We start from the raw sequence: 72,089 nt of genomic DNA on the forward strand, positions 1-72,089 counted from the left end.
AGCACAGTGTTTGGCACATAATGGGCACTTAGCAAATGCTCATTGACTAACTCCTGCTTATTCTCTAATAACACAATGGATCTGTTGTTTCATTGACGTAGGTATTTCATTCAGCAATTCTGATCCCAACCAATTCAAGCTTGAGCAGCCTTTGTAATTGCTACTTGTGACCTCCCTTATGCTTGAGACCCCTCTCTACTTTCTCACCTTGTTTAAATTTTGTCCTTTTTCTCCAAAGGAGGTCCATGAAACATTCAGATTTCTTTTTCTTGATCTCTTGACAAAAAGATTGTGTAAACGTCCACAGAGAATGTAAGATATTTGTAACTAATCTCTCATTCTTTCTATATGATCCTCTGCTTCCTTTTTATATTATATATATGTTACATAATAAAAACAGTATTTTTATATTGTTAATATGTTGCAGCTTATTTCCACCCATCATACTCCACTCCACCATCTTTTTTCATGAATGATGACTTTTAATTCTTTGGAAAATGTAATATTTTGTATATCTTAGTCACATAGTACTACTATAAGAATGTTGATATTAAATAAGATGGATTTTTGCTTCAGGGAGAAGTCTGGGGAACATTGAAATCACTGTGAAATTTCCTACACAACCCATCCTTCTTTCTTTACCCTATTCAATTTTTGGACCCAAGTCATTGTTATAATATGAAGTATTGAATGACCAGTTCCATGGATTATCCATGCTACTGTAACACAAACCTCAAAGTCCTTTGGTATTGAACTTTTTTTTTTTATTTGTGGAGATAGATTACTCAATGCCCCATGTCAGCACAAGGGGTGGAGTTGGTGAGAGAAGAAAAAAGGAAATCTTGCTCTTTTGGCTTCCATCTTTGAAAGTGATATGCCATTCCAGGCTCTCTTCAAGTCCCTAGAAGAAGAAAGACTTTGGAAAGAAGTCTACATGCAGAGGAGCTGGCAATCTCCATCACATCACTATTTCTAGTTTATTACGCTACAGACTTTGGGGCATTTCCCCTTGGGTGAGATCTGAATCTTTCTCTTGGTTGAGCTGCAATATCTCAATTACAATGGGAGAATTCATTCACTCTATATTCTCTGACATGTGTATTCTTCTATTAATGTCTTCTCTGATTTATTTTTTGCTTTTGTTTTTGTTTTAGTATTGACTTCAGTGGATTTATTTCCTATTTGCTATGTGTGTTCATTGTGAAACTGGCATTTGGTTGGAAGGGGTCAAACACTGGATGTATAGATTGGGGCTCTCCTTTCTTATTAAGGAGTAGGAATCAGGAGTGTAGATTAAACCTAATCGCCCCCCTCCCCAGACTAATAATATTTAAAGGAGCAGATACATATAATTCTAGTCTGATATTCTTTCTCTCTGAAGAGAGTAGAGTAGCTAGCCTCTGACCTCAACATTTTGCTTCTCCTTCTGGCAGGAATCAAATTCTCTTTGGAGAAATGTAAGGAGAAGGAGATTCTAAAGCTATTATCTATTACCTCCCTTCTAGCCTCATCTAGATAGACCCATGTGGTCACATAAAACTCCATAAGTACAACACAGTAATCACACACTCCCTACACCAGTTCATAGCAGGAGTACCACGACCATCACCATCTAATGATGGTGATCACTGTCAACATCATTGCCTGTTTACTTAATCTCCAAATTTTTTGGTTTAGCTTTCTTTGGAAATTCATTCAGGGAACAAGTTTTGCATGCTGATCTCCCTTATTGAGTGAAAATTCTGGCATCTGAAACACAAAATCTATTGAGCAATTCCAGTCCTTCCCAGCAGTCCTTGTGAACTGGCAATAGCGTTACCTTTTCCCTCAGATGAATAAGTTATAGACAATGCAAACACTGTAGTACCAAGGGGAAAAGAAAGGTAAATTTACCCTGAGTGTTTATTTTACGCTCAGTTCCCAATTGCCTTTTAGGAAAAAAAAGTTTTCCTAGAGAAGCCTTAAGATATTTGGTGAAGAAGTAACCGTGGAAGCTGCTGCATTTTTACAGAATTGTAACTTGTCCCTATGCCTGACAAAAAAGATAATTTTCAATTGTTAGTGTCCAAGAACACTTTAATTAAAAGTCTAGCTAATTAAAGTGGCAGGAAACAATTGCTGTAAATATACCTTCAATTTCAAGATTTGACTTTGTAAGCCATTGGATCTCTACTACTGACCTCCTATTACTTCCTTATGGTGTAGAGGTGACCTAGGGTTACTAAAAGCTAGGTCAATGAAGCACAAGGCCTGGGAGGTCTTGCTTGGCTGAAAAGGTTTTGAGTGTGGGCCTAGGCAAGAACTCAGCATCTATCATGTGCAGTGTGGATCCTCAAGAGAGGATCACCTGGCAACAGCTTTACCCACCATTTAGCAAGATTATCAACTCAAATAAGCATGGAGAAGTTGCAGTTTTCATTGGGGGAAACAGCACCCACAATGATGATTTTGCCGCCTTTCAAAGTTTTGAAAAAGAGTACCCATGTCACCTTGGAAGAGTTTAACATTCTGTGTTCACATAAAACCCATCCAAACTTACTGGAAAAGAATCACCTGACCCTGAAAATCCAACCTACTAGACAGGTTAAAATAATGAATATATAATTTATATATTGAAAAAAATTAACCAAATTAAACTCTCTTAAACTTTTCTTTATACTTCTTTTAAGGGTGTAGTAGGTAGGATGGATCTAGATCTCTGATTTTTCTAGTGTGGGGAGCTCTCAGCAAAATTCCCTCTACCAATCAATACAGATTAACAGTTATTCTACAATTTGTAGTCTTAGAGAATTGCCTGAAGTGCTGAGAGTTTAAGAGACTTACTTAAGGTCACATTACTAATATGCATCAGGGCGATCTTTTTCCTGACACCAAAGAAAACTGCTTTGCCTTGAGTCAGTCTCTCTGTCTCTCTCTCACTGTCTCTCTCACTTCTTTATTTTTTAATGATTTTTTTCAATGAACAAAAATCCATTCTCTCTCCATCTCCCCTTCTACCTCCACCACCATGGGAAAGAAAATCTCTAGTAACAAATATACATACTTAGATAAAACTAATTCCCACATTTACAATGTCCTCCCTCCCCCTCAAAAAAAGTCTCAATCTGCACCTTGAGTTCATCGTCTTTCTTTCAGGGACTGGTTAGCATGTTTCATTACTGATTCTCTGGAATCATAGTTAGTCATTGCACTGTATTTTCAAAGTCATTTTTCTTTACAATGTTGTTGATATCTCCAATTTATCCTGTCTGGATCTTGTTTGTACAAAGTTATTTACATATTATAGTTCTCATTAAATCATGAGCTCCGTGAGAGCAAAACTATGGGTTTTTTTGAGTTTTGCTTTTTGTCCTTTATATCCCAATGACTTAGAACAGTCCTTCACACACAGTAGGCATTTGAAAAATGCTTGTTGACTTCAGTTCTTATGGCACAATAGTATTTCATGGCATTTATATATTATAATTTTTTAGCATTTTCCAGTTGATGAGCATTCCTTTAGTTTCTCATTCTTTGACACTACACAAAGTACAAATGTATCTTTGCCCTCTTTCTTTGATCTCTTTGGGGTACAGGCTTAGTAGTGGTATCTCTGGTTTGATGGGTGACCACAGTTTAGTAACTTTGGGTACATAGTTTCAAATTCCTTTGCATAATGGCTGGACCCATCCACAGCTCTCCCAGCAGTCTTAATGCAATAATTTCCAGGCAACTGATCCAACATTTTTACTGATCAAGTTTCATCTCTGTTAGAAAAGCAGAGGCTTATTACACTGAGTTGCTAGACTAGGTAACACATCTTTCTCTCTGTAATGAGAGGATGGAATATTACCTCCCAGAGACTCACTCTCCTGGGGTCAAAATCCTATTGGAACACAGGTCATTCCAACCTAGAACCTACCTAGAACCCATAGACATCTAGTCTGCTTTTGAAATACACTTTCTCCTAGTAGCAAGTCCCTATTGTTCTACCCAGTCTTTATTTCACAGGATTAGAAAGACACCATGGTCTTCCTCAGCATTCATCCTACCTTGCTCCCAACCCCCAGGTCTGGATCTTACCATACAAATGATAGGTAGAGGCAGGGCAAAAACAAAACCTAAAGGTTAAATGAAGCTGCTATGAGATTGTTATCCTGGGCCTTAAATCTTCTTTTCCAAGGTTCTGCCTTTCACATATGGCTTTCATATATGGCTTTCACAGTATGACTGACAACAAGCCCCCTAGGCCCCTTGAGAAGACAAGTGAATAAACATTTGTTAAGCAGGTCCCATATGCTTAAACATAGGTCCCTCTAAAGCTACAAATACAAGCCAAAGGAAAGAACAGTCTCTGCTCTCAAGGAGTTTACATTCTAATGAGAAAGAAAATACACAAAAGGGTGCCAAAAAAGGGTGCAGAAATGGAAGAGAAATGGGAAAAGGTACCCACTGGAGATCAGAAGCAAAGTTGAGAGGGGAATTAAGGTTGGCCGTATTGAGTCGTTCTCTAATTTGGAAGTCTTGGGAGAATTTATCCTGGGATAAAAGAGGCCAGCATGACAGAAGAATGTGTCAGGATGAGTAGGCCTCAGGCACTGAGAAAAGGTGGCCATGTCCAGAAAGTTAGACACAGAGCCAGGGACCTAAAAAGGCTATAAACAAAATTCTCTGAAGGTTTTGAGTATAGAAAAGTCATTAACTACTGAGGCATTAGGACACTTTTTATAGTGGATGCAACATTTAAATGAGGATTTAAAAGATGAGTAAGAATTCAGAGATGGGATTGATAGAAGCATTTGAAGCTTAGGGAACATTAGCAAAAGTACAGAGAGAGGATAATATGGTACAGAAAAATGAGCGAAATGTCTAATAGCAAGTTGAGGGCTGACCACCCCGTCTAGGCTATGAGGGAGTGTTGATCCTAAAAGCATGCTAGATGTAGAAAGTAATCCCCTTGGCCTACAAAATGTGGAGGAGAGTGAAATAAGGCTATGACAGTATGATGACATCAGATTGTGAAAAGAGTCTTAAATGCAAAGCTGAGAATTTGGAAATTTAGTTAATATGCAATAGTTAGCTAATGAAAGCTTTTGAGGAGAAGAATAACATGACCATATATGTGCATGGAAAAACACTACATTTGGAATGAGAAAGCCTGATATCTGATTATAGCTCAGTTATGACTTTTATGACTTTAGCCAAGGTAACATCTCTGGGTTTCAAACTCCTCACCTGTAAAATTAGGGGGTTGGATCAGATGATCTCCAAGGTATGTTTAAGCTCTAAATTCTATAATTCTATGCAAAAGGAAAGTTTATCCAATGGTTATGTGAAGGGTGTATCTTGAGTAATAATAGTGTATAAAAACAAGCATCCCAACATATACAAGGGGGCCTGCTATCACAGGTTCTTAGATCTGCTTTTCTGAAAGGAAAGGTAACTTTGAGGGGTCAATAATCACTTTAATCAAGCGCATGTATCATTCAGTTAGTTCAGGAGAAAAAGTCATCACCTTGAACTTCAGAGAAAATACAGAGAAATCAAAATCAACAGACATACTTCCAACTGTCTGACATAAGCAATACATACATCATAGATCAACAGACAAATCCAACTGTCTGACTGTTATACGCACACAGTTACCAGAGAGGGAAGCACCAACATCTGGGTTTTCAAAGCTGGGTGGCTGCTTAGCAGCTTTCCAGAGTCTCACCTGGTACACAAAGCTTCTTCTAAAAACTGAACCCCAAAGTAAAACCTCAACTCAGAATATTGACACAGTTTTTTAGAGCCAGAGGGCATCACAACCCTTGAGAACCAGTGCCTCATTAACAAAAGGTGTGGGCCTTCCTACAAATCTTCTCAGACTCATTAATGGGTGGGGAAGATCTTCTTTAATCATGTTATTCAATCAGATGTACTTCATTATACTAAAACAAAAACAATAAATGATCCTACTTTGCTTTGCCTTTACATAGTGTTATAGAAATAATCCTGGACTTGGGTATAAATCTCATTTCTGTAATAGATAAACTGGGCAAATGTGGGGATAGTACTTCAACTTTCTGTATACATACTACACATATACACCTATGGATTACATTTAAAAAGTTCTTTGAGGTTTGCAAAGCACTTTAAATATATCATCGCATTTAATCCACACAGTAGATCTGTGAGGTAGGTGCTATTGTTTTCTGATTTTATAGGTGAGGCAAACAGAGGCTAAGTGACTTATTCAGGGTCATATAGCTGTTAAATGTCTGAGGCAGGATTTGAACTAGGGTTTTCCTGATTCTATGTCCAGCTCTTTAGGTTTGATACCATCTAACTGCTACACATATTTATAAATATATATGTATATGTATATATGTGTATGTATATTTGTTTGTATGCATGTGTGTATGTATAACTTCTGGGTACACACACATATAATATACATATATGTACATATGCACAGATATATGTGGACATATATATTTAAACCTAGGTTGGCTTGAATCTGAGTCCAATTTTCTATCCACAATACATTATCACGTGTGTGTGTGTGTGTGTGTGTGTGTGTGTGTGTATTTAAATTGGATGAGTATTTCTGGCAGAATAGAAATTGCCAAGTCAGGAGGAAAAGGTTTGGGGTATTGTAGGAGAGTCTTGGTTTGGGACGCTTTGAGTTTGGAACAGCAAAGTGATATTTAAGTACAAATATCCTTGAAGCTCTGCAGTTTAGAAGTGGGATCCCAGTTGGAAATTTTGATTTGGGAGTCATTTCTCTAAATATGGCAGTTCAAGTCATGTTAAAAAATTAGCTTGCCAACAGAGACTATGTAAAGATAAAGAGATTGAAAGTATAAATTTTCAAATACCTGTCTTAAGAGGTTTGGAAAAAGAATAAAAAAAACTAGTGGACATAGAGAAGGAATGTTTAGAGAGGTTCAGGAAAACCTGGATATATGGTACCTCAAAAGCCAAATGAGAGAGAAGATACCAGTATTAAAATACTGTGTAAAGGTCAGAAGGGCTGAGACTTGAGAAAACACATCCAGTAGAATGGGAAGGATGGAAGCCAGACTGCAAGGGGAATAGGAGACAATGGATAGTGAGGAAATGGAAGCAATAAGTATAGATAACTTTTAAAAAAGAGTTTGGCTATGAAAGAGAAAAAAAAAATGAGGCAGTACCTAGATAGGGAGAAAGATTGAGGGATTGGTAAGACTTGAACATGTTTATAGGCAGAGTTAAGGAGTGAGGAGAGAGAGAGAAAAGGTTGACTTTCTCCCTTAGGGGTAGAGGGACAGTCATATTCCTGTAATATTAGAGCTCTGGAAGCCAAAAGGACCTTGAATTATTAGTATCTAGTAAATAAACTTCTGTTGCACCCAGTCTAGACCTCTGTCTGCCTTCGATTCACATTGTTGCTGCCTCATGGGTTTACAGCAGCCTCACTCAGTCATTCAATGAATGCCCATGGGGTAGATTGTTCCCTTCCAGTTGCTGCTGAAATTCTATAGATTTTCTCTAAGTTTTAGGCTCAAATGCCGGGGAATCATTTGCATAGGAGCCTATACATTAAGGTAGAGTTTGCCTTATATAATCAGTATAGGTACCTTATTATAAGCACTGAGAAAAGGATAGCCTAGAGCAGCCCATGTTCTCCAATGTAATTAATTTCGAGTCAATTTCCAGAGCTACAAGGCATCATTATCTTTTCATCGGGGTGGGTGATGTGCCATCCATGTGCAGAAGCACTGAACCTGCAAAAGGCTTTGTCTTTGGGAATATTGTTGGTGAACCAGCCCCAAATCCTGACTCAGTGTCTAATGGTGCCTCCATCTATCTCAGTTCACTGGGAGCTTTTGGCTTCCCTGTTTACATTTTGTCATCTGCTCTTTGGTCCCTGGATGGCACAAAAATGGCACTAATCCTACTTAGCTCAAATAGATGTCATTTCAGGGAGCTATAAAGAAGCAGCTGCAGTGGCACAAGAAGAACTGTATGACGGTTTCTACAGCCGATTGTCTGGAGCTGTTGGCTTTCTAAAAAACAGTGGAGTGAGCTGGCGGTAACTATTCTGCCTGAGACTCACTGTTGTAGGGAGGCAACACACTGTAGTGGAAAACACTCAGAATTTAGAGTCAGAAAATATGTGTCCTGACCCAAGGTCTGCTGTTATTATCTGTAATCTCGGAGTAGTCACTTGACCTTTCGGACCCTCCATTTTTGTGGAGGTGTTGAGATAAAAATATCTATATTATAAATAGAGACAGGTACTTTTCAAGGCTGATGTGAGAAAAAACACTTTGTAAGCCTTAGAACACTATCATTTATCTAACACCTTAGTGTTTGCAAAATACGATTATGTTTTCATGTCATATCATGACATGTTAAGTCATATATCGTATTGATCATATTATATAGCAGCATGATGGCACAGTGGACAAAACACTGGGTCTGGAGTCAAGGATTTGACTCCAAATCTGACCTCAGACACTTACTAGTTATGTGAACTTGGGCAAGTCACTTAACCTCATTTGCCTCAGTTTTCTCATCTGTAAAATGAGCTGGAAAAAGAAATGTCAAACTTCTTCAGTATTTCTGTGAAGAAAACCCCAAAAGGGGTCACAAAGAGTTGGACACAACTGAAAAAAACAATTAAACAGTGACAAAACAATATTATATCACATCACATCACCAAAGGTATGATAGTTTGAATCTGTATTTCAGTCCTCTTTCTGTCTTGTTAGGGTCCGTCTCTGCCTGGAACCAAAAACTTTTTTTCTCACTCTTGCTGTGGTCCTTTAGAGACATTTGCCTACTCAGCCTGAGCTCCTGTTTGTCCTTGAAGCCCCAACATCCATGGAAAGGATGAATACTTAAGGGTTTCTAGAACTAGCAACCCTTGAACTACAATGGAAGGGAAACTAGTGTGATTTGGTTGTCTCGTAGCCTTTTCATTTCATCTCTTTACCTTGAAAAACCTGTGCCACTTTTGAGTCTGGCATTTTCTCTGAATGCCATTCCAACCTGCCTTTCCCCTCCTCCCCTAAACAAGCTCTGGTGCTAAGCATTTCAGGAGGCAAATCAGGGAGAGAAAATCATGTTAGATGACTTCTGGCAGGAAGAATAGTTGGCTATATCCCCTTTTCTCCCTTCATTTGGGAACCAGCCATAGGTAATTTGAAAAACCTCAATCAGTTGCCCAAAGAAATCTGAGAGATGGAAGAGCAGTGAGAGCGAGGTAATTCCTCTAACCATTTAGGCACAGTGGGAGATGATGAAATATACAGAAGAAACACTAACTAGGAACTGAGAAAGAGAAAATTCAAATGGTAATAAGCCACCATGAGTCTACATGGTGAGGGACCCATTAGTAAAATACAAAGAGAAAGAATTTCTATTACTCCCTGAAATATCTCTTATATAGGAGCCCTGGTGGCATGGGGAATAGTGTTCGATATAAGGCTTCAGAATAGCCTAGTTGTAAAAAAGTGACACCATAAAACTGTAGAAGAAGATGAGGTAAGATACATTTCATAGTTATGGCTAAAAGGAAGATTTGTAACCAAACAAGAGACATTCCTCAATAGAATAAGTGATCAAAGGGTATAAACGAAGAATTCTCAAAGGAGAAATTGCAAACTATTATCAGTCTTATGAAAGTTTATTTCAAATCTTTAATAAGAGAAATGAAGATGAAAACAACTCTGAAGTTCTACCTCATGCCCAGAACATTGAAAAGATGGACAAAGATTGGAATGTTCAAGGCCAGAGGGACTATGGAAAGACATACATTCTAATACATTGTTGGTAAAATTGTGAATTGTTGCAAGTATTGAGGAAAGCATTTTGCAAGAGGGTGATGATATAAACTTTCATGGAGTGCTAGACTGAGTCTAGAAGATCTTATCTTGAATCTAGCCTCAGATACTGACCTTAGGCAAGCCACTTAATCCATCTGAGTCCGAGTCCCCTTGACTATAAAATGAAGGGGCTAGACTTGGAGATGTAGAGATCATCAAGGGTCTTTCTAGTCTTAAATCTATTAAACTATGATGATCCTATGCTAAGGGAAAAATGATAAGTATTCACTCCCTTTGAAACAGAAACTCCACTTTTAGTCATTGACCAAACTTTGGTCTAAGGCAAAATGTGGATCCATCTACTTCAAAATATGGCAGTATTTTTGTTGTAGTAGCAAAGAACTAGAAACAAAGTATATCCATATGAATGTCATAGAATATTGTAGCATCTTAAGAAATGGCAAACAGCAAGAGTTCAGAGAAATATTGAGAATATGTCTATTAAATGATGTAACGTGAATGAAACAGAACCATGCAGGTGATATTTAACAACATCACACCAAACACCAAAACTGGAAGCAAAGAATTTATCATGAAACTAAACCCCAGAAAAGTTGAGAAAATGAAGTCTACTGCTTTCCTTGCAGAACTGGGTGACTTTGGTGTGGGGAGAACAATATATTTGTGGCAGGGGGAATAGTTTCAGAAATGAAGGTGATAGAAAACAAAAGATTACATGAAAATGAGATTTTAAAGGAATATTGTAGGCATTTTGAGCTAGAGGTGGGTTACTGAGTTATAAATACACCTATACGGTGCCAAATGAAAATCAAATATTAGGAAGCTGGGTCTATGGAAAAGAAAATTTATCCTGGAGGGATGATAGACTTCTGGGAAGCCAGTTAACATGGCTGTAATAAAATAACCAGTTTCTGGGAGCTGACGGGGTGACAGAAAGTGAAGTTACGGAGGACAATAATAAACATAAACTGCAGGAAGCAGCCACTGGTATTGCCAGGTGAGAACAGCTGGAGGTGAAAGCTGCTAGAAACAAACATACTTCATTGTGGAGAAAACACTGATATGGAGAAGAAAAGTCTGACAGCTTTTTACAGGAGTCCTATCTAGAGCAATTCTGCCAGTGCAGGTCTCTAGGGGAGGGTTTGCCACGTGGTGGGGTATATGGATTGTTCAGGGAGAAGCCCTAACATCTCTGGTGTGAGGGCTTGTCAAGTCTTTTTCAAGGCTCCTCATCCACCTTTGTTATCTACTTGGAACCCAACTCTTACCTATGACTACATGAAACTGTAGCATGTGTGGTGGCTGCACCCCAGTAAACCCTTTCTTCAGACTGTCTAAACTAGGTTGAAGGTAAGCAATGGGCCTCAGCGAGTTAGGGGGATGTTTACCCTAACCATGTGAAAACTTCCCTTTGTGGAACGAGCAGATGAAAACAGTTTGTTCCAAAAGCCATGAAAATGGCTGTAGCAGGCACTTTGGAGGGATTAGAGCTTGGTCAGACATCAAAGATGCCAGGGTCATCCACTGCATCCTGGGCCAATCGCCAGTCATCTTGGCACTGGACTTTGATGACTCTGGAAGAGAGAAACTGACTACTTTGAGCAACTCTGCCTTTCCTAAATCCAATTCATGTGCAAGTCAAGACGTCACCCTGTGATATCATTGGTCCTCTTTGAAAAGAGACAAAACACACACACACGCGCGCGCGCGTGCGCGCACGCGTGCACACACACACACACCAAACCTAGAAACAATTACTTTCTATAGGAATCTTGCAGATAAATAAATTGCAAATAAAACTATTCATATTTAGAGCTTTGTAAGTATAAAATTGATAATTGCTTTTAATTTTATTTTATTTTGTTTAAAATCAAGCTAGATTTAACATTCCACACAGAGCTTCTTACCCCTTATAAATTTTGCTCTCCACTCACCTCTGGGAGAAACTTGCCTAAAGGTCAAGCTTTTGTCTGGTAATTGCCTCCACCTTTGTAACCCCAAACCACTCCACCACCACCCCCTAAGAAATTTAATTAACTTAGAAGGTCAAATCTCATCAATTTAAACTACTTTAGCAACTCTCATCACTTCAGAACCTTTGTCGCGTGACTGGAAATGTATGTCTCGGCTTTAGTAGTTTTATGACCCTGGATAAGTCACTTACCCTGTTTGCCTCAGTTTCCTTATCTCTAAAAGGGACTGGAAAAGGAAACGACAAACCACTCAAGTATTTTAGCTTTTCAGAAGGGTATTTCAGAAAGGGAGGTCAAAATGATGCAATCTAAATTCTGACTATATCATCAATAGCCAATCAGAAGACACACTTAGGTTGCTTGGGATTTTGCTCCATCATCTTGCTAATTGTTATAAAAAACTCTATTAACCTTCACATAAGCTATCTGGTCATTGAGAGAAGTCGTTGACCCAGTTTTTTGGTTATTGCTAGCTTAATTAATAAAGTGTAAATAAATAATAAATAAATGAAGATAGGGACAAGATCTCAGATATAAAGTTTTCTAGTTATCAGAGTGAAAGCAGGGTATCACAAAAGTGAGAAATTCCTCAATATATAACTGGGCCTTTGAGTCAAGCAGCATCTTTTGAAACATTGTGGGAACGTACAAAAGAAACTGATATAATCCATCTTTATTGAATTTTTGTAACTGAAATGTAAAAATATTACCTAACAGATCAAGTAGATTATTGGTAAAAAGTCATCTGAGATTTTATGGAGGCATGTTGGCATGGTAAACTAAGATTCCATACAGCCCTAGAAAAAAGTAGTAATTTTTTAATTTTGATAAGTTCAGGTCAGACCATCATTTTTCTTTGTTGTGGTTGCTTTAAGTTGAAGAGTTCAGCGTGATCCACCATTCTACAGTGTCCGGTCCAAAGAAGGCTGCACATTAGCACAGTTTAATCCTTAATAACTTGTCTCTCTAGCGACCCAAATTTGTGCCCTTTTCCCAGGCTTTTCTGTGATTTTAAATAGGATTTATCCATTCTACTTTTCTTTATTCAGCTCTACTACTATGCTTGGTCTTCTCTCAGTATCCCACTCCAGTCAACTTAGTTCCTAATTGGTTTCCATTTTCATGTCTTTCAAGCGATTTTCCATGTCCTTTCCTCTCTCCCCCCACCTTGCTCTTCCTGATTTCCTGTTGATTTCTTTAGCTAGTTGACAAAGATGTCCTCAGAGCCTACCCAAAGAGAGGCTGACAAAAGTTTACCCCTTGCTTCCAACAATTTGTCTTTATTTGGGTTCCAACAGACAAAAGTCGTGGTTGTTCATGAAAGAAAGATAATAACACAGAAGGATTTTACTGTATATCCCCATCCATTAGTTACCATCCACATTCTCCAAGTAGCTTTCAACCTTGCAAGTGGCTAAAAAGAAGGTAGCACTGAAGTTCAGATGAACATCTTGAGGAATTTCGATGCCATTGCTAACAGTCACATGAAGAACTTACTGTAACCAGACGTAGGACCTAAGGGCAAAGGAAAGTTTGATTTAGGAAGCAAAATTATGTAAGAATTGTGAAAGTATTTGCAAAAGTTAAAAGTTCTATAGTCATGCAAGCTACAATTGAAAGGGACCTTATAATCACTCAGAGCAACTGTATCATGTTAGTCATTACAGTTAGTAAATGTCAGAAATAGAATTTGAGTCCAGATTTTCTGACTTCAAGACCAGTTCTTTTAGAACTATACCACAATCATTCTTTTCATTCATTCCTCGATAAGATTTGTTAAGTATACTCTGTTGAGTACTGGGTGAGTTACAACCATAAATAAGACATAGTCCTTGCCCTCAAGAATCTTACAGTCTCTTAGGTGATATAGGACACAAATACAAACAAATTTAAAATAAAATAGAATGTAGTCATTGAGTGAGAGGGGTACAAAGAGAGCAGATAAAAGAGGATCAAATGACATAATATTTGTCAAACACTTAGCGCAGTGCCTGGCACATAGTATTTGTTGTTGTGGTTTAGTCAATCAGTCATATCTGACTCTTCATGACCCCATTGGGGACTTTCTTGGCTAAAATACTTGAGTGGTTTGCCATTTCCTTTTCCAGTCCCTTTTAGAGATAAAGAAACTGAGGCAAACAGGGTAAGTGACTTATCCAGGGTCATAGAACTGCTAAAGTGTCTGAGGTCATATTTAAACTCAGGTCTACCTGCCTCCAGGGCCAGTGCTCTGTCCACAGTACCACCTACCTTGCCCTAGTAAGCTTTTAACAAATACTTAGTTTCTTCCCTCCTACAAACAAGTTAGTATAAGAATTCATAGGAAGTCAGTTCCTATGAAGGCTCTTGTTCCAGGCATAGTGATTATGAAAGGCTTCAGGCAGGTCATGACATTTAAACTGGGCTTTGAAGGATGGATAAGATGAGGAAAAGATCAAAGAAAATACCCAGGCAAATGAATAAGGAAGCCTGGAAGTAGGAAAGAACAGGGCTAATGTGAGTTGTTGCTATTATTACAGTAATAATTTAGTAATCAGTATCATTAGTGAAATCCAGATATCTATAACTTAGGCCTTTAAAAATAATAATAATAATAGTTTGCATCTATATCACACTTTAAGGTATTTCCAAGTACTTAGCAAATATCTCATTTAAGCCTTACAACAGCCCTTAGAGGTATTATTATCCTGATTTTTACAGATGAGAAAACTAAGTTAATTAGAATTTTAGCAACTTCCCCAGGATTCTAGGGCTAGCAAGTATGTAATGATGGATTTAAATTCAGCTCTCCATGACTCTAGGTCCAGTGCACCATCCATTGAGCACTTAGCTGTCCTTTGAATGTCAAAACTTGTTTTTAATTAAAATTTTAATAATGCTTATTTTTTCCACCTTTTAATTATGTGTTGTGGTGGAGATACCCTAATGTGAAAGATGAATCCTGGGTTCTACTCCTGGCATTCTCACAATTAGTTGTGTGGCAAGTCACTTTGGCATTTGAGACTCAGTTTCCTTATTTGTAAATGAAGAAATTTAATTCAATAATCACTCCTCACATCTAAAATTCTTTGAAAAAACTTTCTTTTCTTGATCCTTCAGATTAACCATTATAAACAAAAATTATTCTATTGGGGTACCTTTAAGGTCTGTTGATCTTTATGGGTCAGTTTTGGTTTATATAGGAAATTCCAAGATTGGTTTTCTTCTTGTATTCCTATGTCTATTTTTTTTTTTTTTGTAGTTTAGTTCTGTCTCTTACTTTATCAAGAGGCTGTCAACTCTTACTACTTGCTGCTGTCAGGTTGCCTGACTCTAGCAGCTCCTTTTTTCTTTTCTTTCCCAAGTGCATACCTAGTATGCATTAGTTTAAGAAAATAAAACAAAACAAAGCAAAAAAACTCAATCATTTTGGAATAGTGTGTAAAATTAAGAATTAGAGCCCCAAGGTCCTGTCAATGAGCAGCACAAATGACTTTTAGTGCAAAAACTGTGATGTCTGTTTCCTATTGCTACAAGACCTTGTCATTTTCCCTTTTAGATCTTAGTTCTATATAGTTGAAGTTACTGGATAAGTGACCTCTAGATAAATATTATATATTGTATTTTATAACTATTAATAACTGGAAAAACACCACCCCTACAATTCTGTTTCAGTTAAATAATTTATTAATAAAACAGCTTCATTGTTTAATTCAATTTAAGTATTTTAATGAATCATTGTAATTTAGCTCAGTGCTCATAGAACTGATTTTTTAAAGATAAATTGTTGTTGAACTCAATACAAAGTGTTGGTTTTATCAGTTTATCTGCATTAAACATTATTAAGCTTCTCTTCAAGGAAGGGGAAGAAACAAGTATTTATTAAGTTCCTACTATGTGCCATACATTTTTGTAAGTATAAATATGTCTTCTGATCTTCAAAACAACCGTGGAAGGTAGATGAGGCTATTATCCTCATTTTATAGTTGAGGAAATTTAGATAGGCAAAGGTTAAATGACTAGGTCCACACAGTCAGTAAGTATCTGAGGCTGAATTTGAATTCATCTTCTGACTCCAGGCCAAGTTCTCCATCCACAGTGGTGTTAGAAAGACAAGGGCAACTATATTTTCCCTTACTTGACAAGTCACTTTAGAATGTGTGAATATGCAGCTATATATAATCTTCCCTTTAACCCCAAGTTATCATGCAAGGGCAATCATATCATTTTGGAATAAGTGTATACATGTGGTCATATATAACCCTAACTTTTTGTCTTCCTTTACCCCCAGGTATAATGCAAGAACCATCCAAAAACAAACTTGACCCTATCTTAAACATCTGAAGCCAGCTGATATCTGAGATCAATAGATTCGGAAGACTCTGAACCTTTGTCTAGACTACAAGTTATCCTAAGGCCAGTGAATGACCAATAGTAAATACATTGTGACTGTGTATTTCAAGGATTTCTGAAATACCTGTGAAAAATGACTTGTATTCAGAAGATCACATGCTCCCTAGAGGCTTTCTTTCTCTACATGTCAACTGGTACTTCTCCATTGCCTTGTCTTCTATCTATGAATTAAATAAAGCCCATTATTGAACTGTACCCAAAATTATAAATACTTTATTTTCTTGCCATAACAATTTGAACAAGAATCCTTGAGCATTTGCTGATAGATCAGTTGATTTACAACTGGACAGGTTTCCAAAAATATGCCAAAACATATACAAGTTTACCGGGGTACCATAAAAGAAATGGAATTCTAGCATTAATCTGATAGGTCTTTCTTGATGGTGTATTCATTATTTAGTTCCACTAAATTCTTTTTTCCAATAACTCCTCATGTTGGCAAGGTGACCTCTGAGTTCCCCAAGGCTGTTATCAGAAAAGTGAGTCCCACCAAGGTGGAAAATCAGCCCAGTGATGAACCATGTGTGTGCTGAATGGATGGCCAATTTAGACAAGTTTGTAAAAGCTTATCACCAGCATACTAACCACTAGAAAATGGCAGCATTTTTGACAACAGAAACTTTTGAAGGATGTCCACTAAGGGTCAAGGTGAATAATGGAGGGACCTCATTCCTTTTTTTTTTTTGGAGGAAATATTTACACTAATAAAATCATGGATCTTTTGACATGTTTATTATCTGGGCATTGTACTGTGGGCACCTGGCTGCTGAGACTTCAGGGCAGCCTATAAAGTTCCACTGTGGCTGCTAAAAAGACATTTTCCCCAGCAACATTTTTGAAAATCCTTCACTTCACTCTGCCTCTGTCAAAACAGCCTTGGGCTACATCTGTATGGTGCCAGACATAAGTCAATTATCCAGATGCTGTAACACCTCACCTAGCTCTAACGCTGCAGCTCAGCAGCCTCAGTGATTGGGAGCCCTGCTCTCAATGAGGAAGGCAGTAAAACAAAGGACTCTGAGAGGCTCAAATGGATATCATTAAACTATGCAATATAGCTCACATACTGTGGCCATAGGGGAGCCCTTCAGTCTCTCATTCAGAGATGATGTGCTCTTATATACACTGAGTTCTAGCAACCTTAGTAACCTGTTTTTCCAGCTCAAAGCACATTAGACACAGAAAATTAGAAAAGGGAAGGGAGAGGTTCCTAGAGGAAAGCAAATCAATAGCATTGAGAAGCTATAACTACATAGTGTAGGAAGAAATAGGAAAGAATTACATAAAGCAACATTGGAATTCAGCAAATACATCAGGAGAATGAAAGCATTTTGAGGGCAGGAGGGGACATGGGTCTTTATATCCCTTGTGCTTGGTCTATTACCCGGTACATTGTTGTTATCTGAAAAATGCCAGTTGATTTAAATTACCTACTATTGTGCAGGGCAATAGACTATCCCTTCAGATACATAGAGAGAAAATGACACAATTCCTGACCTCAGTGACTTTACAATCTTGTAGAAAGACAAAAGACATATAGACAATAAATATAAACCTCCTCTACCTCAGAATTCCCTCTTTCTATTGAGGTCTCTAATATCTTTCTCATCCTCTTGAAATCAAGGTTTGGAACCTTGAAGCAATCCTTCTGTCTTCCCTTTCCCTTTCCTCCTGCAGCTGACCAATTGCCTAATGTTTTCAGTTCTATTTCTACACCATTTCTAGCATCTGCCCCCTTCTTTGTACCCACACTGCTACCACCCTAGTTCACAAAATTTTCACTTCTCATTAGGACTAGTCTAACAGTCTTGTAAGATTGGAAAAGTCCTTACAGATTTTTTCATCTATAACCTATCCTCCACACAGCTGACAAAATCATCTGGCTAAGGTGCATCTATCAGCATGTAACTCCTCTGCTCAAAAGGTTTTAGGGGTTCCCTGTTGCCTAAAGGACAACATATAGAATTCTGAGTCTGGAATTAAAAGTCCTCCATAGTCTTGCTCCAACCTGCCTTTCCAATTTTTATTCACATTACTTCCCTCAATGTACTTTGAGGTCCAGTCAAACTGTACTACCATCTATTTCTGAGTTCCGCATTCCATTGACAAAATCTATGCCTTTGGGGTGCATGGGATATTCAGGGAGGACAAGCTCTTCTTGTATGAGGGCTTACTGAGCCTCTTTCAGGGCTTCCCATCTGTCTTTGGCATCCAACTCTCATCCGACTCTCACCTGTAACTCTGAGAAGCTGTAGCATAAGCAGCAGCCACATCCTGGTAAAAATCTCTTGGTAGACAGGCTAATTCAGGCTGAGGATAACTGATAGGCCTCAAACTTGTTCAGTGAGTTAGGGGGATGTTAATCCCAAGCATGAGAAGACCTCCCATGGTATGGGCAGATGAAAATAATTTATTTCAATACCTTTGCAGGTGGCTGAAGCAGGTGCTGTAGAGCACCTGGAGTTTTGTTAATATCAGAGATAGTGACTCTGGAAGACATAGTGAGGCTGAAGACTTTATGCAACTCTACCTCACTTAAATCCAATAGAAGCACAAGTCAAGACACCATCCCATGCTGTCACTGGTCCTCTTTGACGACAAAGGACAAACAAGGACAACAATCCATGCCTTTGTATACGCTGTATTAAACTTCACTTTATCATGGTGGTGCCATTTTGGTCCTCTTTGAGAATGAAGGACAACAACCAACCAATTCAGAGTCTGAAATGCATGAAGTAAGTCCCCATTAGTGAAAATAATGAATCTCCCCCTCCTCCGCCCCCAGTGGTCACATTGTTCAAATTTACATTGAATATTGGTTTTGGACTGGAATCAATGACCATAGATTACATAATTGTAACTTCCAATAGTGCAATTTGGAATATATACACCACTTCAAGGGATTCATTATCTGTACAAACTGGGTCCTGGCTTTACCTTACTCTCTTCTGAGATGCTATCTCAGAAGCTTCATTTTCCTTCAAGATTTAGCCCAGTTGACACCTTTTCTCTGAAGCCTTCCCTGTTCCTCTAGGCATTAGTGCTTTCTTTCTCCTCAGATAGCTACCAATTTTGTGATCTTGGGCAAATTACTTAACCTCTCTACGTCAGAATTTTCTCGTTTGTAATTTGGTCTCACAGTTCACTTATAGCCTGAGCCTTTATATCTAAATTATGTACCCATTTTGACTTTATTCTGGTATATGGTATAAGATGTTGGTATGTATGCCTTGTTTCTGCCATACTATTTTCCAGTTTTCCCAGCAGTTTTGTCAAATAATGAGTTCTTATCCTAGAAGCTGGGGCCTTTGGGTTCATCAAACAGTAGATTACTATAATCATTGACTACTGTGTCTTATGCATCTAACCTCCACCACTCTATTTCTTATTCTAAAATTATTTTAAAGAGAAATTGTACAAGGTAAGTGCTCAAATGGAGGTCAGAAGAAGTGGTACAAAGACAAACTCAGTACTTTGGTATGAAATGTGAGATATGGGAGACGCTGATGCAGGAGCTAGCACAGCATGTCCGCATCAGAGAAGGTGCTGTGTTCAATGAGCAAAGCAAATAAGCTTATTTTCTTCCCTTTCCCCTCCACTCTTTAAATTCTTTAGTTCAGATAATTGTTCATCTCCAGTGTCTGTCCAATTTGTACGTGCTTAAGTATCAGCTTTGTTTGTTTCTCATCCAACTCCATAGCATGGTCTAGACAATGAGATTGTTCATTTCATTCGATTGCACTTTTGTTTGTTTTCCCCCCAAGAACAGTTAGGCTAAACTCTCACAAGAAATTTTGACTCATATAAACCTCTTCAATATTTCAGAGTATGATGCACTCAGCAAAATGTAACCAGTTATCAAGAGCATTTTGAAGGTCTTATCATCAATAGGGAATCTGTTTTATTTAACCTGTATTAGGCATTCTCCATTATAGTGACTTTGAACACAGAAGGCTCTTAATAAGAGCTCTCTAAATTGAAGTGAGTTGAATTCACCAACTCAAATAAAAATTGGTTAAGTGCCCAGGAAAGGCCATGCAGAAAGGAATGAGAGATCATAGAGGTAAGGTTTCACTACACTCTGTTCAACAAGGCAAGGAATCATTCAAATGTTTTAAATTCTTTTAAAAATGCTTTGTTGCTTAAAGAAATAAACAGTCAACCATCTGGAAAACCTAGAATAATATTTGTTTTCTAGAATAACAAATTCTCTAAGTTTTCTGTATAGCAAAAATTTTATTGGATTTTTGTATATAACATTTAGGATTATTCTTCCTAACAAATAGATTAACCCAAGCTCAAGATAATGTATAGGTCTAGATCCATCTGAAACCATAACACATGACATGTTTGCTTTAACTAATTAGAGAGAGTACATGATTTATTCAAATAAAGTACATTTCATAAAATAGCATGGTAACAAAAGTAACAATAGAAAATTAGTAAAACTGGGTTGTGCTTTCCAAGAACTACCACAAGAGTAGGAAGAATGGACATGCATAGAGATTACATGTTGGGAGCCCACATATATGGGTAACTGTGGCCAATACAAAGGGACAATTTATGCCTCTGGCACTAATGGGCTTCTATTGTCTTCCAGCGAGGTTATTGCACATGACTCCTACATGCTGGGCATCACTCCTCTGCTTGTCGTTACTCACTATCAAGTCTGCTATTCTCAGGAACTTTCTTTCCTTTTAGATTTTCTCCTAGATCTTTCTTATTTCTATTACCTACTGGCCTTAACTATAACCTTTAATATGAAGTACTATGTCTTCCCTATAAGAGGAATTCATTCATGCATTCATTCTTCTTTTTCTTCTATTCCTTTTTCCTCTTTTTCTCTTCTCTTTCTTCTCTTCCTCCCTCCCTCCTTTCTCTCTCTCTCTCTCTCTCTCTCTCTCTCTCTCTCTCTCTCTCTCTCTCTCTCTCTCTCTCTCTCTGTCTCTCTCTGTCTCTGTCATTCTGTGTTTCTCTCTTTCTCTGTCTCCTTTTAAGCTTATAGCCCAGACTCAAAGCATCTGTTCTTTCAGTGAGAAAAGTTGTGTACTTCATCACATACATGATCTTTGAACTAGAGAAAAGCAGGTTTTTTTTTCTCCACAAAGACAGAAATTTGTAAGCCCCTAAAGACCTCCCCACTAAATGCTAACCTCTTATGGAATACTGAATCACTAGCCAGTCAACTAATTAGCCTGCAGAGACTCAGTATGCCTTTTTAACTCACTTCCTTTACTATTAGGAATGCTCCCCCTTCCCAAGTTTCTATCTTATTTAGGGTTAGAAAGTTCATTTTTACTCTAGTTACTGATAGACTATATTCCTTTTAAAATCATTCTGAGGGTTTCTAAACAACAACAAGGGTTATGTGAGGCTGAGAAACTTTGGCTTCTTTCAGACCCTCATAATCCTCTGGATTTGCGATGAAAAGGAATAGATAGTATTAAAGGAGTCTAAAAGAACTAGACTGAACCACTTTCACTGTTCTCATCCATCATTGTTCTAAACATCTCCCTCTTAACTTCTAATATATCCAATAATAGGGGCAGCTAGGTGGTGCAGTAGATGGAGTATGAGCCTGTAGGACATGAGTTCAAATCTGGCCTCAGATACTTGCGTGTGACCTTGGGTCATGTTCTTAACCCTGATCGCCTCCACTAAAGTACGTAAATTTATTCAGCAATAAACATTTTTTGAGTCTTTGTACCTCTTCTTATATGAGTCAATAGATCCAGTTAAGTCTGAGTCATGAATTCTTTAATTTGAAGAAGACTGGTATTGCATAGAAATTGTTTATGACTGGAAATATATGCTATATAAATGCAACAATCAAAGAATTATCATAACGTCCATTATTTCATTTGTGAGAAAAAGTAGAAAGTGAGTGCCTGTCAGAGTAGATATCCAAAGAATCTTCAGTATCTATACAGCACCTTTCTCCGGAAAAGCTTGCGATATTTTACCCTATGTAAATCTATTGTAAGATTTGATTTCAAGTGCCTCTTCTCTTAAAAAATGGAGCTCAGTGAGAATATGCAAATACTTGACTGGAATAAAGTGAATGGTGATAATGGAATTAAACTGTTTGGATGCATCTTAACCACTAGTTTAGTGGGATACACTCATTTTCATTATTCTACTTGTACACCTAGAACTTCCCCTTTAAATGCAATAAAAGCCAGGCTGAATTCAGCTATGAAACCATAAAAAAAGGTAAGTGGAAATGGAAATTAGTTGGTTGAAACTCTAGTACTTAAACAGGTGAGCTGAACTGAGGTTCTGGTAAGCAAGGCATAGGAGTGCTCTAAGTATGTGGTCCTAAGATGTTGGGAATCTCTGCTGGAGCAGGGACAGGGGAGGCCCCCTGTATTAGGGCAATCTAAGTTTGGTTTGTACCTATGATCCATCAGTGCGGAGAACTCCCTCTACTAATACACATATGCAACTCAGTCTTAAAGAGGTTAAGAGACTTGTCCTGGGTAATAGAGCTAGTATAGATCAGAAGCACAACTTAAACCCAGTTATTCATGACTCTAAAGTTGGCCATCTAACTATTATATCTCTGTTCTGAGAAGTAATGATGGAAAAATGCAGGAGACTAGGTATATGTAGGGAACATACGTTTTGAACTTTTATGGCTATCCTGCAATCCCATGGTGGAGGGTACCACAGAATCCTGAAGGGACAAATGAAGACATATGTTAAATCACCCTAGCCAGATGTTTAATATGGCATCTCTTTAGCAAGGAGACACTTCTATTGTATAGTATAGCTACGATTTTGATGTTACTCTGTATTGCAATATTTCAACAAACTATGATTTTGTAAATGTGGGGAATCCTTCTATAAATTTATATCATAACGTCTTTGCACCTTGGAAGATAGTCTTCAAGAGTTGTTTCAGTTGGAAGCATTTTAACCCCATGGCTAGCCATAGAATGCATCTGAGGTTAATTGTATTGCCACTGAGAAGACATATACTCTGCTACTGGGCCCACATTCATAGGGTTTGCAGCTTATGCATAGAACTGTAGCTCAGTTTCATGATACTAAGAGCTATCAGAAGAGACCTCAGTGAACGGGGCTGCTTTGTAATTATTCTTCATTCAGTGTTCCAAACTGATTTGCTCTGAAAACAATGTGAGACTTGAAGCAAATTACCCTTCTTATGTTATATGATGTGACCTTTTATATTTGGGTATCTATTGTAGTTCATTATGACATCTGGTATAAAATGTTGGTTTAAATTTAACTTATGCCAGAATCCACTCCAGTTTTTCTAGTAGTTCTTGCCAGCTAAGGAGTTCTTAAACCAGTTGTTGAGTCTAGGGATGTGAAAGAAAGCTGAAGTGAAGGGGAACAATGCAGACGACAGGAAGCACTTGGAAGTGAGATGGTAATTCCTGAAATGATGGGCGCATAGATGAAGGATTGGAAGGGTCCTTGGAAGTCACCCTTTATTCCCCTCATTTTAAAGAAAAGGAACTTAGTTCCATTAAGTGTCAATGAGTTGCTTACGGTCACATGGGTCATAAGTGGCAGTGTTGAAATTCAATACATGTCCTGTGGTTCCAAATCCAGTGCTCAGACCCAAAGTAATGAGATCTACATCAGATAGCATATGAGGTGGGTCAATAGTGTGAGAGACACAGGGTGTAAGAAGAGTTCATGGAGAGTGTATATCAGTGCTAGGATGATGGAGGACTACGTCAGGTCTAGTGTGAAATGAAAATGAAAACAATGATATGATATAAAAATAGACACACCCATATATATATATATATACATACATATGTACATATATGCATATATGAATAAAATGTATGCTATATAAGTATAAAATAATAATATGTATTATCATTACTTTATATGTAATATATATAAATAAAAATACTCTGAATGAAAACAATGATATATTTTTGAGAAAAAAGGGTATACGAGAGGAGTGGAAGATGAGTTGATGCATCCAGGGAACGAAGAATGTCATTGGATGGGGAACATTCTTTTGCCCAGTAGGATAGAAGGAAGAAAGTGTAGTCTTCCTCTTCCAGGTCCATAACTACACACTGGGAGTCCCTTAGTTTGTTTAAGTTTTGTTTTTTTTTTTTTTTTGATTGTCAAGAAGCTCCTTTCTGTGGATCCTCACTCACTATTTCTATTAAATGAAAATTCTCAGGATACCATGGTAAAATTTAGGGAAAGGTATCTGACATGCCTTTGTTATGGACAATGGCTTGATCTCTCAAAGTAAGCTGCAAATTATTTGAAGGCAGCAATAGGGTTTTCTCTTCCTTTATTATAACCAATCCTGGCCATAAGCATACGCAGTATCCAATGAAGTATGATTTCAGAGAAACAAATACTCTTTGCTTGTTCAAAAATATTTCTCTCCCTACAAACAAGAGAAAAACTAAATCTAAAGTCTGAAGGGACCTGAGAAACAGTTTGTTCCAACCCTCTAATTTTAAAGACGAGGAAATTGAGGATCAAGGAAGTTAAATTTGCTGTTCAAGGTCACATACAGGCAGCAAGCATCAGAAGCAGGATTTTGACCAGTTCCTCTGATTCTAGAGCAGGGTGCTTTCCACTGTACCAACAATTCAATTCAGTTTGACTCAATTTATTTCAATTCAATTCAACAAGCACGGAGAGAGGCAATAAATCTGTTGTTAGTCATTCTCAGCCACTAAAGTGATTTTTTTTCTGAAATGCAGGTCTGAACATGTCATACTCCCCTTTACTTGATAAACTCTAGCTGCTTCCTATTGCTTCCAGGAATAAATACAAAATGCTCCTTAGCAAAGCCTTGTATAACCCCTCCTCCCTTTCCAGTCTTCTTGCACTTTAATCCTCAACTCACTCTTTGATCCAGTGATACTGGCTTCCTGGATATTCCATGAACCTGTCACTCCATCTCCTGGCTCTGGACGTTTTCTCTGACTATCCCCCATGCCTAGAATGCTCTAACTCCTCTACTCCAACTCCAGACCTCTCTGGCTTCTTTTAAGTCCCAGCTAAAATCTCATCTTCTTCAGGAAGCCTTCTCTAGCCTCTTTTTATTCCATTTATTCCCCTGTTTAGTTATTTCCTATTTATCTTCTATATAGTTCACTTTGTATATACTTCTTTGCATGCTGTTTCCCCTCTCCCATTTGATTCTAAGCTCTTTGAGGGCAGGGACTATCTTTTGCCTCTTTTTGTATTCTCAGCACTTAGCACAGTGTCTGGCACATAGTACATGATTAATAGACATTTATTGAATGAATGAATGTAAACAACTCATAGTCAATGAAAAAAAAAGACTCCTCTCATACATGTGGCAGGTCAACGCAGAGTTCCTCTGTATATGCCAGTCTACTACAGTTTCCCAGAAGCAGCACCCTAATGTCCTCCATGTGGGTGCTATCGTCTTAGCAAATTGATGATGTCTGTACACAATGCATCAGATCTCCCTCTCCCCCATTACATATGTAAAGTACTTTGCAAAGCATAGAGCACTACCCAAATGCTAACTATTATTGCTCTGTCAAGTCGTATTACTCACCAAAATCCAAAAATATCCTGCATTTATTTTATCTTTTCTTATCCTTTATTTATCCTAATCCCGCTGCCTGAAATAACCTCTCAAGGTCTGGCTGTCTCAAAAGAACTGAGAAAAGAATATGCTTCAAGGCAAAGTCTTTGTATCTGAAGACTGCAAGTATTACTTTCAGTAAACAGTCCCTTTGTTACCCTGTGTTATTCACTTAAACCCTCTGTTTCTCAATTTCTTCATCTAAAAAATGGCACAATAATATGTTCATTTCCTGGTTTATAGAAGGAAAGTGTGTTAGAAAGCTCCAAGTAGCATCTAAATATATTATTTTACTCTTCTTCCAAAGTCCAAGTGAAACGTTATTTTATTAAACTTTCAGAGGAAATGTGTTATAATGGAAAGTGTTTTGGATCACATCCAGGTCACAAAGTCCTGGAATCAAATTTTGCCTCCAAGAGTTAGTAGCTATGTAATCATGTAAAAGTTACTTAATCTTTCTGAGCCTCATTATTTTTCATAATAATGGTAATAATAAACTGTACCAAATATGAAACCTATGTAGCAACTATGTAGTTACCTTGTCTTGGGATTGTGTGACTCCAATGAGATTTATACTGCACAGTGTGGAAAATCAATAGGTCCCCCAAATTCTATTATTTCCTGGGTACTTTGCAAACCTCAAAGCACTTTATAAGTGTCAAATAATCATTATTTATATAGTACGTTGAGGTTTACAAAACTCTTTATAAATATTGCCTCATCTGATCCTCACACAACCCCAAGAGGTAGGTACTATTCTTATCCTCATTTTACAAGTGAGGAATATGAGACAAACAGAGGTTGGTTGACTTGCCCAGTAGTAGTAGTACCACCTAGTAGTAGTCTGCAGTCAAAATTAAGTTCAGGTCTATCTGAATGAAGTTCCAGCATTCTAGCTGCTTCTGATATTAAGATTATTATTCATTCACTTTAGCCATAATATCTGCCTCCTCTGACCCCTAACAGAATTTTTATTGGTACTTCTATGTTCTTCATTATTTTTGGAGGATGGGACAGGGAATAGGCATAGTGAAAATAGTGCTGGCCTCCCAGTACAGAAACCCTGATTCAAGTCTCATCTCCAATACTTATTAGCTGTGTGCAAAACACTTCATTGTTCTGAACTTCAGTTTCCTAATCTGTAAAACAGGCATTGTTATATTTGGTTTACTTAACTTGAAGGTGAAAAGCATTTTGTAAATGCTTTAGAGCTTTAAACCCTAAAGAAATGTGAGTTCTTACTGTGTTACTAAGTAGGTGCTGAGTGACCATGCTTGGTATTTGAATGGACTTCCTCTCTTAAGGCTGTTTGCTACCTACATAGAGAAAAATTACAGGATACTTCATAAGTTGAGAGATGCCATTGAAGTATGGGGACACTATGGGATTTTTCATGCTTTCAGTGAAAGGATTATTATTTTCCTCTAAATTTTATTTTTCTAATTCACATCCCCCAGCTTGCCAGCATAGTGAGAAATCATTGGAGAAGTAGTTCCTTCAACAGAAGATGTAGAGGAATCTGCCTTTGCTATACATAATACACATGCATTATTTCATTGGTACTCATTGTTTTTATACTAAAGAAAAAGTGAAGAGGGTCCTAGTACTTACACTCCCTACTTATTTCCTCTTGTTAAGAAGTTTTGAGAAAAATGATTTCTTGGAAATTATGAAAATATGAATCCTTTTATCACTAAGGATTTCTGGGTATAAGCATCCAGAAAGTCCACAAAGTCCACTGGTCTTGGAATCAGTGGACCAGTAGAAGACCTAAGATTAAATAACACACTCCAAATGACTCATATGAACATGAGCAATTAATTCCCCTGTCAGTTGCTTCATCTGTAAAATGGGGATACTAGCATGAATATTTCCTACCTCAGAATGTTCGTATGAGCAATTCATTTTGTCCTAAACCTTAAAGTGATACAAAAATATGAGCTACTATTATTATGAAGACTGAACCAGGTCCTGGTGGCAAGCAAGGGGCATTTTCATAATGTAATTTCCAACCATGTAGACCCCAGTCATTAAATGAGGCATATTTATCTGATGCCCTATGTCGTTGAACATGGAGAAGACCGAGGAGAGTAGGGGAGAGCACCCTAGAGATCTTTAAACATATTTAGCTTATGTTTATGAAAATCACTTTATTCTTAAGTAAAAACATGACTCAGGAGATAAATGTAATTTTAGGGATTTGATTCGGTTATGTTTATGCTAATATTTTGAAATGTAGAGGCCATATCTGTTATTAGCATCTTTCTTTTTCCCTTCCCTTTTTCCCTTCTCCCTTCCCCTTTTCCCTTTCCCTTCTCCCTTCCCCTTTTCTTTTTTCTTTCCCCCTTTTGCTTTTCCCTCTTTTACTTCTCTTCCCATTTTCTCCTTTTTCTTCTCCCACCTCACCTCAAATTGCTTCATTTCATTCTATCCTATTTCATTTATGACTGTATCTTACCTGCATATTCTACTAATCTGTGTCTGTACATCTGCCTTGTCTAAATGCTAAACATTAACTTAATCCCACCAGACTGGCAAGATCTCCTACCCTTTGATATGGGAGCAGCAAAAATATAAGTGTATTTTCAAGGATGGAACTTTTAGTGACTTTATGAGGCAATCCAATCACTGCCAGATCTTTTCAATGTTTTCTGTGTACAAGACCTCAGGAGCCCAGGCAGAATAGTTCTTTCCAAAAGACCATTTTCTCCCCTCCCAAGAGCATGCACATCACAGGGAAGAGGCATTCACAGTCACAAAAGGAAAAACACCAAGAAACATCTGACCCCTACAGTCATGCTGTGATTATAGGAGAACAGTTAACTTCTTTTCTTCTCTTTCTTTTCTCCAAACACTACACAAGCAGGTGGTAAGGGCTGCTATGAAAATACCAACAATAAAAGTTCAACTTTTCTCTGTTTATGTATGTAACCCCAGAAAGGGAGAGATGCTGGAGAATTTAGAATCACCTCATCTCAGAAGTGGAAAACACTTCAGAGGCTGTGTAGTTCAACTAGTGCTTTTGTGATGTGGAAAACTGGGAATGTTGGGAAACTCCTTCATATCTTCTTCATGGAGCATGCACAGCTTGTGTGGGGGTTTAGACTCTGCCCATCTGGGGACACCAAAAACTGTTGAAGGTAAAAGAACTGAGTCAGACCACCTCTAATACAAGTATAGGCATTTGTTGAGACTGATGCCTCTCATGAAGTGGGACAAATTCCAAGAGGAACCAGCAACTTCAGAGAAAGCAAGATGGATTTTTATATACATATATATATATATATATATGTGTAAAGATACAATTATATAGCAGAAATTATGAATATTAATAAGGCAGGATGGATTTGTTAAGGGATTAGGTAACAGGGGAGGGCTCCAAGCCACAGTAGATAGGTGCATACAATTGCCCACAATGCATACAGAGTACCCCCAGATATACATACCATATATACCCCAATACATACATACCCCTATTTGGAGGGGTATGTATATATGGATAATGATATTATAATAAGCCTCTCCATGGCATAAATTTAAAGTAGGTCAGTTCTTTACTATTACTGTGCAGGTGCCTACTTAGGTGCCTACTTATATTGTTTTGGGGGTCTACATCCTGCTTGAGGATCCTGGTGGTGCTGCTTTCTGATTGACTGAGTATTGTGGTCCTGTCTAAGGCTGGATGGATGTGGTTGTGATTGAGTGCATGGACACACCTGCTATTTCTGTGGAAAACATTGGGAGCTAGAGGCAGTGCCTGGGATCCCATTACATGGACAGTCCTGCTGTTTCTGTGAGAAACGTGAGTTCATGGACACACTTGTTGTTTTAGTGAGCAGTGAGGCATATATGAAAAAGTTGGGATATTGAGGGGGCATGAGTAGCATTTAGGAGTAGGGGCAGTGGGTCTACTGTTTAGTGGGGCCTATAAGGAAGTCAGAATATTGGGACTGGGAGCACCTTTATTAGGATTCTGTCAGCCTGGGTCCATGGAACAATTCTGGAGCTAACGTGATCTCCCCTGACCAATTGCTGTGACACGTAGTTCAGTCCTGAAGACTTTGCACTTTGGGATTGATGAAGCCATTTCTTTCTTTGTTCTTTAGTTGTTGTTATGTGATATGAGGTGGGAGGAGGAAACTGAAGACACTGAGCCAAAAAGGAGTGACCACTGAGCAGCATGAACTGCCATTCTGTAGATTTATTTAAATTCTCTTCTGAATGTGTAGTCTGTGACTCATATAAGCTCCTCCTCTGGGTAGGGGAAGGGAGGGAGGCTCCCTCCTTTGGTGTGGTGACGGCTCAAACATCAAAGCTAAAGTACGTACACAGTTTGGTGACCTGAGACTTAATCTCCATGGCCTGGCTTTCTCTTTTGACTTGGAGCTTTCCCCCTGAACACAGGTGACCAAACGGACATCCTAAAGTGAATGCTTCCAACCTTGGCCACTACTCTTGGAGGCTAGATGTTCAGAGTCCTTGATGAGTCTAGGTGACCGGCAGTGTGAAATACTTACTGCAATCATCACAAAGTTTCTCAAAGGAGATGGCAGACTACTAAATGGATGATGAGTCATGGTCTGGCTTGCCAGAAGATTAATCTATCAATCAATGGATCTTGAAATAATCATTCAGTCAATATAGAGCCAGGATGGAGGTGAAATGCCAAGTGTTCAAAAGTCCTATGACTTTTTCATGTTTAAATATCAACATCCATGGACAGTCTAAGTGGACTTTTTATATTGTTGTATAACGTTTTAAGTTTTTATCAGTAGTGTGTGTTTTATTTATTTATTTTATTTTTTTTATTATGTCTTTTTATTTTATTTTTTTAACTAATTAAATTTATTTATTTAACTTTTAACATTCATTTTCACAAAATTTTGGGTTACAAATTTTCTCCCCTTTTATCCCCTCCCCCCCAAACACCAAGCATTCTAATTGCTCCTGTGACCAATCTGCTCTCTCTTCTATCATCCCTCTCTGCCCTTGTCTCCATCTTCTCTTTTGTCCTGTAGGGCCAGATAACTTTCTATACCCCTTTACCTGTATTTCTTATTTCCTAGTGGCAAGGACATTACTCGACAGTTGATCCTAACACTTTGAGTTCCAACTTCTTTACCTCCCTCCCTCTCCACCCCTTCCCTTTGGAAGGCAAGCAATTCAATATAGGCCAAATCTGTGTAGTTTTGCAAATGACTTCCATAATAGTTGTGTTGTATAGGACTAACTATATTTCCCTCCATCCTATCCTGTCCCCCATTACTTCTATTCTCTTTTGATCCTATCCCTCCCCATGAGTGTCGACCTCAAATTGACTCTCCTCCCCATGCCCTCCCTTCTATCATCGCCCCCACCCTGCTTGTCCCCTTATCCCCCACTTTCCTGTATTGTGAGATAGGTTTTCCTACCAAAATAGTGTGCATTTTATTCTTTCCTTTAGTGGAATGTGATGAGAGTAGACTTCATGTTTTTCTCTCACCTCCCCTCTTTATCCCTCCACTAATAAGTCTTTTGCTTGCCTCTTTTATGAGAGATAATTTGCCCCATTCAATTTCTCCCTTTCTCCTCCCCATATATTTCTCACTGCTTGATTTCATTTTGTTTTTAAGATATGATCCCATCTTCTTCAATTCACTCTGTGCACTCTGTCTCTATGTATGTATGCGTGTGTGCATGTGCATGTGTGTAATCCCACCCAGTACCCAGATACTGAAATGTTTCAAGAGTTACAAATATTGTCTTTCCATGTAGGAATGTAAACAGTTCAACTTTAGTAAGTCCCTTATGACTTCTCTTTGCTGTTCACCTTTTCATGGTTCTCTTCATTCTTGTGTTTGAAAGTCAAATTTTCTTTTCAGCTCTGGTCTTTTCATCAAGAATGCTTGAAAATCCTCTATTTCATTGAAAGACCAATTTTTCCCCTGAAGTGTTATACTCAGTTTTGCTGGGTAGGTGATTCTTGGTTTTAGTCCTAGTTCCTTTGACTTCTGGAATATCCTATTCCATGCCCTTCGATCCCTTAATGTAGAGGCTGCTAGATCTTGTGTTATCCTGATTGTATTTCCACAATACTTGAATTGTTTCTTTCTAGCTGCTTGCAATATTTTCTCCTTGACCTGGGAACTCTGGAATTTGGCCACAATGTTCCTAGGAGTTTCTCTTTTTGGATTTCTTTCAGGTGGTGTTCTGTGGATTCCTTGAATATTTATTTTGCCCTCTGGTTCTAGAATCTCAGGGCAGTTTTCCTTGATAATTTCATGAAAGATGATGTCTAGGCTCTTCTTTTGATCATGGTTTTCAGGTAGTCCCATAATTTTTAAATTGTCTCTCCTGGATCTATTTTCCAGGTCAGTTGTTTTTCCCATGAGATATTTCACATTATCTTCCATTTTTCCATTCTTTTGGTTTAGTATTGTGATATCTTGCTTTCTCACAAAGTCCTTAGCCTCCATCTGTGCCATTCTAATTTTGAAAGAACTATTTTCTTCAGTGAGCTTTTGGATCTCCTTTTCCATCTGGCTAATTCTGCTTTTGAAAGCATTCTTGTCCTCATTGGCTTCTTGAACCTCTTTTGCCAATTGAGTTAGGCTAGTTTTCAAGGTGTTATTTTCTTCAACATTTTTTTGGGTCTCCTTTAGCAGGGAGCTGATCTGCTGTTCACGCTTTGACTTCATGTCTCTCATTTCTCTTCCCAGCTTTTCCTCTACCTCTCTAACTTGATTTTCAAAATTCTTTTTGAGCTCTTCCATGGCCTGAGCCCATTGGGTGGGCTGGGACACAGAGGCCTTGATTTCTGTGTCTTTGCCTGATGGTAAGCATTGTTCTTCCTCATCAGAAAGGCAGGGAGGAAATGCCTGTTTACCTTGAAAGTAACCTTCTATAGTCTTATTTCTTGTCCCTTTTCTGGGCATTTTCTCAGCCAGTGACTTGACCTCTGAATATTCTCCTCACACCCACCTCGCCTCCTGATCCTCCCAGCCAGCATTTGGGGTCTGAGATTCAAATGCTGCTTCCAGTCTCAGGGCTTTTGGCAGGGGCAGGGCTGCTATTCAGTGTGAGATTAAGTTCAGGTGGTGAGGTCAGGGCAGGGCTGCCTCTCAGGCTCAGTTCCCTCAGGGGGTTTATGCACAGACCTTCCACAATAGATCCAGGCTCCAGCCCCCTTGGGGAGCCCCGTTCTGCAGCCACCTCTCAGCTTCTACCTCCTGGAGTGGGGCCTGAATTATGGGGGCACCCCACTCCCCTCTCGACCCTCCAAAGAGACCCTCTCACTGACCCCCGTCACCTGTGGGTGGAGGGACTTGTGCGGCCACTGGAGATCCCATCCCTGAAGCCTGCTGGGATCTGTACCTCTCGGTGCCACAGCCGCGGCAGGTCTGGGCTGTGCTCCGCGTCTGCAGCGCGACGGACCTTTTGCGAGAGGTTTGCAGGTCCCTCTGTGGGTGGAGGGACCCGCGTGGCCGCTGGAGATCCAGTGCCTGAAGCCTGCTCGGATCTTTTCCTCTCGGTGCCTTGGCCGCGGCAGGGCTGCCCTCAGCTCCCAGTCTCGGCGCCCAGTCCGCAGCGTGAAGGACCCCCTGCGAGAGGTTTGCAGGTCTCTCTGGAACAGAAATCTCCCTCGCTCCAATGTTCCGTGGCCTCTGGGTGCAGAATTCGCCGTGAGTTACTTCCCTGTAGCCGTTCTATGGGTTGTGGGTTCGGAGCTATGTGTATGTGCGTCTTTCTACCAGTAGTGTGTGTTTTAAACATTTCTTTTGTGGGAGAGAAATAGATATTTTTTCTCTTCTTGATCTACCTTGTACATTGAATAATTATACATTCAATTCATTGATAAAAATGTTAAATAGCAAGGTCAAGAACAGACCCCTGGACCACTCTAGTATTAGTGTCTTCCTTCCAAGTTGACATTGAACCACTGATGTATTACTAGTTGAATCTGGCCATTTGAACAGTTCTGAATTTATCCAATTTTACTGTTATCTATTTCATATCTCTTCATCTTTTTTGCACACACACAAATACCATTACAAATTGCCCTAATTTCTTAAGCCCTACTAAAATCTAGACAAACTCTTTTGATAGTATTCTCTTAATCTGCCAGTCTATTAGAGATAGCGATAGAAATTGGACTGCTGAACAGAATCTCCAATTTAAGAAGGAAGCCCAGGCCAAAGATATCTTCATCCTACTCTAAAATCATATTCAACCTATCTTCATTTTCTCTACCATGTCTTAGTGCTGATATCCTCTCCCCTCCTCTCACATACTTTGAAGCTTTCTTTTATATGTTCTGCTTCTATTTGTATTCCCAGCGCTTAGCACAGTGTCTAGCACATAGTAAGAACTTAATAAGTGCTTATGAACTGACCAATCTATGATTTAAATGATTTGGGAAATTTGCAGGTGAGAAAACCTTTATTTATTAGTTATTATTAGTTCAGGGCAATGTCTTCTCTATAACTTAGAGAATGATCTAGAGCAATTTGAGGTCAAATGAGATGGTCCAGAGCAACCATATCAGTGAGTAACAGAGGCACAGCTTGGTCTGCTAGCTCTCTATCCATGACTTGTTGGCTGCCTCATTCTAGTAAACATATACAAAAGAAAGAATGAAATAAAGGGAGAAAGTTCAGTAAGGAAAGAAGGAAGGAAGAGAAAATGAAGTTAGCTTGCCATGAACTTTTGTACATAAAATCATTCCTACTCTGTGATTATTTCTTTCTTTTGTTTTTCTATTTTTTCCTTATATTATGATGATTTAATGCTGGTTATGGCATTCCTAATTTAATCCCTTGATCTACCACTATTTCTTAGCTAAGACAAATTTGTTTGATGATTACCACTTAGTAATATAGTTTGAAATTTAGTACTTCTAGTCCACCCTCCAGCCCATTTTTTTCCATTGGTTTCCTTGCTATGTTGATCTTTTGTTCTCTTAGATGATCTTTGCAATTTTTTAAAGCTGTATAAAATACTCTGGTAGTTTGATTAGTATGTCACTGAATAAGTAAATTACTTTAGGCAGAATTATCTTTTTTATTATATTGATTCAGCCTGTCCATGAACAAATCATATTACTCTAGTGCTCAGATCTGTCTTTATGTGAAAAATATTTTGTAATTGTGTTTATATAGAACCTGGGTTTGTCTTGAAAGTTATAGTCCTAAGGATATTATAATGTCTGTAGTTATTATAAATGAAATTTTTCTTTTTATCTCTTTCTAATAGGTTTCATTGGGAGTATATAGAAATGCTTATTATTTGTGGGGGTTTATTTTCTACTCTGCAACTTAAGTTAATTATTTCAATTAAGTTTTTTAGTTTGTTATTAAATCAATTAAGTTATTAAATCAATTAATTAAATCAATTAAAATCAATTAAGTTTGATTCTCTAGGCTTCTCTAAACATATCACCATGTCATTTACAAAGAGTGATAGTTTTATTTTCTTTCTATTTTTATTCCTTCAATTTCTTTTTCTTGTCTTATTGCTATAGCTAGCATTTCCAATATGATATTGAAGAGTAGTGGTGATAATGGACACCCATGCTTCACCTCTGGTCTTATTGGGAAGACTTTTAGTTTATCTCCATTTGAGATAATGCTTTCTGATGGTTTTGCATAAAAATACTAATTGTTATTTTAAAAAAGACTCCATTTATTCCCATGCTTTCTAATGTTCCTGCACTACAGAAATGGAAGTTTTATTTTGTCAAAGGCTTTTCCTGCATGTTTTGAGATAATTATGTGGTTTTTATTATTTTTGTTATTGAAATGGTCAATGATGTTGATAGTTTTCCTAAAGTTGAACTGCATTCCTGCATTCCTGGTATAAATCTCACCTAGTCATACTATACATAGTCTTTGTGCTATATTGCTGTAATCTCCTTGCTAGTATTTTATTTAATATATATTTTTGCAACAACATTCATTAGGGAAATTAATCTATAATTCTTTGCTCTCTCTAGTTTAGGCATCAAAACCAAATTTTTGTCACAAAACGAATTTGGAAGGATTCCTTTTATAGCTATTTTTTCAAATAATTTGTGTGATATTAAAATTAAGTGTTCCTTAAATGTTTGGTAAAATTTACTTGTAAATCCATCTTTTTTTTCTTAGATATTTTTTCTTAGAGAGTTTGTTTACAGGTTGATTAATTTCTTTTTTGAAGATAGGGTCATTTTAGTATTCTATTTCCTCTTCTGTTGATCTGAGAAATTTATGGTTTTGTAAGTATTCACCCATTTAACTTAGATTATCAGTTTTACTGGCATATAATTGTACAAAATAACTCCTAATAATTGCTTTAATCTCATCTTCATTGATGGTGCATTCATTCTTTGTATTTTTGATACTGATCATTTAGTTTTCCTTTTTTAGTAAAATTAATCATGGTTTATCTGTTTTTTCCTAATAAAACAAGTCCTAGTTTTATTTATTAGTTCAATGGTTTTTAAACTTTCAATTTCATTAACCTCTCCTTTGATTTTTAGAATTTTTATTTTGATGTTTAATTGGGAAATTTAATTTGTTCTTTTTCTCATTTTTAAGTTGTATGCCCAATTCATTATCTGCTCTTTTTTATTAATTTAAGCATTTAAAGAAATAAATTATCCCCTATGTACTGCTTTGGCTACATATAAAAAATTTCAGTATGTTATCTTAGTTTTATCATTATCTTTAATGAAATTTTCAATTATTTCTATGATTTTTCTCTATGACCAACTTGTTGTTTAGGATTCCATTATTTAGTTTCCAATCAATTTTTAATCTAGGCTTCCATGGCCTTTTATGGAATATGATTTTTAGTGCATTGAAGTCTAAAAAGGGCACATTAGACATTTCTGCTTTCTGCATTCATTTGTGATGTTTCTATGCCCTAAAACATGGTTAATTTCTATATGCCTTATATTCCCATTGAATTTTCCCCAGAGGTCTATCATATCTAACTTTTAAAAAATTTTATTTATCTCCTTAACTTCTTTCTTGTTTATTTTGTGGTTAGACTCATCTAGCTCTGAGAAGGGAAAGTTGAGATCCCCCACTAGTATAGAATTACTTTTTTTCTTCCTATTTTTCTTCATTTAACTTTTCCTTTAAGAATTTGAATGTTATGCCATTTTATGGCATATATATTTGGTACTCATTACTTTGTTGTAGAAAGTACCTCTTTAGCAAGATGTAGTTTCCTCACTTATCTTTTTAAATTAGATATATTTTTTACTTTTTCTTCATCTGAGAGATCATCATTATTACTCCTGCTTTTTTTTTTTACTTCAGCTGAAGCATAACAGATTCTATTACATCTCCTTATTTTAACTCTTTGTCTTAATATTTTAAGTATTTTCTTATAAACAATGCATAGTTTTGATTTCTAATCCAATTTACTATCCTCTTCTATTTTATAGGTGAATTAATCCCATTCACATTCACAATTGTAAATACTGACTGTGAATTTTATTCCATACTACTTTCTATTTATCTTTCTCTTTTCTTTTAGTCTGTCTCTCCCCCAACATCTGAATGTGATCAGAAGATCACTGTCCTACATTTTCTCATGCCCTCCCTTTCTTTTATTCCATTACCCTCCTAACTGCTTGTTGGGTAAGGTAGATTTCTCTACCCAGTTGAGTGTGCATATGTATTCTTTTTGAACCAATTCAGATGAAAGTAAGATTCAAGCATTAACTACCCCATTTTCCTCCTCAGTGTAAAAACTCCTTTTTGCATTCTTATTTTAAGATAATTTCTCCCCATTCTTCTCCCCTCTCCCTTCTCTCAGTCCATGTCTTTTCTCACCCATTTATTTCATTTTATTTTATTTTTTTGCTATCATCCCAAAATAATCAGCTCACACTCAGGCTCTCTAAGTAGAATCTTTCCATCTGCCCTCAAAATGACAAAGTTCTTAGGCATTTTATATATTCATACACACATATATACGCATAGATATGTAGATATCTATATCTATATATAATCTTCTCATATAGGAATGTGAGCAATTTAATCTTAATCATTTTCTTATGCATTCCTTTTCAAATTTTCCTTCTCTTGAGTATTGCATTTGAAAATCAAATTTTCTATTCATCTCTAGGATTCTCATCCAGAATGATTGAAAGTTCTCTATTTCATTAAATATCTACCCTCCTCCCCCAAAGAATTACACCAATTTTTCTGGATAGGTTATTCTTGGTTGTAATTGTAGTTCCTTTACATTCTGGAACATTATGCTTTAAGCCCTCCATTTCTTTAATGTATTAGTTGCTAACTCTTGTGTGTTCCTGACCATGGCTTTATGGTATTTCAATGTTTCTTTCTGGATGCTTGAAGTAATTTTCTTTCTGATCTGGAAACTCTGGAATTTGGCTATAATATTCCTAGGAATTTTATTTTGGGATCTCTTTGAGGAAGTGATCAGTGAATTCTTTCAATTTTTACTTTATTCTCTGGTTCTAGGATATCTATTATATATATATATATATATATATATATATATATATATATATATATATATATATATATATATACATATATACAGTTTTATAATTTCTTAAAATATGATTTCTAGGTTTTTTTATCATAGGTTTCAGGTTTTCCAATAATTCTTAAATTATTTCTACTCAGACCATTTTGCTAGTCAGTTCTTTTTTCAATAAAATATTTCAGATTTTCTTTGTTTTTTTTATTTTATCATTTCTTGATGTCTCATAAAGTCAGCTTATACTTGCCAATCTTCATTTTTAAGGCATTATTTTCTTGAGATTTTATATCTTTTTTTTCTTTAATTTGGTCAATCTTTTTTTTAAGGAGTCATTTACAACAGTGAAGTTTTTACCTCTTTTTTTCTCCATTTGACCAATTTGGTTGTTTTAAGGTATTGTTTTCTTTAGGTATGTGTGTGTGTGTGTGTGTGTGTGTGTGTGTGTGTGTGTGTGTATGTATGTGTGTGTGTGTGCGTGTGTTTGTGTGTGTGTTTTGTCAAGCTGTTCATATATTTTTTCTTAATTTTCTTGTATCACTCTCACTTCTTTGCCTAATATTTTCTTTATTACTCTTATTTGGTTTTTTAAAATAATGATTTTAGCTCTTGCAGAAATTCTTGTTGGATTTGTGTCCAGTTCATTTTTTTCTTTGAGACTTTGATTATAGGGTTTTTTTTACATCATTGTCTTCTAGATTTCATCTTCATTTTCCCTGTCACCCATAGTAGCTTTTTATGGTCAGATTTTTCTTTTGTTGTTTGCTCATTTTCCATGCCTATTTCTTGAGTTTCAACTCTATATTAAAGTTAGGCTCTGTTCCCAGACTGGGAGTAGAGATAGGGCACTATTCCAGGCTTCAAGCTTTTTTGCACTGCTGTTTTCAGAGCTAGCTGTAAAGGATCAGAAGTTTGAGCTTCTTCCAAGGTGTATGATCCAGCAAGAGGTATGGTCATTTCTTTACTGGTCTGCACTCTAGTCCTTACTCAGGAAGGGTCCCTGCTTCCTTACAGCTACAAGTGATACTGTTCTTCAGAGTCCCTGTTTCCTTGGGATTAAAACTGTTACTGCTCCTCAGGGCCCCTGCTCCCTTATTAACAAAAGTGCCAGTGGTTCTTATGGTCCCTATTCCCTTTGAATAACAAGTAATACTGTTCCTCAAGAGAGTATTTCTCCCTGAAGACAGGAAGCACTCCTCTCCCCCTTGGAATTGTGACCTAGAATTGTGTATAGGTAATAGAGTTTCCAAACCTGCTTTGTACTGCACCAAGTGCTAGCACAGGAGTCTCCTATAATCTCTTTCTGACCAGTTGTCAGATTCCCTTACTGTCTCTCATTTGAGAGCTCCCAAAACTACTATCTCTAAGACTCATGGCTGTTATTGCTGCCTCATGAGTTCTGGATCAGCCCCTATTCCTGTGTCATAAATCTCTCCTGACCTCCCAAGTTGTCTTGGGCTCAAAAATGCCACACGCTGATCATTTATTGCCTTTGTCACTCCAGAATTTGATATGAAGTATTTTTTTTTTAATGTTTTGTAGGGGAATGTTGGGAGGACTTGGCTATTTCAGCAACTCTACCATCTTGGCTCTGGCCCCAGAAGTGACTCTATTTTTCGTCTTTTGAAAGTTAAATCAATATTACCCTTTCTAATCCTGTGGATTTTCCCCCCCACTATGAAGGACTTTAAAAAAAATCTTGATAATTTTTAAAGGATCATTGGAAGTGATTGGAAAGTTACATTTATCAGTTTTTTTAGGACTCTGGCATATAGCTTATCTGACCCTGGTGACTTGAATTAATCACAAGCAGTCAGGTACTGTTTAATAAGTTCTCTACATACCCTGAGTATTATTTCCTTGGAGCTATTTACTATACCTCTTTCTTCCTACCCCAAAAGTTCATCTGGAATACCTTCTTTGTTATAACAAAAACAATAATGTATAAAATGACAAACCTGTGTTTTTGCTCTATTTCTATTATGAGGAATCATCATTTTTATGTTTTAACAAATAAAAGTGTTGAATGAGCTTGAGTTCCTATGGCAAACTTCAAGATTTGAAATATAAGCATACCAGTGGAGATTCAAATACATTTTTTTCATCATCAGCAACTAACATGGGATTAATCAATCACTTGCACCTGTGCACAGATAACTGTGCTATGTGTTTGGAAAAAATAGGTGAGTTTCAACTTGGGAAAGCATCTTACTTAAATCAAAGGAAAAATACCCTTAACCACAAATTTATCAATAAGGGTGTGATTTGAATTAATTTGTCAGCTATGCTTTCCATCTGTGTACATCAGCTAGCATCACATCCTTATCTAGTTCTCTATCATGTTCCACTGTTGAGAAGAGATGACGTTTTACTTGTATTAATCTCCAAACATTTTGAGACATCTGCCTCAGAATTTTGCATATTTCACATTTCATAAAATATTCAGAATTTTTCAAAGTGTTAAAATGTTCCTTTAAAGGGACAGCATGTGGGTGGAAAGGAGCTTACTCCAGATTCAATGCCAATTAGGGAAGTCATTATTGAAGTTTCATTGCCCTTTGAATTTTATAGGTTGACCACATAGAATACACTTTATCACGGACTTTACCCTCCTTTTTGAACTAAACAAGATATTCTAATATTGTAATCTTCAGAATGTATTTGAAAATTAATGCCCAATTACAGTATTCTAATCCTATACCATGCTTACAGGACAGAATATAGATTGTTTGACAGTGAATATTCTAAGAAGTTATTGCATCTTCCATGATATTTTACATGATGTTATGGTCAAGATGGAGGAAGATCAAGTGACTGGTTCAAATAGGACCTCATAGAACATCTGAATATGGATAGGGTAACCTCAGGTCCAGAGTCTTAGTATTCAGTTTTACATATCATAAAATCCATTATAAAACATGTTATAAAACTAGTTAAAATGCCTAAGTTTGATCAGGTTCTGAAGAACAGACTTAATGAATTCAATTTAAATCAAATCAATGAACAGTTATTAAGTATCTCCTATTTGCTGGACACTATTCTAGGCAATAGTGATTCAAAGTCAGAATTAAGTAGTACCTGCCCTAAATAACATATTCTGCTGGAAACTAACATCATGTTCTCAGATAAGTAAATACAAAATTTATGTAGTCTAGTGGACCATGCAGACCACTATACTAGTTGACAACACTGACATCCTATTAGTAATTCTCTGATTGATTCTTATGCAGTTAAAGGGTATATTCTGATATTTTCTCATAAATTGATACATATGTACAATATCTTCAGTTAGATCTACCCTAAAATAAAACTCAGAAAAAAAAAATCCCAAACTTCTTTCCTCATAAGTTTTCTCGCTTCTCTTTCTTTCTCATAGTCTTAAATAGTGATCCATGATGCTAGCTATGAAATTTACTAAGAATATAACAAACTACACAAACATATTCTAATAATTCATTTTGGTGAGAAAGATCCTAGCTGGAATCATCAATAACCATCAACTGCAACTACTAACTTCTCAACTTTGGAAACGCAATTCTACCTTTCAACTCTCTCAGGATGGCAGTCAGTTAGTAAACCCTCTTTAGTATTCCTTCTCTATAGCATAGCAGTGAAACTCAGTTCTGCTAGTAATTATCTCTTAGCTTCTCTCAAATATGAGAGGAAAGGAATTTTTCTTAAGTCTTTCCTCTGTACTCAACAGTCTTTCTTCAACCATGACAGTTAATCCCCCTGGAAAAGATTCCACTGTAATTCTTTCCCAAGATTCTATGCCCTCTTAAAGATATAGTAACAGTTTCCATAGTTTGTCATGAGAGGAAGCATTTAAACTGAGGACTCATATATAAAACATAAATACAACATTTTTGAGGGAAAATATAAAGGCATAAACATTTATTAAATGACTACTATATACCAGACATTGTTCTAAGCACTTTACAAACATTATCTTGTGATCTTCATAACCATCCTATGAGGTATGTACAGCTCTATAGTTGAAAAAACTGAGGCAGACAGGGGTTAAGTGACTTGTGCAAGGTCACTCCACAAATATCTGAGATTTGAACCCCTAACTCCAAGTCCTATGCTCTATCCACCGTAATACTTAGCATAGAACTCTAACAAAGGAAAGTATGACAAAAGATCTCTTAAAGGAGTTACCACTTGAGGAACTAGAAAATCTCAGAAGGGAAGATAAGAAAGGGGAAAAAATTTCAGGCACAAGAGACAGACTGTGCTAAAATATTGTGAATGGAGAAAAACCAAATAGACAAAACTTACTGGACACCGAATGTGTGTGTGTATGTGTGTGTGTGTGGGGGGGGGGTAATGGGAGAGCAATGTGGCAAGATGGGCTAGAGGCAGATTGTGAAAGGCTTTAAATGCCAAACAGACACATTTCTATTTTGTCCTAGAGCAATAGGGAGCTACTGCAGGGGAGTAATAGTTGAAAAATATCAATTTAGCAGCTGTGTATGAATGGATGGAAGAAGGAAGAGAATAGAAAAAAGGGAACCAGCTAGGAAGCTATTTTAGTAGTCCAGCTTTTGAAAAGAGATTATGATCTGAGCTAGGGTGCTGACCGCAAGTAGAACATGAACAGAAATAGGAAAGTTAGCAAGAGGTGATAGTTTGGGGCCAGGGAGAGAATGAATTCTATTTTGGATATGCTGAATTTGATGTGTCTATAAAGAATCCAGGTAGAGATGTCTAGCAGGTAAATAATAACACGAGAACCCAGGAAATACATTACTACTAGATATATAGATTTGGAAGAAACATGTATAGAAATGGTAGAAAGAAAAATGGGAGCCAATGAAGTCATCAAGAGCATTGCTAACCAAACTCAGAAGAAACTGATTGATAAACCATTATGCTGCTGTATAAATCTATAATGGAACATTATTCTGAAAAATGGTAGTTATCAGTCAGTCCAAGACATCCCTCCTGGTGGGTAAATGCAATTAGTAGGTCATCTTACCCCCAAAAAATATTTTTAGTGAGTATAAAATCATAGGGAAAGGTACGAGATTTTCTTTATAGTAATAATAATTATAACTGACATTGACATAATTCTTTAAGGTTAGTAATGCATTTTATTCACAGCACTCATGGGAGGTAGGAATTATTATCTCTCTTTTACATGAGGAAACGGAGACTCAGGAACAAAAGTCTTCTCCTGCTCATACAGCTAGTAAATGTTAAAGGTGTGAATTGAACCTATTTCTCCCCTGATTTCAAATTTCTGTAACACTGTAAGGTTTGCAAAGCACCTTCTTCACAACAAAGCCCATGAGGTAGGAAGTAAAAATGCTATTACCTTCATTCAATGGATGAAGAAACTAAACCTCTGAGTTGTTAAATTACTTGTCTTGGGACACACAAACCACTAGTGAGTGCTGGAAGTAGGAACCATGTGTAGATGTTTTAAATAATAGTCCAGTGGGCTGTCCATTAAGTCACATTGCCAGATGAATTATCTTTTTTCTGCTATTTCTACATGAAGAATATTTCTGCAACCTGTTGTTAAGTATCAGAATCCCCTCTGCTCCATGTAGTGCTTCAGGCACATTAGCTGGTTTTTATACTCTAGTTTTCCTTTTTCAATATTTTTCTTCAGGCACACATCCTCCTACAATATCTTGTCATAGCCACATTTCATCATGATGGACAAGACTGGTTATGCTTTCTGGCATTACAAGTTATCATATATGCAATTAGCTTATAAAATATTTTGCATCAAAGTTTTCCTCAGAAATCTTAGAAAATATTCTAGGCCACTGGCTGCAATTTAGGAAATATCCCAATCTTATTAGCAATTTATCTAGAGAAGCAGAATTTGGCTGTGTATAAGGAGAACCCTCTCTCCTAAATTTCCTAATCATTAATGGCATTCAAAAATATTATAGGCTGATGTGGGCAGTAGTGAATAGCAGATTCCCGATCGCTGGAGGTTTTTGAGTAAAGACAGAATGAGCATTTGTAGGTGTGTATGACATTCCCATTCTATCAGTGTCTTGGATTAGATGACCTCTTAGGTTCCTTTTAACTGTAGTTTTCTCAGATTCGAAGACAATTACAAATTATATTTATGATGGTACCAGGAATACTTGAGTTTATATCCTGGCTTTGACACATACTGGATACCTGATCTTCGACTTAACCTTTAAGTGTTCTGGGCAATATTCTAAGTCTATCACTTGCAGAGAAGGTGCCAAGCTGACTTGGTAGACATTTCTTCATTTGGAAGTTCCCTATAAAAATGAAATCCAGCAGCTGGATCACAGATCCAATACCTATCCTTATTCTTTTAATTCTTATTAATTTCTTTTTCAAAGTCCTATACTTTCTGCCTTTTGCACCAAATTCTGGTGCAAATTGTTTGATCCTCTTGTGTTTCTTGGGTTGTAAAATGAAGCTTTTTATCTGACTTTAAATGATATCCCTTATATATGTTCTTTCTACATATTGGCATGTGAGCTTTGAGATCAGGGGTTATCTCTGCTTTTCTATTTGTATCCCCCAGTACCCAATATTTTACCTATACCAAGGATTTAATCAATGTTTTGTTTTTCCTTCCTCCCTCCTTCTCTCTGTACCTCCTTCCATTTTTCCTTCCTTTATCTCTCCTTCCCTCCCTCCCTCCTTTTTTTCCTTCCTTCCTTCCTTCTTTCCTTCCTTCCTTCCTTCCTTCCTTCCTTCCTTCCTTCCTTCCTTCCTTCCTTCCTTCCTTCCTTCCTTCCTTCCTTCCATCCTCCATTTCTTCTTTCCTTCTTCCCTTTCTTTTTTCTTCCCTTTGTTCCTTTCTGCCTTCCTTCCTTCCCTCCTTTGTTTACAACTGGAAAAGTTTAACCAAGAAAAGAAAAGGCTTAGGAGAGACATGATAATTGACTTTAGGTCTTCGAAGGGTTTTGACATGGGTGTGTGGTTAGATTTTTGTCCTCTTCCTCTGAAGGTTCAATTGAGAGTAATAGGTAAAGTAACAAAGAGCCAAATTTGGCCTGAATATAAGAAAAAAACTGCCAAGTAAAGACAGACATTCAAAAGTAGATTGGGAAATCTACTAGGGAAATAGTGGATTCTTCCTTATTGAAGATCATTAAGGAAGGGAAGGATGATCACTTGACAGATATAGTATAAAGGAGATTTATTTTTACATATGGGATGGACCAAATAGCCAATAAGGTTGTTTCTAACTCTGAAAGCTTGTCATTCTGTAACCATATGCAATACTGAAGAGAAAGAAAATTCTTGCTCATCTTATAGCAATTGGACAATTCTTTCTCTTTAGCACCACAATAACTGGGCAATCAAAATCAGCAAATGCACTAAATGTGTCCTCTCAGTACTCTTTTACTTATTGTTATCATTTGTTCATTTATTCATTCACTCATTCATTCTTTTGTCAACTATTTTGTGAATATCTACTGTATGTAAGGTCCTATACAATATTGGCTACTGATCATCACGTCCTATGTCCTTCTCCAGTGACACTCTGGACTATGTGAGGTAACTGACAATAGATACATGCATACCTAGCTAATCCTTCATAAATACACACACAGTGATAAATTTATTCACAGCAAATATTTAAATTAAAAAAGAGCAAAATTTCTGCCAAAGATTTCCCCTGTAAACAGTACTCCCTTATCTCAGGAAGGCAGCTTGACTTTGTCAGTACCTTTTACGTCTCCGCCACCTAAACAGTCTAACTTCTATAAAGATTCCTTTGCAAAAGGGGAATTATGTAAATATAGACAGGACAATGCAGATACATAAGAAACCTCACTTTGAGGTAACAGGAAAGACCATGGTGTACTGGATAGAATATTTATCAATGAGTCAGGCCACCATGGTTTCAGTGCCAATTCCATCATTCTGACCTATCTTTCTGAGCCTAAGTTTTCTCATAGTAAAATGAGGGAGTTGGTAATGGAAAGAGCTATTAATTTTGTGCCATAGGGCTTGGGCTGGAAGTTTTGTTATTTACTATTTAATCTCCCAGCTCAACTAAGTCTTTGGATTTCTCTGCCTTCCCACCAACTGCCTTGCTCATCTCTAGATGACTGTCCTGAGGCCTGCTTTCCTGAGTGGTGAGTCTATGACTGAGATCACCATTTCTTGAAGGGTCCCAGTCATGCTGCTCACTTCACTCCCAGTTCAACTTAACTTTCACAACCATTCTAACTCTTTACCAGCTGCCACTGGAGTAATAAATAATGACTCGTACTTCTACAGCATCTTGGGTTTTATAAAGTGCTTTCTTGGCTTCAAGCCTGCAATGTAGGTAATTCTATTGGCATTACACTCACTTTACAGACAAAGAAAAAAGCTCAGAGAGGTGAAGCAACTTTTCATACAAACAATGAATTTCAGAGTTGGTATTTTCCTTTTCTTCTTACTCTCAATTTCTGGTGTAACACATTATCCCTGTAAACTTCAGAAATTAACAGCAGTTGTTCAGTCACTCAGGCATATCCAGCTCTTCATGACCCTCTGGACCATAGCATGCTAATATTGCCAATGGAGTGGTTTATTTTTGGTTTGGTTTTGGCAAAGATATTGGAGTGGTCTGTGGTTTCCTTCTCCAGTGGGTTAAGGCAAACAGAAGCTAAATGGCTTGCCCAAGGTCACACACCTAGTAAGTATCTGAAGCTAGATTTGAACTCAGATCTTCCTGACTTTAGACCCAGTACTCTATCCACTGAGCCACTAGCTGCTTAATAATCTTTAGTATTATTCAATGAATTCATTTGATCATCATAGGTGGTATTTTCCAAATATGTGAAACCATTCCAACCACTACCACTTCCTCTCATGCCTCACTGAAGGTAGAGAGTTTGTCAGGCTACTTCTAGGCCAAAGCAACATCAACATTAATGCCAGTAGCTGAAGGACCACCACTGCAAGAAAGGGAAGTCATCTCACACCAAGCTATTTGGGAAACCTGAGTCCAAAGAGTAGCAGTTATGAATTGGATGGATAACTGTCTGTACAGCTGCTATATTCTCTACCTTTTAATAAGTCATGGCTACTGAGAACCTGGAAAAGAAAATTTTCACCACAATTTCCTTGGCACTGTTAAATGATTCATTTTCAGGAAGAGATATGCTTTTATCAATCAAAATGACACTAAAGAAGATGTGTTTATATGTCAGCCTTATCCCCCCTCTACACTCTAGTCAAGCTAGATTACTTGCCATCTGGAATACTGGGTTTTCCAACTGTCTTTTTGGCAGCTATACCCTTCTATATGTGCTAAATCCCTGTAGAATGTGAGCTCTTTGAGAGCAGGGAATCTCTCACATTTTTATTTGTAATCCTAGTGCTTTACACATCATAGGTACTTTTTCATTTATTCATTCATTTATTCATTCATTCATTTTTTCATTTGTCATGCACTATTAGCCTTGAGGGATGCCACATGAATAGTTCAAAGTTTGAACATTTGAGAAATCATATTTCTAGAGACAGAAGGTTTCCCTGAGCAATACATCTCCTGAAGGAAGAAAATTATCACCCACATGGCTTGTGCAGACAGAAAGCAAAGCTAATGACACAATAGGGCAAGAGCTATGGATATAGGGAAGGTAAGGACATAGATAAGTGATATGAATACCCCTTGCTATTACAAGAGGTCTGAATGAGGAGGAGTTATTGGTTTTAAATCTTCAAAAGGTGTTGTATTCTTGGAGTGTCCAAACCACTGGAGGTATTATGAGTCTGGGAGGGATGATGTACTCTTCTGAGAGAGCTAGGGGAGTCACTGGAATGTTAGAGTATTGCCTCAATGGCAGACCTGAGTTAATTTTTTTTTCTTTTGAGAATTAATGTGAGTACTTTACATGTTTTCTTTCTCTGTTATTCTTCTGAATGTGCCTTGCAAGTTCTCCATTTTCTGTTGAGTGAAATAATGGTTGTCCTAGATCTGATATGTGTTAGTTACCATATTAAGGAGAAATTTACTGTCCTAGATGAATGCTTCACTATTTGGTTTATCAATGAGAATAAACGAAATGTTGAATGAAAGAAATACAACATTATTTTCATCTCTGTTGCTGAATGAATCAACCAACAATCAAACATTTAAGTACCTGCTATGTATCAAGAACTGTGCTAAGTGCTGAGGATACAAGTACAAAAGTGGACATTTGCTATAATCAAAGGTTGACCATAAACCTCTCAAGGAGCTTGCATTTTAGTGGGGGAGTAATATCTATATCAATTTATCTATGTATGTACATATATTTTTATACTTCTATATCTATATATATATAGATCATAAACTAGAGGTATAGATAGAGATATGTATGTATTTATATATGTGTGTATTACTTTAAATATGCTAGTTTTATATATTGGTGTTATTATAATTTATATGCTACTGTATTATACATATATATTATGGTGTTAATGTAATACATATATTAGTGTTACTATATCATTATATTATATATTATAGTAACACAATAAATATCTATGCATATATTACTATGTCACATATATATCACTATATTACATATATCATGTATTGGAGTAATACATAAGGTATGTATAATATTGTGACATTATCATACATATATACAAACACATCTTTCTATATTTATCTATTTATCTATCTCTATCTATCTATCTATCTATCTATCTATCTATCTATCTATCTATCTATCTATCTGTCTCAGGTTGAGAAAGAGGACCTGAACATCTGGGAGAAATCAGGAAAAACTTCACGGAGACAATGGTATTTGAGATGAATCTTCAAAGAAATGAGGAACACTATGAGTCAGAAGTAAGGAAGGTGGGCATTCCAGGCATTTGGGGCAGCCAGTGTAAAGGCATGAAGATGGGAGTTAGAGAGTCATTTCTGAGGACAAAAGAGGTTGGAAAGTAAGGACTTTGAGAGCAAAGAATACTTGAAAACAAAAAGTTAGATGAGTAGATGATTTCACAATGGAATTCAGATTTGTGAACCATAGTTTAAATTGTTGGAAGGATGGGATCTGGAGCAAGGACAATGAACTCTGATTGAATGTTAGGAAAAAATGTATTTGTCTGGAGATTTGTAGATCTAATCAAAAGAGCTTTAAACTAAAAATGGAGTTTGAAGTAAAAAGCTGCCTATGTGTAACAATCCCTCCCAAACTAGCTTGTATATATTTGTATTTATTAACTTTATACTTATGCCATATATGCACATTTGTATAGGTATACATATACACATGCAATGCCTGTACATGCATATGTGTATATACATGCAAGATATTCTCATATATATATATACACACACACATATATATACACATACATACATACACACATATTTTTGCCTCACCTACTAGAATGTAAACTCCATGTGAATAATGGTTGCTTCATTTTCTGTAGTTAGAGTTCCACTAGAACCTAGTACAGTGCCTGATGCATAAAGTAGCTAGAGGGCATGGTTCAATGCTGAACCTGGAATCAACAAGATAACTTTGAGTCCTTCCATGAACATGAACTAGCTATGTGACCGTGACAAATAGGTTAGCCTCAGTTTCTTTATCTGCAAAATAGTAATAATATTAGTACTTACCTTTCAGGGCTGTTTTGAAGCTCAAATAAGATAATATATGTAAAACATTTTACAAATCTGAAATTACGAGATAAATGATAGCTGTGATTATTATAAATGAGAAGTATAGCTCTAAATGAAGAATATAATGGGATGTGTCTAGTAATGCAAAGGAAACAGTACGGAAAGAGGACATCAACAATCCTCATGGTCTCAAATAGTGACATATAAATATAGAGTTAGATGGTAATAACCCAAATGAACTGGAAACAAGCTTCTTGGGGTCAGGGGTTGTCTTTTGCCTTTTTTTCATATCCCCAGTGCTTAGCATAGTGCCTGGAACAGCATTAGTGCTTAATAAATGTTGATTGATTGACTGAAACTATGACCAATAGAGAGATGTGAATGGGAGGTAAAGTTTTACTCAATTTTAAAAAATCTCTAGAAAATTGAGATGTTCAAAAAAGGAATGCTGTCTTTCAGTTTCTGACACATTGTGACTCCATTTTGGGGGTTTTCTTGGCAAAGATGCTGAAGTGGTTTGACATTTCCTTCTCCAGATCATTTTACAGATGAGGAAACTGAGGCCAAAAAGGTTAAGTGATTTGCCTGGGATCATGTAGCTAGTAAGTATCTGAGACTCACTTTGAACTCGGGTCTTCCTGACTCCAGGTCTGTTCCTCTATTTACTGTGTCACCCAGATAAAAAATAGGATAGGCTTTCACTTAAGGCAATATCACGTTCCCTTGTCTTCTCATGGATCCTTTGGTTGGGGTTAGGGATCACTGGTTGATGATGTATTGAAGATTCTTGTATGTCAGTAAGGGCTTTAGCTGGATAGCCTTTGAACTCCCTTCAGTCTGTGATTTTCTTTTGACCTACGATTCTCACAAAACAAAAGAACTCTCATTGTAGTTTGTCCATATCTACCTGTCTTACTAAAACTTTACACTTGGAGAGCACTTTATGATTACAGAGGACTTTCACGAGCATTAATACTTTGCTTCAAATATAGGGCAGCCTTTCTCCTAAATCTTTCTTTTATATTACCTGAGTTATTCCTTCTAATTAATCATACATCCCGATTGCCTTTTGTCAAGGTAATTCCTACACAATGAGTGGAAAAATTACAAACTCCTAAGCGGATCTGTTGGGTGACTGGTTTTTAACTAAGTGGGAAGGAATATTTTCTGAAGCAATTTTCCACAGTTTAGAATAAAAAAGTGTCACTTTTCAGACATGATGGATGATATAAAGGTGGAATACTATGGGAAGAAAATAACAATGAAGGTGATGAAGGCAGAGACAATAGTGTTAATAAAAATGAATAAAATACATCTATTTGAATTAGTGATTATAAAAGCTTTTTCAGACTAAATAAGTTTTTATTAATAAGATATTTTATATTCTTAACTTGTGTATTTTCCTTTCAGGGAATTCTTAATTAAGGACTACAGCTTATATTCAGGACTTAATCTGTGGTTTATTCAGTAGAGTATTTCATTTGGACCTCAATAGCACTATCAGATAGGCAGGAGTCTTTAAAAATTGAGGCTGAGAGATGAAGCAATTTACCTCAAATCCTAACGCTCATAAGTGGTGGAGCAAAAGCTTAGGTTTTCTATCTAAGAAATGCATGACGTAGTGGAAGGGACATGGTATAGTTTGGAGTTGTAGGACTTTGATTACAAATCTCAATACTGCTATTTACTAATTATGACCTTGGGCAAATCTCTTCAACTACTCAGAACCTCAGTTTCATCCTCAGGATATGAGGGGGTGGGAGAGGACAGAAGGGAAGGGACTAGGTAATACTAAGGCTCCTTTCAGCTCCAAACTAATGATCTTATCCAAGCTTAATATACTTTCTAATATACTCTTCTACTTGCATAGACTAACACTGCTTTGTAGCACAGCTGTTGAAACATACACATACATAGATGTATATACACGTATATGTTTATATAATAGACACATGTATATATATAAAAACAAATATGCATATATGCAAACATAATTTGTATATTATATATAAATTATATATTAATTCACATGTATATGTATGCATATGTGTGTATATATGTGTATAAATGTCTTTCCTTATAGATTATAGGCAAATTGATAAGAGGATCCATGTGTTATTTTCCCTCTTAAGACAAGGCATAGAACTTTGTTTAATAAATGCTTATAGAACTGAATTAGATAAAAATGAACATGAATCATCTGAATGTCAATGACTTTAAATAGCATAAAATATGTAAACAATAAGGTTATTGCCTAGCCATTATCTGTCTTCGCTCTGAAAATAGTAGTGATCAGAGTTTTGCACAAACAATGATCATCACCATTGGTTGGCAAATTTTGGAAAAGATTCCAAGGGAATTGGTCATGTTTCTCCCTGGAATAGTATTAAAATAGAACATTTATTCATTTATTTGGGGATTCATCAAGGAGATCAAATCAGTAAATACTTAATTTAATTCAGGCTATTGACTGGAAGATCAAATACTGAAGCTGAAGCTTAAATACTTTAGCCACATAACGAGAAGATGAAACTCATTGGAAAATACTATGATATTGGGAAAGATTGAAAAGGGGATGCCAGAAGATTAGATGGATAGGTGATATCATGGAAACAATGAACATGGACTTGGACAGATTTTGACAGACAGAAGATAGAAGGGCCAGGCATGCTTTGGTCCATGAGGTCACAAAGAGTCAGGCAGGACTAAATGACTGAACAAAAACAGTAACGAAAATGACAACAATCCGACTGGTGACAGGGGAATGGATTACACAACTCCAAGAACTGCTTGATAGTGGAGCTGAAAGAGCACTGAGCTTGCAGTAAAGAGAAGTGTCTTTCAGCTCTGAAGTGGAAGATCTAATCGTCCTCTGACACTGGTTTAAACCCTGACGCTTCCAGTTACTAATGATATACTATATGAATATATACATATATACACACACACACACACACACATTATATAAATGCTATATATATGTATACACATATATGTGTATATACATGTAGACAGATACATAGATAGACAGAATAGATAGATTTGTTCCTCTGAGTCTCCTCAGTTCCCTCATTTGTAAAATATGACAATCTGATTTTCATTACTTTTCTCACTGGATTGTTGTAGGATGCAATGAAATAATACACATTAAGCATTCTGCAATGATCAGATGCTATATAAATAGGAGTTATTATTATCATAATGATAGTGATAAAATTTAGTAACCTGGCACTCAATTTGCAACTAAAAATCAGTACATGTAGATGGAAGACTGGCCCCTGTGTAGTGGATAAATTTCAACTGTATAATCTGAGCATCTCCAGGGAATTTATGTCTACAGTCATCTCTACGATGGTAAGAACAGATCATAATTAGTATCCTAAGACAAATGAAAACCTTTGGGTATAAGATCCAGAAAGGCCAATCATCTTTGAAGAATTAGGCTTTTATATGGGTGAAAAGGCTATTCCCCAGAAACAAAAATGCATGAAATTGATTTAATGTTAGTTTTCTATTACCACAGGTATTTAAGGAGAGGTTTGCCTGGGTGGGGGTGGGAGGAGAATGGTGGTAGAGAAAAGTCTCATTCAGGTATAAGTTGAACTAGATGAGGAGTTCTTAACCTAGGGTCCATGAACTTGTTTTTATTTTTTTAAAAAAATATTTTATTAGCCATATTTAAATAAAATTGTTTTCCTTTCTATTGCTCTATATTTTACTTCACACATTTTAAAACATCATTTTGAACTGTGGTCCATATATTGCACCAAAGGTGGTGTTTATGACCTAAAAAGTTAAAAACCCCAGGACTACACAATTTATGAGGTCCCTTCCTGCTTTGAGGTTCTGTAATTACAAAAGAGGCTTGGAATAATTGGATTCAGTCTGTCAAATAATTTGTCCTCATTCATTAAGAGACCAAAATCCTACTCCCTTTAGAATTTGCACTGACATCCTTCATATTTACCAGTAGTTAGTATACTACAGCGTCAGCCTATCATAAATGGTGAAGTTAATTCAATTCAATTCACATTTCAAATGCCTCCTGTCTACATATTGACGCCATTTGCTACCCACTATTCTTCAACATTCTTTTTCTTAACTTTCTTCATCCTCAATGGTATACTCTCCACACACTCATCCATCACCACAATTCATGTCTTAACTTGACAAGGTTTTACTACTCTCATATGAAAACCTGCTCCCCATGAACAACTTAAACAACAATGATTAGAATGTATTATAAATTTAATTTGAGGAAATCATATGAAGTAGCAGCAGAAAGAACTGAGTAGCATCCAAGACTGCTTTAATAGGAACATCTACTTAATATTAGGAAGCTGATACTGCATCCTAATACAAGTACTGTTACTTGTATGCTGCCCTAGTCGGGACATATTTAGAGGCTTGCTTTCCATTGCAGGTAGGCACAGCAGAGAGATAAGGAAATTCGAAAAACAAAAACAAATCAGGTCTAAATGAGGGTGAGAAGACTATAGATGATGCTATGTGAGGACCATTTTATAGAACTGGGTTATTTAACCTGCAGAAGAGATGACTTAATATGGGATATAGATGGTATGAGAGGGTTTATGTGAAAAAGTAATTAGACTTGTTCTACTTGGCTCCAGATGATAGAGCTAGGAGGACAAGGTTCAACTTAAAATAACTGCCTAAGAAGTAGAGTTTGCAAACACAATGAGTAGAAAACATTCTAAGGTCCTGATTTACCCAGATGGAAGTGTCTATGCAGAGACTGGGTGATATGGATTTTATGATTGCAGGTTCCTGCATTGATAAGATTATTAAACAAGATGGCTTTTGAGGTCCTGTCCAAATCTGAGATTCTATGACTGTGAAAGAATCTAAAATGAATTCACAATTAAACTTCAACACCTAGTAAAGCAAGGTATAACTTTTCACAGGGGGGTTTCCATTGGGCGAATAACTTAGTTACCTCGTTCCAAAGGAAAGAAGGTCTAAGGAAAGAATTTCATCTACAGGTGAATTGGGGAAGAGGATATTTTTGGAGCTATGTTTCCCTTCCTGAAATTTAATTACATAAGCAGCCCTGAGTCTCTCTAATTGTAAATTAATTTTTCCCTCTCACTTTGGTCTCACATTGCACAATTTTAGAGTTGGAAGTGACAACAGGAGAAATCTAATTGAACCTATTCTCAAAAGGAATCTCTACTATCATATTCCAAACACTTCATCCAGTCTCTGCTTGAAGGCGTTCATTAAGGGGGACCTCAGTATCTCTTGGGGCAGCTTATTCCATTTTTACGTAGCTCGATTGTAACGAAGGTTTTTCCATCTCTCCTCCAGTTTCCACCCCAAATATCAAGCTTAGCTTTGTCTGTGCAATGTCAACCAGTATCTCTTATCCTTGGGGGCCAAAAAGAACAAATCTGTTCTATCTTCCATGTGACAGGATTTTGAATACTTGCAGACAGTTATCATATCAACAGTCATTTTTTTTTCCTCCCAGGTTTAACACACCAATTCTGTCAAGTGATTTTCCTCATTACCTTTACCCATCAGCCTTCTCTTCTCCATAAACAAACCTTTACTTTCAAATAACCTTTATATTGAGGACACCATGGCCTTGAGGTTCTTCATCATAATGACAGACCTTCTATGGACTCCCTCAACCTTACCAATGTCCTTACTAAAACATTTTGCCCAGAACTGAACATGGCACTTCAGAAGTAGTACAGAGGCACTCACTTCTCAATTATGGAAACTAAGCCTTTCAATTTTTTTTTATTTTTTTTTAATTAAATTTATTTATTTAACTTTTAACATTCATTTTCACAAAATTTTGGGTTACAAATTTTCTCCCCTTTTATCCCCTCCCCCCCAAACACCAAGCATTCTAATTGCCCCTATGACCAATCTGCTCTCTCTTCTATCATCCTTCTCTGCCCTTGTCTCCGTCTTCTCTTTTGTCCTGTAGGGCCAGATAGCTTTCTATACCCCTTTACCTGTATTTCTTATTTCCTAGTGGCAAGAACATTACTCGACAGTTGATCCTAACACTTTGAGTTCCAACTTCTTTACCTCCCTCCCTCTCCACCCCTTCCCTTTGGAAGGCAAGCAATTCAATATAGGCCAAATCTGTGTAGTTTTGCAAATGACTTCCATAATAGTTGGGTTGTATAGGACTAACTATATTTCCCTCCATCCTATCCTGTCCCCCATTACTTCTATTCTCTTTTGATCCTATCCCTCCCCATGAGTGTCGACTTCAAATTGCACTCTCCTCCCCATGCCCTCCCTTCTATCATCCCCCCCACCCTGCTTGTCCCCTTATCCCCCACTTTCCTGTATTGTGAGATAGGTTTTCCTACCAAAATGAGTGTGCATTTTATTCTTTCCTTTAGTGGAATGTGATGAGAGTAGACTTCATGTTTTTCTCTCACCTCCCCTCTTTATCCCTCCACTAATGAGTCTTTTGCTTGCCTCTTTTATGAGAAATAATTTGCCCCATTCCATTTCTCCCTTTCTCCTCCCAATATATTTCTCTCTCACTGCGTGATTTCATTTTTTTTTTTAAGATATGATCCCATCCTCTTCAATTCACTCTGTGCACTCTGTCTCTATGTATGTGTGCATGTGTGCATGTGTGTGTATGTAATCCCACCCAGTACCCAGATACTGAAATGTTTCAAGAGTTACAAATATTGTCTTTCCATGTAGGAATGTAAACAGTTCAACTTTAGTAAGTCCCTTATCACTTCTCTTTGCTGTTCACCTTTTCATGGTTCTCTTCATTCTTGTGTTTGGAAGTCAAATTTTCTTTTCAGCTCGGTCTTTTCATCAAGAATCCTTGAAAATCCTCTATTTCATTGAAAGACCAATTTTTCCCCTGAAGTGTTATACTCAGTTTTGCTGGGTAGGTGATTCTTGGTTTCAGTCCTAGTTCCTTTGACTTCTGGAATATCCTATTCCATGCCCTTCAATCCCTTAATGTAGAGGCTGCTAGATCTTGTGTTATCCTGATTGTATTTCCACAATACTTGAATTATTTCTTTCTAGCTGCTTGCAATATTTTCTCTTTGACCTGGGAACTCTGGAATTTGGCCACAATGTTCCTAGGAGTTTCTCTTTTTGGATCTCTTTCAGGTGGTGTTCTGTGAATTCCTTGAATATTTATTTTGCCCTCTGGTTCTAGAATCTCAGGGCAGTTTTCCTTGATAATTTCATGGAAGATGATGTCTAGGCTCTTCTTTTGATCATGGCTTTCAGGTAGTCCCATAATTTTTAAATTGTCTCTCTGGGATCTATTTTCCAGGTCAGTTGTTTTTCCAATGAGATATTTCACATTATCTTCCATTTTTCCATTCTTCTCTCTTTGTTCTGTGATTTCTTGCTTTCTCATAAAGTCCTTAGCCTCCATCTGTGCCATTCTAATTTTGAAAGAACTATTTTCTTCAGTGAGCTTTTGAATCTCCTTTTCCATTTAGCTAATTCTGCTTTTGAAAGCATTCTTCTCCTCATTGGCTTTTTGAACCTCTTTTGCCAATTGAGTTAGGCTAGTTTTCAAGGTGTTATTTTCTTCAACATTTTTTTGGGTCTCCTTTAGCAGGGAGCTGATCTGCTGTTCATGCTTTGACTTCATGTCTCTCATTTCTCTTCCCAGCTTTTCCTCTACCTCTCTAACTTGATTTTCAAAATTCTTTTTGAGCTCTTCCATGGCCTGAGACCATTGGGTGGGCTGGGACACAGAAGCCTTGATTTCTGTGTCTTTGCCTGATGGTAAGCATTGTTCGTCCTCATCAGAAAGGCAGGGAGGAAATGCCTGTTCACCTTGAAAGTAACCTTCTATAGTCTTATTTCTTTTCCCTTTTCTGGGCATTTTCCCAGCCAGTGACTTGACCTCTGAATATTCTCCTCACACCCACCTCGCCTCCTGATCCTCCCAGCCAGCATTTGGGGTCTGAGCTTCAAATGCTGCTTCCAGCCTCAGGGCTTTTGGCAGGGGCAGGGCTGCTATTCAGTGTGAGATTAAGTTCAGGTGGTGAGGTCAGGGCAGGGCTGCCTCTCAGGCTCAGTTCCCTCAGGGGGTTTATGCACAGACCTTCCACAATGGATCCAGGCTCCTGCCCCCTTGGGGAGCCCCGTTCTGCAGCCGCCTCTCAGCTTCTACCTCCCGGAGGGGGGCCTGAATTATGGGGGCACCCCACTCCCCTCTCGACCCTCCAAAGATACTCTCTCACCGACCCCCGTCACCTGTGGGTGGAGGGACTTGTGTGGCCGCTGGGGATCCCGTCCCTGAAGACTGCTCAGATCTGTACCTCTCGGTGCCGTGGCCGCGGCAGGGCTGCACTCAGCTCCCAGTCCCGGTGCCCAGTCTGCAGCGGGAAGGACCCCCTGCAAGAGGTTTGCAGGTCTCTCTGGAAAAGAAATCTCCCTCGCTCCAATGTTCTGTGGCCTCTGGGTGCAGAATTTGCCGTGAGTTACTTCCCTGTAGCCGTTCTATGGGTTGTGGGTTCTGAGCTACGTGTATGTGCGTCTTTCTACTCCGCCATCTTGGCTCCACCCCCCAACTAAGCCTTTCTTAATGCATCCCATGACCATCTCTTTTTGTTACCTGACATATCACACTTTTGATTTATAATGACCCAGAAATTTACTCCCCAGATCTTATCCTAATAAACTGTTATCCAATTATGCCTCTCCCATGCTATATCTGTGATGAAAATTTCTTTAATGAAAACATTAGACTTTACGTTTATCTTTCTTGAATTTCATCTTATTAAATTCATTCCAATGTTGCCATGGGGTCATAGGATCATAGATCTAGAACTGAGTGAATGTAGAGATAATCTAGTCTGACTCTTTCTTTAAAAAAATGCAGAAATTAAGCCAAGAGAGTGTTAAATGACTTCTTCAATGTTAAGTTCCTGTCCACAGGTAGTAAATGGCAGAATCTAGTTTCAAACTCAAGTCCTGTTACTTCAAGTTCATCATCTTTTTGGTTAGGAGAAAAAGGGAGGACGGGGGAATACACATATGTGTAGCATCTACTATGTGATAAGCACTTTACAAACAATATCTCATTTGACCCTCACAATAACCTTGGGAGGGGATGTTATTATTATCATCATTTTACAGTTGAGGAAACAGAGGTTAAGTGACCTACTTAGGGTCACACAGCTACTTAGAGTCTGAGGTTGGATTTGAACTTGTCTTCCTGACTCTAAGCCCATCTCTATCCACAAAGCCCACTAATTGCCATTTAAGCACATTGCCTCTTGTCTTTTGTTGCAGAGGCTATTGTAAGGTTCTGCTCCCAGGGGGACAAATGTGGTATGGAGCTCAGGCATGGACTCTTGATAGAGTACATGAAAGAGAGGTCTTTCTGGGAGCATTTAGGGCAGTGTCATCTGCCTATCATGGAGTTCCTCAGACTTTACTAGGTAACAATGCTAGCTGCTTTCATCACGAATTATAGAGTATATCTTGGAAAGCTATGTGGACCCATGCAAAATCACTGTCCTAATTAAATACTGTGACCTTATTAAGGTTCCATTTTTTTTCTCTAGGTGGAAAGCACCATCCCGACTTTTACACTTTTTGAGTTTGTGTATGTGTGTGTGTGTGTGTGTGTGTGTGTGTGTGTGTGTGTGCATGTGTATGTGTGTGAATATTTTGACTGTGTACTCTCATGTTTTACTGGTGGTGGTCGTTGGGGAGGGGGAGTGATTTCTAACAGTCCTTCTGAAGACACCATCTGGGGAAGGCTAGTCAGGGAAGGCCTTGTTAAATGTCTCTTTTCTTAGAATTCATTTAACATCAGCCAAGGAGGTCATCCTAGATTGAGCCCAGTATCCATTTCCTGGATACCAGCAGTAGCTTCCAGTTTCCAGTGTTAGAGTGGGAGTGAGGCAGAGTCTAGCATTATGTACTTTGAAGCAGTCATGATGGGGATGTCCAGATATAGTTCACTGTCTAGCTGGGCAGCCGTCATTATCTTGTATGGGCAAATGTCAACACTATCAATTCTCAGTTTCTAGTTGAGAAAGAGACTAGGTTATGTCTCTGACCCCCTCCATTGCTCTTTCTCTTGCCAGAGTCCAAGTCCGTTCCAGAAATGAAACCCTGAAGGTGGGAATTGGTGCTCTGCTGCTTCCCTGGAAGCCATCTTCTTTGTCCAATGCTTGCTTGGGGTCTTGGGAAGGTGGGAGCAGGGCTTTGCTCAGGCCATGTCCCTGAGGGGCTAGTAGAGACAGGTCAGGAAAGGGGAATGGGGTAGAAGGGCATTCCTTGGGGTGAAGGTCTGAGAAGTAGACTCTGGGCCTGGGTCTCTTCCTTGGCCCCTCCATCCCTTCTCCCTCCTGGCAGCCCACTTGACTATGCCTGCCCACAGAAGGACAACCTACTATACCTTTAAAGATCTTTTGTGATACTTAATCATCTAGAATGTTAACTATAGAATGTGAACTTTACAAAATATGTTTACCATCCTTACTATCTTTGTGTAATCTGCAAGTCTGACAAGCATGCCATGTTATGTCTTTATCCAAATCATTGATTAAAATGTTATGCAAAATATACTGGGCCAAACAGAAATCCCTAGCACTTGAAATTGGAGCCAACTTGACACTGAATCATTAAGCAAATATTCTTTGAGTATGGTCATTCAACTAGTTCTGAATTTATCTAACTGTACTATCATTTAGCCCAGTGGTGTCAAAATCAAATAAAAACCAAGGTCAAAGATCCCTACTATATGCTGACTTAGAAAACCCCATATTAATGTTATCTTAATTCTATTCTATTTATTTTATGAAATATTTCCCATTACATTTTAAACTAGTTCTGCTGCTATGTTTGACACTTCTGATTTAGCCCATATTTCTCCAAATTTTCCATAAGTCTAATCTGAGAAAACTATTAAATACTTCATTGAAACCTAGGTAAACTATGTCTACATCATTTTCATCACTAAATAATTTAGGAACCCTGTTAAAAAAATAACATTAGTCTGACTTGACTTCTTTATGATTAAAAATTCCCAGATCTTTGCAATCTTACTTTTCCTGGATATTAATTTATCATCTCTTTAAATATCCACTCTAGAATTTGCCTAGGAATGAAAATAAATGTGACTGGCCTATAGTTTCCTGACTCTATTTTCTCTCCATTTTTAAAAAAAATTGGGAAAATATTTACCCTTCACCTATATGGCAGTGTTCTTCATGACCTTTCAAGTAACACTGACTTAGCAATCATATCTGTCAATTTTTTTCAAGATCTGAGAATGCTTCTTATCTGGGAATGGTGACTTAGATTCATTAAGGTAGTTTGGCACTCTCTTACTATCTCCATAAATATCTTGGGTATCTACTTCCTATTGATCATTCTATCATTCATAAAGTAATTGCCATTCTCTTTGGGAAAGAAAATAGATATTATGAGGTTATAAAATGGATAATTTTGATCACATTAAACTAAAAAACTTTCATGCAAACAAAATCAATACAGCCAAGATTAGAAGTAAAAAAGAAAACTTGGAAACTTTATAACAAATTTCTATGATAAAATATATAAAAATATAATTCATTCCCCAATTAATAAAGTGTTGAAAGACATGAACAATTTTTTAGATGAAGAAATCAAAGCTATCTGTAGTCATATAAAATACGTTGAATCACTATTGTTGGAAGACATGCAAATGAAAACAACTTTAAAAATACCACCTCAAACCTGTCAGATTGGCTAATATGACAGAAAATGAAAATGACAAATGTTGGAAAGGATCTGGGAAAATTGAGACATTAATACACTGTTAGAGTTGTGAGCCAATTCAACCATTCTGGGGAGCAATTTGAAACTATTCCCAAAAAACTATACAACTCTGCATACGCTTTGACTCAGCAATAGCACTAATAGGTCAGCATCCCAAGGATTATTTTTTTTTGAAAAAAGGAAAATGACCTATATATACAAAAACATTTCTGGTAGTTCTTCTCATGGTGTCAAAGAATAGGAAATCAAAGGGATATCCAACAACTGGGGAATGGTTGAACAAGTTGTAGTATGTGATTGTGATGGATGGAATACTAATATGCTATAAGAAATGACAAGAAGGATATTTTCAGAAAAACCTGAAAAACTTATATGAATTGATGAAAATTCAAGTGACCAGAACCAAGTAAACTGTGAATGACTTAGCTATTTTTAGCAATACAATGATCTAAGACAATTCTGAGGGATTCATGATGAAAAAAACTGCAGATTAAAGCATTTTTTGAACTTTCTTTTTTTTCCCTCTTTTTTGGTCTGTATTTCCTATCAAAGCATGACTAAGATGGAAAAAAGAAAAGAAATAGAAATAAATGAGTCTTGAATAGCTTTCCTTTCCCTCTGTTGTTAGTTGTCATTATCCTATTGTCCAAAGCCATGGTCCTATCCCTTCTTTGATCTTTCTCTTGATTTAACTACTCTCTGAGGTAGGTGGTGTCAGTAGTCCTTGACTTTCTTTCCAATCTCAACTTGTTCCTAGCTTAAAAAGCATTTTCTTGACATGATTTTACAAGGTGGTGCAAAGCTATCATTTGACTTATTTTCCATCTACAATTCATCTCTCTTTTATATCTAAATTCATCAATGAGTTACCTGTGCAATCACATCAGTCTCTTCAGGCAATTTGCATTTTTTTCTCCTCACTGAAATTACTTCCCTTTGTGTATATGAATTTTCACTCTTGAGAGTTTCTTAATCCCTCTTGGGACTCACTTGTCCTATAGAAATTTAGCCCATGAGACTAAAGTCTTTGAGGTCTGCTTTTCCAAAACTTAGGATAGATCTCATGCCACATCCAGCTTCTTCTCTATCACAAACTCTAGAAAAGGGTGGCCATTCCCCCACAAAGTTTCCATCTTATATGGAACCGTTTCTTTCTTTGTAGTGAGAATTACACCAGAACAGAATTTTACCTTGAGGGTTCCTCAACCTTCTGAATGGTGAAATCTTTAAATCAAGAGAGAGATGAAGACACCTTAAAGATCTTCTAGTCCAAATGGTGCATGAACAGGAATTGCCTCTACAATATCACTTCTACTTGAATCCATCCAGTACGCTGGAAGAAGTCCAATTCATTTTTGGATAGGTCTAATTATTAAATCTGTCCTGTGACAAAGGAAAGTGCATTGGCTCAGGAAAGAGGATTTTGGTTCAGTTTTTCCCTCTGATACTTCACACTTCACACTTAACTCTCCTGAGTCTTATCTTCCTAATCTACAAAATGAGGAGTTAGGGTTGGACTAGTTGCCTTCAAAAGTCCTTTCCAGGACTAAAACTATGGTCCTCTGAATTTCCATCCATTGGCTCTTAATTTTTCCCGCTAAAGCCAAAAAGAACAAGTCTAATGATATTTCCACATGACAATCCTTCGAATAACAAAAGATTGCTATCATGTTCCCTTAAATCTTTTCTTCTCCTCTCTAGACATTCCCAGTTCCTTGAACTTATATTACACTGCTTGATGTGCAATTTCTCTTGTCAAGTGGTTGCCCTCCTCTGCATTGTATAACACCTAGCTTCATTTCATTGTTCTGCCTAAAATATGGCAGCTCACAACTGAAGGCATTACTGAGCAGGGGAGAATAGTAGAGCAGGGGTATCTCATCTTTTGTTCTGGGCCCTCTGCTTCTCTTAATGCAACCTAAGAGTATGTTACCATTTGAACAGTCCTGTCACCTCTTTTTCTTGCTTTTTCCCATATCATTAGACCAAATGATCATGGATTCTCCATAAATACACTAGCAGTTTTCCCCAGACACATCCCCATGGAAACCAAAACAAAAGGACAGAAAGAAAAGTCTGAGTAGCTCACATTCCTTCGGTGCTACTGAGAAAGTTGAATTTTCTCATATTTCTTTAAATCTATCTGCTTGTCCATGCTGCCTTTTTTTAGGCTCTGAGACTGTGGGCCAGAACTTAACTTCATGGATGCTTGAAATACCTTACTTTTCTTTGAGCTTAGGATCCTGCCATCACCAAATCAGTGGATTACTGATTACTCAGCCTGGTACTGGGCCTTCTTTGATCTAGGGAGAAGGGGAGGTAGGCAAGGTGAATTGACATTCTCTTTTTAGTTAATTAGGTTTTTCTAGAGTAGGAGACAATACGTATTGCAGGGCTGTCTACTTCCTAGTCAGAGATCAAATACGGAGCTGTGCTGGATCCCTGTGTCTCCACTGCATGGCCCAGCTAATTTAGAGTCTATCAGATACCATCATCAACCCCAGTCAAGACTACTGAAATGAGACATTCTCCTTGAAAAGAGAGATCTTCTGTTTTGAGTCTTTCATAGAGCCTATATAAACTTGTCATTTAAAAATTCTATCAACTGATCTGAACCAAACAAAAACACTTGATTTTCATGTAGTTTTTTTGATATTATGACTGATAAGAGTAATAACAACTCACATTTGTATAGGTCTTTTATAAAGGAGTTAACTCATCATTACCCTGTGAAGTGTGTGTCTTCGCCCTTTGTTGACGAAGAAGACCATGCCATCAGAGAAATAATGACATGACTTGCACTTGACTTTGTTTTGAGTGATGGAGGGCAGGTCACCAGCCTCACTTCTCCTTCTGAGCCATCTGAATTCAGTGACCAGATATTCATCAGGATGACTGGAGATGACCCAGGATGAGGCCATTGGGTTAAGTGACTTTCCGAAGGTCACACAGCTAGTGAGTGTCAAGTGTCTGAGATGAGATTTGAACTCAAATCCTCCTGCAATGCTCTATCCACTGCACCACCTAGGTGCCCCATACCCCATGAAGTAGGTTGAGGCCAATACTACTATCCCCATTTTATAGATGAGGAAGTGAGGATCAAGCATGATTGTGCTAGAGCCTGCTCTAACCTGTTTTCCAGAAAGGATTGTTAAATTTTCACTGTGAGCATTTAAGAAATCAGCATTCTTTCCAAAATGGGTGGATTTATTGATATTCCAGACTTAAGAAAGTATTACTAATGCAGATTAAACTTGACAGTGTACGTGCATGCATTTTGCTCCTTCCCCAGAACCCAGTTGTTAAACATTTACCAACCATACCCCCGTATTTCTCTATAAACACTGCTTGAACTCATAAGAAATGTAGCAGAGGACTCAGGTAAGGAAGGTGTCACCAGACTGGTGACTGGAAGTTAAAAATTAATAAAAACAACAAGAACGATGATAATAACAATAAGCAGTTGGTATTTTATAGCACTTGGAGGTTTGCAAAATGTTTTGCATCTTAAACTTCACTACACCTATTGGCTCAGTTAAGTATGAAGTTATAGAGTTAAGTGGTCTTCCGACTTCATGTTCAGAACTTTTGCCAGAATAGCTGTTATAAACCTCAGTGAAAACAATGCTAATGCTATCACAATGTATTAAAAATAGTAGCAGAACTGGAGTCAAAACATCTGTCTTTAATCCAGCTTCTATATTTGTTGATAACTATTTAACCAAAAGTGTTTATCCATGTGGGAAGTCCCTTAGAAATAGGAAATTCTCTAATATTTGGACAATCCATTCTACTCATACTAGGAATACTGTTTTTCCTTTTTTACGTGAAACCTAAAACTAGTAGAATTTTTATTTACTGTGGCAACATGGAATAGACCAACAGACAGATACATAGAAAGAGATATAGTTATAGATATAGATACAGAGTTGGAAAGTGCCTCTAAGGTGAGGTGCTTTCATTTTGTACATGAGGAAACTGAGGCATAGAGAAATAAAATAACTTTCCTAAGATTACACAGGTTTTAAGTAGTAAGTCTGTGATTTGAATCCAGATTTGACTCCAAACCCAGCACTCTTTCCATTATATCAGGCTTTGCATTTCACCCAACTTTCATCCTTTGACCCTAATTCTAATATCTGGGTCCAACCAAGTACAGGAAATCCAAAGTTCTTTTAAGTGTTACTTCCAATTGGAAGTTTTTATTTCCTGATTCCCATAGGTGTTAATGTCTTCTTCCTCGAATGAAACCATCAAGTATTTATTAAGCACCTACTATGTTCCAGGCATTGCTCTAAGCACAAAGTTTCCTCAATTTATATTGTATTTTTCTTATCTTTGTTAATGCTGTATTATCCTTCTTCCTATGTAAAGTAAACTCCTTGAGGGCAGGTGACTATTTTTGGTTTTGGAGGTTTTTTTTTTCTTTTTTCCTTTTTTTTTGTATTCCCAGAATATAATTAACTTGATTCTTCCAACTGTCTCCATTCCCAAAATATTCATTCTTTTAAGGATTTGAAGATGTTTTATGTGAAAGAGGGAATAGATTTGTTCTGTTTAGGCCTAGAAGGAAAAACTAAGAGCAAAGAGTAGAAAATACGAAGGGAATTTTTAGTTTGGTAGGGGAAAAAACCTTGCTAATAGTCAGAACTGTGTCAAAGTGGAAGTGAATGCCTTGGGAATCACTGTGAATTAATCCTCACTTGGAGTCTTCAAGTAATAACTGAGTGGCCATTTGTCAGATATAAATTGTATTAGAAGGGATTTTGATGTTCCATCTGACTCTAAGATCCTGTGGTTCTATGTCATTGTATTTTCCTGGCTCAGTGCACAGTGGGACACAACACACAGTGGGTTTCAAGTCTGTAGTCCCAGCTTTTAGTACCAATGCCATTGTGACTGCTAGACTGGTGACTGGATAGTCCATTGACAAACCTCTACATTTTCCAACCCAGCTCTTCCAAGTCAGTAACTAGCCCTCCTCTGGAAAAATAAAGACCTGACTTTAATAGTCTGAGGTGGCAGATGTGCTGATGATGTCATTAGTTGATGGGTCCAAGCCTGCAAAATTTATTGAGCTGTGATAGGCTGAAAACCATGACAAGGAAATGTGTTTATTGAAGAAACCATTCCTGGATAATCTAAACTCTGATGGGGAAAAGCCTCATTTGCAGAATTTAAATAATGCATCTTCTCCACCTGCCACTCATAGATAGTTCTTAACCACTGCATGCAGGCTCCAGGGATTGGATACTATCTCTGTTTCTACATCAGTGACTTGAATGTAATGAACACCTCCTGGTTTGGGGAGCAGCCAGATGTGCCTCAGGACAAGCCACTGCAGTTAACCTTGAGCAGACATCAATAGGGCGAGTAAACCATATATTCACTTGCTCTCTGTATTTCCACAGTACATTTATTTATAGATATGCTCTATTTTTTTTTGTTTTCTTTTTAGAAGAATCACATTGTTCTCATTTCAAATTGTCAAAGTCATCATTCATACAATAACAATCCAGTACTTAGAAAGATGACACAGTCTAGTGGAAGAAGCAATGAGTTTGAAGTCTGTATTCCTAGCTTTTGATTCCAGCTCCATTTAATAGAGACATGACCCTGGATAGGTCACTGAAATTCTCTGGAACCTAGTTTCCATTTCAGTAAAACATATATTGCCATCCTTCCTGTCACCCATGTTCTTATCCTTGAATCCTTTCCCTGCCTCACCTTTCATACCCAACCAATTGAGAAGTCTTGCCTATCTTATTTCCACAACATTGCTAGTATCTGTCATTTCTTCACTTAAAACAACATCTTCCCTAGAGTTGGGAAACTTGCAACATCAAGGCCACATATGACCTTCTAGGGGGTCCTTGGGCCCTTTTGATTGACTCCAAGTTTGACAGAACAAATCCTTTTATTAATATGATTTGTTCTATAAAACTTGAACTCAAAGGGCTGAACTTGGGGACCTTGAAGACATGCGGCCTTGTGGCTACAGGTTCCCCACTCCTGTAGGCTTTCATTGCCTCTCACCAGGACTATTACAATAGCTTCCTAAATAGTCCCCTACAACTAATTTCTCTTCTTCAGTGCATGTTCTGCACAGCAGTCAAACTGATATTCCCAAAACAAATAATTACTTTCCATATTACTTTCCTCTCCCTCCACCCAAAGATAGTCAATGGCCCCCTGCAATTTCTAGGACAAAACACAAAGTCTTAAGCCTTTAAAGCTTTCTACTACCATGCTCCCACCTAAATTTCTAGGTTTTTATCAAATTACTTCACTTTATACAATTTATTCTAGCCATATTGGTCAGCTGGTTTCTTAAATGACTGGGAATTCATCTTATCTTTTTGATTTTGCAAAAATAGTTCCCTTTGTCTGGGATGCACTCCCTCCTCACCTCTTGCCTATAGAATCTCTTGCTTCTTTTAAATATTACACCTCCTGTCAGAAGACTTTCCTCCTACCCACACCCACTCCTATCCCAAATTATTAGCTGTCTCTCCCTCTTCAAATTTCCTTATATTATTTTCTACAAATATTGCTTTTATTTGTGCTTACAAGTTTCATCTCCAATTAATATAAACTTCATGACAGGAGTTGTTCTTCTTTCCTTCCTTCCTTCCTTCCTCCTTCCTTCCTTCCTTCCTCCTTCCTTCCTTCCTTCCTTTCTTCCTTTCTCTCTCTCTTTCTTCCTTTCTCTCTCTCTTTCTTCCTTTCTCTCTCTCTTTCTTTCTTCCTTCCTTTCTCTCTCTCTTTCTTTCTTCCTTTCTCTCTCTCTTTCTTTCTTCTTTCTCTCTTTCTTTCTTTCTCTCTTTCTTTCTTTCTCCCTTTCTTTCTTTCTTTCTTTCTTTCTTTCTTTCTTTCTTTCTTTCTTTCTCTTTCTTTCTTTCTTTCTTTCTTTTTCTTTCTCTCTTTCTTTCTCTTTCTTTCTTTCTTTCTTTCTTTCTTTCTTTCTTTCTTTCTTTCTTTCTTTCTTTCTTTCTTTCTTTCTTTCTTTCTTTCTTTCTTTCTTTCTCTCTTTCTTTCCACTCTTCTTTATGTTCACCTCCCCTTACCCAGCTAGGTGATATTCTGCTACCCACATAAGCTAGGATAGCTTGCTGTCAAATGTTTTTGCTTTGGGTTTTCCAAAGATTTAATGAGAATGTCATATTGATTACCTTAATGCCTCCATTTAAAAGAATTCCCAGAGAAAAGCACCAGGGAAATAGCTGATGGCCCCAACTCAAGCCTAGGTTTGAGCAGGATTTGGTTACCTAGAAACTTGCCTTATCTAAAGAGGCATTTAAGCCCTGGCAGGTGTAAAAGGCTTGTTTGGCATTACTGAGTCTGGAGCTATTTATGAACAGTACAATGGTAGGAGATATGTACAGAGATGGAGTAATGCTGACTGGGGAGGAGGACAGGGGTTGGTGTAGTTCTGCCTTCTCTCTCCTAAAATCCATTGATCAGCACTAACTTGGAAGCTGCCCCACAGACAAGCATAGACTGACCGCAGCTGGGTTGCCTAGTCTTTGTTTGTTGTGAATCCTCTGGTTTCAAAAGGAAACTGGTTGCCAAGAACCAGGTGTACTAACAGAATGGGGCCTCCTATTTGGCCCCTGTTCCTCCTGGCCCAAAGTGCTACTTTCACACGTCCTGGGTTAGTAACATTCTGAAGACTCTTGGATGATGGAAGACAAAGGACCACGTCCGTCTTCCCTCCTCCTCCTCTCTCCAATTCATGAATACATCTGGGTTCTCTGTAGTTAAACTAGATGAGTCGTTCTTTCCATAAGTAGGCAAGCTGCCTGTGTGTACCGAGAAGTCAACTTTGTGCCCCTAGTCCCTCTATAAAATGACAAGGGGAGAGGAGAATACTATGAATGACTTGCCTCTGCATTTCTCCTCCCTGAAATTCCTATAAACCAAGTGAAAATATATTATTCAGTTATTACCTTTCTTTTTATTCCCCTCAAAATGAAGGTGAAATGGGAAGTGACCCCCAACTAATGGTTTCTGTATAAAACTTGCAAATGTCAGCTCTTTAATAAGTACAAGAAAAATTCCACCAACATTGGTAGGGGAGGTAGCCACAAAATCAGTGCTAATAAGTATAAGTCTCCTGCCCAAACAATAATGCAAATGGTCTGGGAAATGAAGGTCCTGGGTCTGATAAGGCTGACGTCTTTGAATAAACGGTTTAGCTTCCCTGAGCCTTAGTTTCTTCAGGTATAAAATGGGGCATGATAATGCTTGCATTAATGACCTCACAGGATCAGGTGCTGTATAAATGCCAGCTGTTAACATCATTATTGGTATTTTACATCAGAGACCCAAAGAGAGACTCCACCTAAGACTCGAGTGTAACAGTAGGTCAAACTATATGGCCTCACCAGAGGACCAATGGGAAGAGCTTTTGGATTAAATAGAGAGTGGTACCAGAAGTACCTTGAAGGGATTGTTTAGAGTTTTAAGAGTGAGCCAGAGAAGTGAGAAACATAAGAGGTGTTAACATCATTTCTATAGGGCTTGTAGCCTGAAAAACGCTTCACATTTGAAATGGAGTTCAGGCCTACACTGGAACTGGCTATGTTTGCTACATTACGTTTGACAGGAGGGGAAAAAAAGTGTTAATATCAGAAAAAATTGTCCTTTAGGGAAGACACTCAGGGCAAAGACTTTGATGGAAAAACAACCCTCTTTTTAAGAGTGGTTGTGCCAATGGAGAACTCATCAGAGATCTAAGAGGAGATAAGAACACGCTTTGCTTTATTTTGTCACAGTGTGATGAGGTTAACAGCCATTCTTAGATGCAGAATAGCAGACAGCTGCTTAAGTGATTGAATTAAGGAATATTTGATAAGAGTCTTACTTAAATTCATTACTCCATTTGTCTATTATCCTTCCTGAAATTGCCAATCTTAAAGATTCATTCTTCTATTTTTAAACTACATATCCAGAAACGCTTTGTTACAAAAAAAATTCCAAAGTTACCAGCACCCAGTTTCTGAATTTTTCTTAATTCCCAATTACTGGAAGTTTAAACATGCTATAACTCATTTAGCAAAGAACCAAGTTATCTTTTGCCAGAGATGCCTCCTGCTGGCCTCCATATACAACTGTCTAACATAATATCTCTTTCCTGCCACTTCATTTCATCCCACCATGGTAAATCATGTAGCATATGCCATGTTTCTCCAACCTTCAGTGCTCACAGTTCAGTGCTCACATCTCCATCAATTTCTTTCTCACATGTGTAAATATATTTCATCCACTTTCCAGCTCTGAAAATGTCATCAAATCCGTTCTGCCATTGTTATTGGAAAGAGTAGTCAATCATTTCCCCTGTGCCTCCACTTGCCATCCCTGTAACTTTCAAACTAGAACATCCCTTCTTGGTTATCAATTCCCTTATTAGAATGTATGCTGTTGAGGACAGGAAATTTCTCCGTTTGAATTCATATTACCCATATTAAGTACAGTGTTTGACAAATTGTAAGCATTTTGGTGAGTTTAGGGCTAGGAGTCAGGAAGACCTAAGTTCAATTCTGACCCCAGACTAGCTGTATGACCTTTGGCAGGTCACATAATCCTTCTTGCCTCAGTTTTCTCATCTGTAAAAGGAACTGGAGAAGGAAATGGCAAACCACTCTAGTATGTCTGCCAAGAAAACCTCAAATGGGGTCATAAACAGTTGAACATGACTGAAATGACTAGCACTTAAAAGTCATTTTCTTTCATTTATCCATCCTTTCACAAATGTGAATCAATGTATAAATTTTGTGGTTCTTTCAGTTAATTAAGGAATGATATGAGGAAACAAAAAAACTTCTAAATGATTAAGGCTTTTCAAAAATAGAAGAGCTCCCTCTTTTTTACCCTCTTTGGATATATTCAAATCGAGCTAGAGGGTCACATGGGTATATTATACTGGATAGTCCTTCAAATATGGGTTCAAAAGCTGATTGCTTTTAACTCTCAAATCCTCTAGTCATAGTACTTGGAGAGAAGATGACTGAGCAGTAATATGAAACATGTCCATGGCTGGTCTTGTATAGTGGCACTAACTAATTAACACAGTGTGGTCCAGGGCAGGAATTCTGTAGGTGAAAGGATTAAGTCCTGAACTCTTGGCCTCTGTGTCAAAGTGTCAAAGTGGTTGAGGGGAAGATGATAAGGAAATATTCTGTTTAGAGTATAACTTTTAAATTCTAGAATGCTAAAATATAGACTTTAGGATTATAGAGTCAACCTTTACATTAAAGGTAAGTATACTGAAACCTGGGGAGAGGTGACAAGATTTGCTTTAAGTCTTTCAGATAACTGCAGAAATAGCGTTAGAACTATGAACTCCCTTTCCAATTCCAACCTTCTGTCTTTGTAGATGAACACACACACACACACACACACACACACACAGAGCAGAAAAGAAAAATGAGCAGTCTAAGATTACAAAGCTTACGAATGAAAGAGAAGACATTACTGTCTTCTCATAGACTGCCAGCCACTGTCTCACATTAACCATTTCTGCTCAGGTGTTTTATGTC

The 72,089-nt window shown here is 37.4% G+C and overlaps 1 long non-coding RNA gene across 1 annotated transcript; it reads right to left on the reverse strand.

The window, feature by feature from the left end:
* Positions 1 to 13,022: 13,022 nt before the first annotated feature.
* Positions 13,023 to 41,951, reverse strand: LOC140500507 (uncharacterized). The gene is made up of 3 exons (XR_011965766.1): positions 41,731 to 41,951; positions 16,227 to 16,323; positions 13,023 to 13,285 (listed from the first exon to the last, which is right to left on the reverse strand). It is a non-coding gene; the product is annotated as an uncharacterized lncRNA (long non-coding RNA).
* Positions 41,952 to 72,089: the final 30,138 nt, after the last annotated feature.

This window comes from Notamacropus eugenii, chromosome 4 (assembly GCF_028372415.1).
Source record: "Notamacropus eugenii isolate mMacEug1 chromosome 4, mMacEug1.pri_v2, whole genome shotgun sequence".
NCBI classification, from domain to species: Eukaryota; Metazoa; Chordata; class Mammalia; order Diprotodontia; family Macropodidae; genus Notamacropus; species Notamacropus eugenii.